Raw genomic sequence first — 72,089 nt, forward strand, 5'->3', positions numbered from 1 at the left:
TCTTGGACCTCTCAGTGTGTGGAATGACATTCAACCAACCTAGCCACACTGGCCAGGGCAAGAATCTTTGTCTTCTAACACTTAGTACAGTACTGTCCATTACATCAGATTAGTTTCTCTCAGTCAAGATAATAGGAAACCAACCCTTTAGGAATAAAATAGTCTGGCCTGTCTTTTACTGAAAAAAATAATTCTCTGGAGGGAAAAGTGATATTTAAAGAATTTTTACTTATGCTGATAATTTTGGACATAATCAACTCCAAAATTTTCTGGAGTTATGCTAATATTCATGTTTCATATTTAGCAGAAATTATTTTTACTGATTTTTTGTCAGATTTGAAAACCATACAGGAAAGTTTGGTATAATTCAAAGAACTATTCACTCTTTTCACAGTTTCAACGGGAATTTTCTTCCTAGTCGTTAACAGTGTTCGAAATCTTTCTATTTCTTTGTTAAGTCTTTATGTCAAAAGAAGCAGCCAGCACTGTCATGGGGAGACACCTGCTGTATAACAGATTCGACCTGGAGCTGTTCACGCCCGGCGACCTGGAGAGGGAGTGCACTGAGGAGCTCTGCAGCTACGAGGAAGCCAGGGAGATTTTTGTAGATGAAGACAAAACGGTAACTTCACTGGTGATGTGCATGGGCTGGGAATTTACTAAATTGTGCTTAAGAAAACGGCCCTTTCGGTCATTAGAGGTTTTTTTTGCTTTAAATAAAATCAGTAGTCCATACCTGTTACCTCTTTCTACTTCCTTAAAAAGCTAATTAGCTTTAAATTCAGACTTTGCTTTATAGTTAAATAATTGGGCTTATAGTCATCAGCAAATGATCGATTATGCTGTGATTTTGTGGGTTTAATGTTTATTATATTCAAAAACAACCATGCAGCAGAGTGAATTAAACTTCAGGATATAATTCAAGTTAGTTCTCTGATACAGGCTTTAATCATTCAAGACTCCGAGCAATCTTTCCTATCGGTGATCTAACCTGTGGGACTACTGTATTTATATTTCAAGTATTGACAGTCTACTCTGTGCCAAGTGCTCTGCTAGATACTGAAGATACAAAATATATAGTTCCTGCACTCAGGAGTTTGTTGTTTGGTGTGACTTTTATAAGTTCTCCCTTAAAATGCAATTAAATCCTGTCTGTTAATCTTGGAAAGGTACAAAACAGAGACAGCACTGGCCTTGTTATAATCTGGCATATTCTTGAAGAATGCTAAGTGACCCACATTCTTTATTTTTGTAGATTAAATAACCCCAGCTCCTTTTCCCCTTCCTCAGAAGTTCCATTCTACTCCTTGGTCAATAAGAACCTCGCTAGGTATCCTTCAGATGCAGGTATTAATGGAACTCAGTTCTTTTTTCCCAAAACTGTGCCCAGCCTCCGTGCTAAGATCTGCCACCTGTATTAGAGAAGGAAAACACATCTACCCTTTGTAATGGTGCCTGTTGAGATTTTATTTTGTTTTTCACAGTTCCTTAAACTGTGCTTCCATCCTCTCAAGTAACACTGAACTTAAACACCAAATCAAGGAATACCTTTCAGTAAAGTCTAGCAAACTGAGGGCCCACCGAGCAGCATAGAACAATGCAGACTCCTTTTCAAAAATGAGTCCCCTGCCTTAGCTTCCACCTTTGGTACTTTCACCAACTCTCCAACGTAATAGTTTCCCCGATGCCTGAGCGGGAGCTCTGAGCAGGTGAAGGGAGAAAAGCAAGGTACAGTGGTAGAGAAGTGGCACTGCCAATAATCCCCTGACCAATTCCAGAGTTGGGAGAAACAGTAGTGCATGGTAGTGCTTTAATTAGAATGAGTCACACCCTTAAGCTTCAGTGAACTGGTATCCTACCTGTGGCACATGCCAAAAATTTACCACCCCTAGTCTAGGTCATTGGGACCAAATGAAATGATAATAAAGAAATTAAATAAACTTGGAAATTTACCTTTCTCTTAGATGGCATTTTGGCAGGAATATTCGATTAAAGGACCAACCACAAAATCAGGTAAGACAAGAATTGATTAAATAATGCTTTTCCCACACTCTTTTATGATACATTTAGTTTCATTGTTTGAGTTTGGTTGTTGCTCAACATTACTTACCTTGTAAATTCAAGAAAAATTTCTTAACTATACACTGGGCTATCTGAGACAGAGAAGGCCACACATTCATCTATTTACACACTGAAAATCAAGTTTGGTGAGATACTGGGGAAATGAGATAATAGGCGTGAAGCTGCTTTAAACAGCTCAGCTAAGTCAAGACTTGCACAGAATAAACGTTGTACTCCATTGGTTTCAAGTAGTAAACGATTTAAATTTTTTTTTTGTCTTTATCATTACAACTGAATGGAATACATATGCTACTAGGAAAGTTAAGATTGTTAGGTAGAATGAAGTGACTTCTAGAGAGGGACAATCTTGTCTTTCATCTGTATCAATCATCTCTAGCTGACTTTTAGTCAGGTGGGTTTTTGCCAGCTATTCTTTCATTCCTCTTATGTAGGGCCCCAGCCTATAGGGAGACTATATTACATAACTACACTAGAGTTGCTCAGTACATTTATCTTAGTAGTTAATATCAAAGTATGTCTAGTGGAACGAAGTTTATGTTTATCCCACTTAGTGTGGAATATTATTTATTTAATATGACCCGTTTAAAAGAAATGAAACCATAACTAGGGCTTTCAGGAAGTGTCGTTTAAAAATTCTTTAGGTCATATGTCCAGCAGAAGGATTTTTAAAAAAAACAATATTAGCCCAGCTAGGCGTGGTTCAGCAGTGAGCATTGACCTAGGATCCAGATCACTGTTAGATTCCCCGTCAGGGCACATGCCTGAGTTGCGGGCTCAATCCCCAGTTGGGGGCGTGCAGGAGGCAGCCGATCAATGACGACTCTAATCACTGATGTTCCAACTCTGTCTCCCTCTCCTCTCCTGTCTCTGAAATCAATAAAGATATATTTTTTAAAAACACAAAAAACAAAAAACACTGATATTAATTATTTGATGCTTAATACTGTGCTTAGACCCAGAATTAAATGTATTGAAATCACAGGTAGTGCTTTTCAGTTGTTATATTTATGTCATTTTAATGATTTTTCTTAAGGTGGTAACAGAGAGAAAATTGATGTTATGGGCCTTCTGACTGGACTAATTGCTGCTGGAGTATTTCTGGTTATTTTTGGATTACTTGGTTACTATCTTTGTATCACTAAGTGTGACAGGCAAGGGCATCCAGGGTAAGTACCAAGTGAAAATACTTAATTCACTATTATACATCCTGTACTGTTATTTTTAAGTGGATTAAAAATGGCTGCCTGTCTTTTAAGTAAACTTTTTATTTTGGAATAATTTTAGATATGTAGGAGAGTTGCAAAGATAGCACAAAGAGGTACCACATATCTTTCACCCAGTTTCCCTCATTGTTAACATCTTACGTTATCATAGTGCATTTATAAAACTAACAAACCAACTACTAGCTAAATTCCAGACCTTATTTAGATTTCACCAATTTTTCCATTACTGTCCTCTTTCTGCTCTAGTACATTGCATTTAGTTGTCATGTGTCCCCAGTTTCCTCTAGAATGTGACAGTTGTTTGGTTGCCTAATTTAACACAAATAAAAAAAACTTTAAAATGCTGTTTCTAAGGTCCTTCAAAAGACTATAAGGAGATTCACAAATGTCAGCTTGGTTTTTCAGTATTTCCTTCTTGAGCAGGTGGCAGATACCAGTGTCCCCACATTATTTCCAGAGGCAAGAAGTTCCTAGTTTACTCTGAGTCACACTGAAATCAGATCTGGCCATGTGACTACCCGAATAGAAACAGAATAACTGGCTTTTAAATTCAATTATTTTTACTGACACTTCAAATTAAATAAAAATTAATAAGATGGTTACCACTTGAAGATAATAGCACATTAATAAAGCTTTGTAAATATTCAGAAAAGCTACGATAATTTGCATAATAGAACCTCAACATACTTATAGGAATGAAAAGTTATTATAGTCTATATTATCTGTATTACCTTCTCAGTAAATATAGATGAGTAAGTGTAGAATAATGTTATTCAAAGAAAGCACCCGATGCTAAACAGACTATTCAAAATTGGTACCCCTAGTCACACTTTCAAATTAAGTGAACAAGCGCATGATGGTGACCAGCTGATGAAAGGTTATGGATGTAGATAACGTGATGGTTGCTCAACATTGCGAATGTAACTAATACCCCTGAATCGTGTAGGTAAAAATGGTTAAAATGGCAAATTTTAAGTTATATATATTTTGCCACAGTGAAATAGTTTTCTTTATTGTTAAGGTAAGAGTTTAGGGCAACAGATGTGTAATTAGGGCGCATCTGTTGGAGGATGGAAGCTGAAGCCACGAGAGTAGGCAAGTTCCCGGTGAGATTCAAGAGCAGAAGGCAGAGGGCCAGGCCTGTAGGGATGCCCAGAGCCCGCGAACAGGGCAGAGGACAGGACGGGGGCCGCCGAACTGTGGTTCTGTCCCCAAGCTGGAATCCCTGACGCGCGCCCTGGGGCGTTCCCGTGACCTGTGGCCATGGACTAAGGAGTTCATCAGAGACTTCTGCAAATCCTGTAGAAACCCGAGCGGCGAGAGAAAGGAAGGAAGGGTTTATTTAATTTCTCTTAAGCCGCTATCTTTTAAGCCGTGTGACTTCTATTAATTTCCCCTTACTTAACAGACAGGAAATGAGCAAGGTCTTTGCATTTTTGAGAACTAAGATTTTTTTCAATGTGGCTTTCTCCACAAGCTGGTAGAGTCCTCCTGGAAACTCACAGGTTAGTGAAGAAATAGGTAAAGTTTGTCTTTGAACACTTCTTGTCTTTTTCTTTCCCGTTTCCACCCCATTCATGATGTTTTCCCAAAAGGAGTCATGTAGGCCCTCATGTTTAATAATTCCACGCAAGGTCTGTGACAGCACGGCCATTATTCAGTGTCCTCATGCTTGACATTTTCTTCTCTCTTCTCCCATGTTTTTCTTCATTTTTCTACTTTTCTGCACCGCTGCATCTTCGTAGCCTTTTTTCTTTTTTTAATATGTTTTTATTGATTTTTTTAGAGAGAAAGGATGGGAGAGGGAGAGGGAGAGAGAAACGTTACTGAGAGAGAAACACCATCATCAGTTGGCCGCCTCCTGCAAGCCCCCTGTGGGGATCGAGCCTGCCACCCGGGCACGTGCCCTGACCAGGAGCCAAACCCAAGACCGCGCGGTGCATGGGACCACGCTCGACCAACTGGGCCGCATAGGCCTGGCTTTATGCTCTTCTTTCTCTGAAACCTTTTAGCTTCTTCCCCATGAGGTTAGAAGCACAAGTCAAAAACAGAGAGATCAAAGTGGTGCCATTATTATGCACGTTTTCCATGTATTAAAATAAAAAATCCTGGATATCTCTTATTTTCAAAAAAGATTAGTTATACTTAATGTGAGTACAGTATGATGCCATACAGTTCACAATCATTTTTACATCTGTTGTCTCACTTTGTTCCTCATAGCAACCCTTTGTGTTTTAGGGGACATTTCAAACTAGATTTACCAAATATTCCCCTATGTTGGAATTAACTTTCAAATACTTACTAAAGTACATTTAATCTGCTGTCCCAAGAAATTCTTCCAGCAGAGTTATTTGTTTCTATAGTTTGCAAGTCTGAAAATGGGGGAAGGGTGGGGAAATATTTGGGAAGGAGTGAAAAATAAGATCATTGTCAGAAAAGTTTGTGTCATTCCTCTGTAATAACATGCCAAGAAATGGGAAACAAGGTCTTTTCATTTCTTAGTTTCCTTATTTTGTGGAGTAAAATTGGCATAATAGGATGTCCATTTACTTGAGATGTTATTGGTGCATACTTTCTGATTTCAGTCATTTAAGATGTATGGAAGAACTAGTTGTGTAGATATTTAATGACTTTGATGCAATTATTATATTGTTCCTATATCTTAAGTTTTGAAAGTCGACATGGAAAAGTTTTTGTTCAAATAAAACATCTTGCTCTTGTTCCCTGTGAGCAAACAAATAGAACTTTTCGTCACAAGCTAATGAATGTGGCAAGTGACTAGCCTATCATGAACACATTCCAGATTTCTGACAGAGGAGGAATTGTGTTTAGCCCTCTAAGTAAACTTGCAGTGCTCTCAGTCACCTCTCAACTATTGAAGAGCTGATTATCCAGTTCCTAGATTTACACAGGTCTTTTTCTTCTCTCCTTCCCTCCACAAAGGAAAGGGTGTTTTAAGGGGCAAATTGACTGACTTAGTTTGGAAAAGTTAACAGAATTTTGGGTCTGCTAAACTGTCTCTTGTTGGGAAGGATATTGTAAATTTTTTTAAAAAAATACATTTTTATTGATTTCAGAGAGGAAGGGACAGGGAGAGAGAAATAGAAACATCAGTGATGAGGGAGAGTCATTGATCAGCTGCCTCCTGCACGCCCCCGGCTGGGGATCGAGCCCGCAACCTGGGCATGTGCCCTGACTGGGGATCCATCCTCAGTCTCCTGGATCATAGGTGGATGCTCAACCACTGAGCCATGCCGGCTGGGCGTGGATATTATAAATATTGACTAGAGGTTGGGATTACCTATGAATTTTAATTATCTTGTTAGCCATAACTAGAGGAGGTTATTTATGTATAGATGCTTCATAGACAGCCAGCTTCACGGTCTAAAGAGGTCAATTTACTAATGTTTAAATCATTTTGTTATTCGCAAGTGAGCAGGGAAAAACATAGGTTCAAAACATCAGACCCATATTGCATTTCAGTTTTCATTGGCTGGTATAGCTGACAAAGTTTTGTGAAAATGGTGGGACTTGAACTAGGCCATATATTTTTAAAAATTATGCCTTAGCTCGTTTGGCTCAGTGGTTAGAGTGTCGGCCCGCAGACCAAAGGGTCCTGGGTTCTATTCCAGTCAAGGGCACGTACCTCAGGGTGCGTGCAGGAGGCAACCAATTGATGTGTCTCTCTCACATCGATGTTTCTCTCTCTTTTTCCCTTCCACAGTCTCTCTGAAAAAGCAACAGAAAAAATATCCTTGGGTGAGGATTGAAAAAGAAAATGTTGGGCTTAGCTCAATGGAGTGGGGAAAAGACATAATCTAAGAAAGGGAACCATACCAGTGAAAACATAGAGATGGGACAGAACTCATTGCACATACTGAGGAGTGTTAAGAGGCTACCTTGGCAAGAGCAGAGAGCTCTAAAAAATAAAAGAAGGCCAGAATAAGGGAGGCTTTGCAAAGGAGGCCCAGGAGTTAGAACTTGATGCAATGGAAAGAAGGCTGCAGGTTAGATTTTCCCAGAGGAGAGTGATGTGATGGAAGAACTGTTTAGGTGGTATCTATGCACCAGGCAGCAGGACTGCAGGCAGGGCACAGAGGAGAGAGACAGACATCAGCTGTTGTGATTATCTGTGGCATCGGTTTCCTTGACTTGGCACTGTGTTGCCTTTCAACAAAGCCTGGGTTTGGTTTCACACCATACTTTGAGGAAGTTTTCATCCAGGAGCAGGAGAAAAGGGAAATTAGCATGTTTCGAGTCCTTATTATAGAGGTAGCTGTTATTATCCCCACTTTACAGAGGTGGAAACGGAGTTAGGTAACTTGCCTTTGGTCACATAGCTAAGAAATGACAGGATCTGGTTTCATATCCATGTCTGACTTTAAAGCTCTTGATCTTTCCACTAGACCAAGACTCTTTCTGTTGTTAGAAAACTGTTGCTATATTAATAAGTTGGGTTCAACTTTTATCAAATTAGTTAGATTTTTAAATATTGCCATCTTAACATAAAAATGCTGCCTTTTCTAGACATAAATGGTGTCTCTTTGTTTAGTTCTTCAGCCACCTACGTGAGACGGGGCAGGCAGACTCCCTCCATCATTTTCAGAGGACCTGAGGAGGCTGTCTTGTCTCCATCGCCACCTTCACTGGAGGACACAGGATTACCTTCTTATGAACAGGCAGTGGCACTGACCAGAAAACACAGCATTTCACCGCCACCCCCATATCCTGGGCCAGCAAAAGGGTTTAGGGTATTTAAAAAGTCTATGTCACTCCCATCTCACTAAGCCCATCTTGCCATCTTGGTGGCAGAGGAGATTGATGTTATTGGACTGGTTCATTTTCCCCGAACCGTAAAGACACATCAGTTCAGCCCTTTATGACAAACTGCAAGAAGTAAAGGGGGAATAAGCACAAGCACTACACCGCAGAAGTTCTGTTGGCATCTTGAACCTGAACTTGAACAGTATCGGCTTGATAAGAAGCCTGGACTCCATATCCTTGCAGTTAAGACGAGAGCACTTTTTTTTTGTTTAATGGCTCCCAAAAAATCTGTAGTATGGACGTCATAGCTAAAACTGGTGAAATACCTGTGTCCTTTGTGCAGATAAAGGTTTTCGATTTTTTGTGTTGAATATTTAAAAAGTAAGAATTCCTAATCATTAGATTATCCCAAGTCCTAAGGTTGGGCCCACTCTTTATTAGGATTTCTTGTTGATTGTAAAACTTCACAGAATTTGATATTTCATTATAAATTGGTGGCCTTAATATAATCACTTTGTTTTATATATTATTACATAGCATTCACCATATTTTGCAAGTTTTAGTTGTTAACTCTTGCTATCAGTCGTGTTTCATTATGGAGAGTGGGATTAGTAATTTTCTTAAAACAAAAAAACACTTGCTAGCGAGTTAGATCTTTAGAGGATTGCAATAGCAAGGATTTGCAAGAGTTGCTGTACTAACAAATAAATAAATAGGCCTGAAATCTAGGAGTAACTAGAACTTGATAAAGTTGCCCATATTACTAAGTAGACACACCTCTTTTATTGTTAAATTATCTCTATGTAACTGTATATAATTATTTATCTTGAAAATGTGTTGATTTTCTAAATAATAGCTTGAGAACCTAGAATAAGTAATTTACTTTTTTGCTATTAAAATGTTGATTAAAGTTACCATTAACCCCTTATATTTCTTAATGTCTAGACATAAAACACCATAGGTAACCATTTTAACTTATACTTTTTCTCTTTCTAATTATATATGTGACCAGTCTCTCCTTAAAAATGTAGCAGAGTATAAACTATAAACCTCTGGAGTGTGTGTGCACAAATTTATGAGGGTGAGTGTGTATGTATGTGTAAATTTGTTTCCTGCTTGCAGGAGCTCAAGAAATACAACCATTAAATGTAATACAGAGATCCAGAATCACACACAAAGAAAAGAAACATAACATACTCCTGAGAAATAGAATAGAAAATTCTGTTCTTTACGTTTTTACCAGGCATAACATTTTTTATAATTTACGATCATTTGCACAATTTTTTGTGTGTAATTTTTACAAAGGTGAAATTATCAAACCCACATGCCTTTGGTAATTCTTTCCAAATTGAATGTTTAGAAAGTATAAGTCATGTCACCATATGTGTGTGTGTCTCCTTTAAGACACCATGATCTTAAGGCACATAAAAGCAATACCATAACCATTACAGACTGCCAAGAATATCAGCCTTTTATTTTCTTGTGTCTCTTTGTTTTGCTTGTCGCAAAGAAATCTAGCAACATTTACATATAATTTGGAAAAGTGGTTCTTTTAGAGCCTCCTACATTACCTATAAAAATTTTACTATTAGTCATACCTTGGCTTTACATAAGCACTTTTTCTCATGTAACTTTGCACCTTGCACTTTGCGCTTACTTTAATCCTCTCTAAAAGGTTAGAGGTAAACTCTAGTTTGCTCTCTTTGTAACAGCCAGACTAAGGCATAGAAGGGTAACTTGCCCCAAACCTTACATGTTGGTGAGAGCTAGGTTTAGAATGAGCAAGCACACTTTTCTAGGCCCAACTTGCACCTATAGAATTAGACTGTCTCAAATTATGAAATCTGGGGCTCTTTAGATTTAATTCTAAATCTGTATGAGAAATTTATAAACATTTATCATATATATATATAGAGAGAGAGAGAGGCACATTATATACATGTATTCTTACACACATGTATTTCTTAGGATGAAAAGAAATACAAGATATGATATATTTTATTGAATCATAATTTGAAAAATTCCATGAACTTGTTTACTCCCATTGATTCGCAAGAGTCTAACTACAAAGCAAGCTTCAGAACCTGTAACAATCCCTTTCCCCTCAGCAGCAGCTCAGATCTGCTATATGCCATCATTTAGTTGCCCTAACTTAAATGAATGAACCTAGAATTCATCATTAAGATTATGGAATCACTGATATTTGTAGAGCATTCAATGTTAACCTGATAATACTTTAAATATAAAAAGAAAAATGTGATAGAACCATAATTGACAAATGCTTATAATGATTGAAAGGAAAATATCTCAGTGTAAAATTACTGACATATTTCTGTCTCATCCACCCTTTTCTATTCCTGTTGCATTTTTGGTGGTGGATTTTTTTGTTTGATTGATCTGTTTTGTTTGTGCTTCTTCCCCAGGCAACTGGTTAGTGTTAACCATTAAATCTACTTTGACACAGAGTTTTATGTTTAATTAGATGAGTTTTCCCCTCTATTACAATCAGGAAATGAATGGAAATAGGTATAAAAAGGAAATTGGACTAGAAAAGAGAAATACACATTTATAAGGTTTTACCTTCAGTAGGATAGATAATTCTACATGGAATATTCTTTTAAAAATGAAAAAAATTAAAGAGCACAAAATCTGACTGTGTGCAAGTTTTACATCTGTTAATAACATTCCTTCTGAGTAAAAACAAGGTGGGTAAAAACTCTCAGATAATTAAAAACTAGAACAAAAGTGTATTATGTGTCTTTGGTTTTCCCTAAGCCTGTAAAATCTAATCAATTTTTTCTATTAAATAATTTATATGTGTGTGTATACTCTTCCTATATGTACAAGAAAATTTTTAACGAGAAAAGGTTAGTGCTGTTCAAATCTCAATTTCATATCATTCATATTGTTCTAATTGAATGTGAATTAAATTTTATTAGTTATTTGATTTGAAATGTTGCATATGGTGCTTATACTATTAAAAGAGTGTCTAGAATTTCTGTATTTTTTAAACTAGATTCTTTTGTAGATTGCCAATATGGCATTTTGGAATATGTATGACATATTGATGCCTTCAATCTTCTGCATTGTGTGTTTCCTCCACCTTTTCTTGTTGTTTAAAAATATTTTCCTAACAGGTTAAGAGCTTAAGGCAGTCTAGTACAAATATGTCAGTATTTTCATTATCTGGAAAAAGAAACCCATTTTTTTATACATATTTTTCCTACAGCCTTGATTATGTTTTGGTTTTAATGGATTTCCTATTACACTTTTTATACATGTGAATAAACTTTATACTAAGTAAATATTTGTTGCTTGTTTCAATTAAACACACTTTTCCCTCACAGTGGCATATAACTATATAAATTAAATGTGAACAACACAAAGCATGTTTCAAAACAACGTTTACAGCATGGTGTTGCTGTATCTATCTTTTACCCAGTGGGGCTAGCATTCTGTTAAACAATTTAATTGCAGTTGTGAAAGTGCTATTCTCTTAACATGGTTTTAATATTTATTGTTTGAGGCAAATTTATAATATATTACTCCTTAAAGCTGAATTTATTTCTGTAGCTTATGTCTATACATAATATATAGCATTTATATATGTAATTTAGTTACACTAAATTATAGTAGTACCAGTACTTCTAGCTTAAGAGAATACATTAATTCTAAGTATCATACACACAGATAAACCCTGGTTGCTATTAAATATTACTTCGTGTTACACATTTATATTACCTTAAATTTTTTGGATCTAATACAGTTATGCATATAAAATTAAGGGAATGAGAAAACAAGCCGGTGACTAGGAGAAAATATTTGCAAAGGGCATCTGATAAAGAAGGACTGTTACCCAAATTATACAAAGAACTCTTAAAACTCAACAATAAGAAAACAACCCAATTTTTAAAATGGGCCAAAGACGTGAACAGATGCTCCACCAAAAGCAGGGCAGAAGGACAAGGCAAAGGTATTTCATCAAAGCTGTTGTTGGCTCATTTCCGGGAGGATCACTGAGAGGTGCTAAATGCCTTCCATAACAACCCACCGGGAAGCTAGGAGGCCCGAGTGTTTATCCACTGACTTCCCTTCATTGATTGAGGGTTTCTCCTGATGCAAACCCCCCTGAATTTCGGGGAGCTTCAGTGGAGTCCAAGAAAGCAGAGTGCAGAAAGACACGGCATGAAGTAAGTCAGACTGCCTCAGAGGGAAGCCAGGGGGTCTGACACACCATGTCACGAGCAATGTTTCCTCTGAGTTTCAAGTTCTGAGTGAGCAGCCGGCCATACTCCATGAGCAGCAGAAAAACGAACATACGTAAATATAATAAAATTGGCATAATGAATAGTTCAGTGCTTCCTTGGTTACTTTCATAAATGTTCTGCATGAGTGGATTTTGTGTGTGGCACTCTATGAAGAGAACGAATTTCAGCTTCTTCCCTGAAAAGAGAAAGCACTCATGAAAGGAAAAGAGACTTGAAAACATGTTGAGCAGGAGACTGTAAGTTTCTCCAGAATTTGCAGAAATTTGAAGGAGGGTTTTGTGACTTTCACTGAGTCTACCTTATCCCAAATTTAAGGAACTAAGAAATCCCATTATGACAGAACCTAATCTGATACCAAGTAATGACATGCTTAGTAGTTAGTATACTAACTAACATTAACATGCACATTAACTAATTAGGGGAAGCCTAAATCTTTCCCAACAAGCTTCCTTTACCAGGGCCACATCTGGGGATTTGGGATAAAGGGAACAGAGAAGTAACTAGAGAAAGGAGAGAAGCCCGCGGAGTGTGCCTTACACCTAGGCCGTAGCCGAGAGAAGCTGGAGGCTGAGAACACATGCTCTGTCACCCTTGGGTTGAAGTTCAATGCTCCTCCAGCAGCAAAACCTCAGGAAAATATTTACCTTAAGAAGTGTTTGCAGACAACCAGGACAAATGTGACTTTCCCAAGTAATGAAATGTTTCTTTCTTGTTGTTATTGTTAGTTTTGGTGGTGTATGTGTATGTGTTTTGTGTGTGTGTGTATGTGTGTAAACCTATGAAGGAACTGTGCTTCTCATGTTGGTATACCAAATATACCATCCAGGCTGAAGATGTAGACTAGGGTGGGACATTAGGATGGGGAAGGGATGTTTTCCATGGCTTTGATCATGTCACTCTCTGCTTAAAAGGTTCTCATGGCTCCCTTTTGGGAGGAAGTGTACTAAAGTAATTAAATATTTAGGTATCAGGTCAAATGTGGGACTATTTGAACATCAAAATAACTAACTAACTATGGTGATGGATTATAATCCTGTGTTCAAGGACCTCCAAGACCACCCTCAATGATTTCAATGATTTGCTATAAGGACTCACAGATTAGAGAAGTTGTGCTGAGGGTTACAGTTTGTGACTGTGAATTAATACAGACCAAAATCAGCAATGGAAAAAGGCATGTAGTGCAGAGTGTAGGGAAGACCAGGTGCAAGACTGCAGTTGTCCTCTCCCAGTGGAGTCCTAGGGACACTAATCACGTGAAGTATTGTCAACCAAGGATGCTCACCTGAGCCTTGGTGTCCAGGGTTTTTATCGGGGGTAGGTCAAATAGGCAAGGCTGACTGCCTGGTGGCTGAATTTGATTCTCTAGCCTCTTCAGAGGTCAAGCTGATACTGTGTGGCCAAAAGCCCTCACCATAAATCACATTGTTAGCATAAACTATCTGGTGTGGACCAAGGCCTCAGGTAAACAAAGGCAGTCTTAATAGGAACAATATTCAAAGTGCTTAAAAGTTATTGCTCTGGAGCCTGGCAAGGGACAAACTTTTCTTTGGAATGTATAGGGTTTGGGCAACCTGAACCTGCTGAGTTAATCTTTTGGCACAAACCCATTGAATAAAATAAGAATCCATGAATCTATATTCAAATAAATAAATAGATGGATGACAAAAAGTTCCTTCTTGTCAAAGAATAACTAATGATTATAGGAGGAATGATGGAGTTAGAAAAATCACTATTTGTTAACCATAATACTTACTTCAAGCAAGAATCATTAATGGATGCTCTAGTGAGTTGATTGGTGGTTGCCCAAAAGATATGTCCATGTCCTAATCTTCAGAACATGTGAATGTGACTTTATTTGGAAAAAGGGTCTTTGCAGATGTAATTAAATTAAGTATCTTTAGATGAGATCATCGTGAATTACCTAGGTGGGTACTAAATCCAATGGCAAGTATCCTTATAAAAGACAGAGCAACAGACAGAAGAGAAGGTAATGTGAGACAGAGGCAGAGGCAGAGATTGGAGTAATGTGGCCACAAACCAAAGAATGCCACCAGAAGCTGGAATAGGCAAGGAAGATACACCAAGGTTGCAGGCTGGATCCCGGGTCAGGGCACATACAAGGATCAATCAATGAATGCGTGACTAAGTTGAAGAACAACAAATTAATCTCTCCCCCAAATTAATTTTTTAAAAATTAAAAAAAAAAACTGTTTCAGAGAGATAAAAGCTACACTCATTGAAAGACTTTATGATTAGGCTGCACCTCTGTCTTTACAGTTCATACTTAAATTGTGTTTCATTCGCAGGCCTCCTGATCGCCATTTAGCCTTGCTTCTTCCAGACCCTACTGATCAGCTAAGCCATTCACGAGAGCCCTAGAGTCCATCCACATCAATAGCTCAGACCACTCCCTCTACATACAAAATTGATGACCAAAGATGCTTCTTGAAGCTTTGCTCACTGGGAGGAAATGTCTCATCACTGTCTTTCAGTGACACTTCCCAGTGAGACTGTGGCTTCCAAAGAAGCAGGCTTAAACAGCTCTTTGGACTCCCTTGCTGTCTCCTGGGGGGTATGACAGGCAACTGAGAGAGCAAAGGTGAATGCCTTTAAGGAACTCATCTGTGAGGGAAAGTGGCAGATACACAGCTAATTGTAATGAACGTGACAGTGTTAAATATAATAAATAATAAATATAATAAACACCATAGGGCAACTGAAAAGGAAGCAATTGGTTTTGCTTTGGGAAATTGCAGGAATGTCAAGGAAGACAAAATGTTTGATGTGGATTCTCGAAAGATGAGTAAAATTCCACAAGCAAAGAATGGAATGACCACTTTTACTTAAAACGAGAACAAGGCTCACTGTAGACTTTTGACACTGTCTAGATCAGACTTAAAGCAGCTTAGTTGGGAATTATTTAAAAGAGATAATGGAGAGTTTGCAGCATTGTGAGTATATTTTCAGTAGGGAAGAAGACATTCTTCAGATACCCGTTTTACCAAAAAGATTTAATGATGTTATTTGTAGACATGTTGTAACATTGGGAATATAGGTGTGTTGGTTTAGAGAAAACTAAGGAAATTTCACTTAATGGGCAAAGGAACATCACGTATGGTGACAGAGTAATATTATTTTGAAAATACTCATTGAAAATTTTCCTTAATATCTTTCCTCTGATTTATGTGACATAAACAAACTACATAATGGTGCCAGGGACTATAAAGGTTTTATTGCCACTTGTTTGGTATTGCCTGAGTAACTCACTCTGAGTACCAGTTGTGGGTATCTCAAACTAAGTGCCATAAAACATTTATAGCATGCCACTCCACTTCCTACACTTTCTCCATAGAGACAAAACTTTAGTACTTAGAGAAATACATATAAACGTATAGTCAGTAGTGAAAACTTTTTTGGTTTATTTAGATTACAGACCTCCAGTCTTCAGTAAGAAAAATAAATGTTGTAAGGAAGATTTATGTTACTTCTCTGCAGGATCTCAGATAGTCTGGCAAATTCCTTCCCCAAGGAAAACCACTTTTCAAAGATATCCTCGGTAAATGCATACTGGTATTAACATAAAATTGGCAAGGTCAATTGTGTCCACAAGTTTGAATTCATTTGTAAATAACCACTACTCACTTCTTTGCTTCCCCACCCCGGGACCGGACTCCAAGCATCACAGGTGCCGAAAGACTTACAAAACGGAATGAATAGGAACAAAAGGATGTCGGCGCCAGGAGGAAAACAATCTCCTAGCATAAAATTAATCTCAAAAGGAATAGCTAATCCAATACTGGGTTACTACCGAAGTTTAAACTGCTTTTAAAATGGTGATCAGAGACAGTGTGTCAAATTTATTGCGTCTTCTACTAGCCTGCCTGATTTTGTTAGGCTTATCTTGAGGGATAGATTTCTGTGCAAAGCACATAATAGGTGTTAAACCAGTATTGATTTTTAAGGGCGGTGGTCAATAAACATAAACTTTACTCTTATTTTTACTTTATGCCTTAAGGGCCGAACGTTTTCTATGATTCCTAAATTCCACTACTAGAGTTGAAGAAACACAACTTACGTGCAATAGAAGAACCTCAAATAAAAATTAAATTACACCGCACAAAACAGGAAATGTCTGGGTAAAGAGTCCTATTGAGGTTCTAAGTCTCAAACAAAAAACTCCAACACAAAGCGTGCACAGTGAGTTTAAATTTATTGTAATTAAAGTCATCCAGATGGTAGCTGAATTAATCAATGAAGAGGCACTATTTATCTTGGGATAGAAGATTCTAAAATCCAGGATGAGAAAATCCCCAAGGTGGGAGTGGGGACAGTTAATAAGAGCCCCTGGGAAAGGCCCTTTCAACGAGGATTGAAAATAAATAATGTTTGAATTTGAATCTCCTTAAATAGAAATCTCCCCCTAACAGCGGGGAGAGGGTCCCCCAGCCGAGCAAGCCTTGGGCAGGAAGGGAGCGAAAGGAACTGGGGAACAGCCCGCTCCGCTGCTTCTGGTTCGGGACTAGGCGCAGAGAAAGGAATCGCGACGTGGGAAATGAGTATTCGGGTCACTCAAAATAACTCGAAGGGCCAAACAACGAACTCCAGGCAAAGCGGTGACAAGTCTCCCCCTTTGCAGCGCCCTCCGCTTGTCTCCACTCAGCTTCCCCTCCCTCGCGCACAGCGAGCAGAGGCGCGGCCCCTTCCCACGCGGGGCGCGGGGCGGCGAGGGCAGCCTTCCTCGGGGCAGCCGGCCGCGGGAAGTCCGCCGCCCACGGGCCACCGCTGGCGGGCGCCCCTCCAGGCCCCAGAGCCGGCTGCGCTGGGGAGGCCTTGAGCCTTTACAGTCCCGCTGGCCACCGAGTGGCGGCCGGTGGCGGCGGAGGCCTCGCGCGCTTGGCCCGCGAGCCGCGAGCGCGGGGCGCCGAAGGGGGGAGGCGGGGCGGAGGGGGCGGGAGGTGCATCCTGGGAAATCCACCAACATGGGGCGAAGCCGCCGCCGCCGCCGCCGCCGCGAGTCCGGGCCGTGGATGGCGCCCCTTCCCTGACGCCCGTCGGGGTCTCGCCGCGCGCCGCGGCCCAGGATCCCCAGGCACCGAGTGGCCAGCGCGACCTCCGCCCGTCTGCCGGCCGAGGCCATGTGAGGGGGCAGCTCCCTCCGCCGCAGCCTCTTCCTCCCCCGCCCCCTCCCTCTCCCTCCCCTCCCGGCCCCCCTCACACGGGGCCCTAGAGGAGCCCCCACTGCTGCCCGCCCTCCCTACGCTACTCCCACCATGGACAGGAACTACGCGACCTCCGGCTTCGCCGACCCGCCGCCGCCGCCCGCGCCCCCCGCCGCCCCCGCCGCCGCCGCTGCCAGCGCCGCCGCACCACCCCCAGCCCCCGCCTGGGCCTACGAACCCCGCGCGGCGGCGGCCGCCGCCAGCAGCAGCAACAGCAGCGGCGGCAGCCCCAGCCTCAAGGCCAGGTAGGGAGGGTGGGCGGCGGGGTCGTGGTGGGCCAGGAAAGGCCGGGGATGCGTTTGGGGCCTTCGCCCCTGTGCAGCACCTTCCAGGGGTCCGGGCCGGGTGGGGAGCTCTCCACTCGTCTCCCCGCCCTCGCCCGGGCCGAAGAGGCGGCTGATGACTCTTATGCGGTGGTCTTGGGGTGGGTGGGGGCGCCCAGTGCGGGATTCGCGCCTGGGACTGGTCGAGGACGGTGGGTAAAAGGGAGGGCTGGTCGGGATTTGTGGGTCTCCGTCTCTCATCCCGTGTCCTGGGTTCTCACATGGTGAAGTTTGGGTTCGTGGCTGAACTCGGCTCTCAGAGACCCGAGAGTGCCTCCGGGGGGCCCAGGGGGACTCCGAGGAGTTCGGGCAGTGACATTCCATTGTATTGGAACCGACAATGTGGTCTTGGGGGCCCTGGCGGTGTGAGGGTGGGGGAGGCGGGAGAGGAAGAGGCGCGGACCCGCGTCGCTGACATTGGGGGACCCAAGAGGGCTGGGCTGCGGGAGAACCCCTGGGGCGAGGGGCCCCGATAGGGGTCCGGGTGGCGCGGGAACGCTGCGCGGAGCTGGGTGACATATGTTTGCAGTGGAGGCTAAGATCGAGCTATTTTTCGTCCACGCGTTCAAAGTTACTCTTCGGTTTCCTTCCCTTTCAACAACAGCAGGAAGTAAGGAATCTCTCTTTACCCTCTGTGTCTTGGGGTGACTAAAAGTTGGGAAGAAATTGGAGGGGGGCGTCAGTGAAGGCCATAAAGGTTGAAGAACACGAGCATGCTTCTCCATCTCGGCTTCTGGAGCTCTGGTTCATTATTGTAGCGCGGGGTTCAAGAGTTCATCTTTGCTCCAGCATGACCAAGGGAATCTAAAATATTGACTCTTACTAGATATTTAAGCTCTCGGTAAATGTGTAGTAGTGCCACTTTGTGAAACGGTCATTTGAATGATAACTGGAAGGCGTGGTCTGGTTTGGATGATCTTGAGCGGGGTGTTTTAAAGCTGCCTCTGCTGAACAATGCTGAATCTGGTAGGTAGGTGCAGCTTCTGATTACAAGGACCAGGGAATCCTGGGTTGCTAATGACTTCATCCTCATAAGATTTCTTCATTATTGTCACAACGTAAATTAACTTTTTTTTAATTTATCTATTACAGTGTTCTAGGTTATCTTTGTTTTTATGAAAGTTCCACGTTCACAATTTGGAAAATAGGTGTGAAGATCAGCTGGTCTTTGTCTTAGATAGTACCTTGGGATCATTATGAGAAACTAAGAAAAATCTTGTTCGAGAAAAAGGAAATAAGCTTCCTTAGAAAATTTTAGGTCCCTTGTTTAAAAGAACTGGGATTTTTTTTAAAAATGTGATGTGCCAATTTGGACATAAATACTTAAATGTTGAAACCTTTTGGAAATGGTCCTGACTTTGTATTATATACAATTAAGCTATTTTAAGGAGTTTTATGAAAGATGTTTGGCACCTTTCCTACTAATATTATTATTATTATTATTATTATTATTATTATTATTTTGATGGTGATTTTACTATCATTTTCCAAGTAGCTTTTTGCATTGAAAATAACTTACAAATTAAAATTACTTTCTCTTCAGTGAAAAGTAATGATAGGTATTTGTGCAGCATTTTTTGTTTTAAATGAAAAAAATGTTTTATTAGGTAAATGCAACAAATGCTACCTAGTTATTTCTGTTATTTCTTTTAGCAGAATACTTCTGAGGCAAGAAACTAAAATCTACTTGTCATATTTTCCAAATGTTATTTATCAAAATAACAAAGACTGACTTCCCAAACACATTTGAAAACAGTAAGTAGATTCATTTGGAACACATAATCTAAAAGAAATTTATTTTCTGTTTATTGGAAGTTATTGATTCTTAAATGCTAAGTTGTCCTCCCCTTAAAAATATATTTTGGGGATGGGGGTCAGCAAAATTATAGCATAGAAAATGCAGGCTTTCCCCCTCCCCCACCAACTTGCTTTGTTAACATCTTGTGTTAGGATCAGGCCATCTGTACAGGGCTACACACACTTCTTAATTGTACATTTTATTCCTCAAACTGCGCAATGCCCTCTTTCATTTCAGTTATATAGAAAATACTGAATCTGAAATAATACCCTTAATTCTTCCAGTATTCTGCATTTTCAGAATCCTATTCATATTTTTATAACATTTTAAAGACCTTTTTCATAATTCAGGTATCAGTTGAATGTTTTTGTTTCCCTTTGTGGCAGTTTCTTCTTGAAGGTGCAAATGAGTAGTAGTTGTGATGATGTAATATGGATACTGATCCATAAAGAATTAGCCTGTCTGTCACCTTGTTTCCAGTAACCTATTCAGAAGCTAACAGATGGTAATGACATTCAATTGTTATTGGCATGGGATATAACATCCTACTTTCTTTCTGTCTGCTTGCTCCTGAAATGGACCATTTTCATCAGTTGATAGGGAAAAGCATAGTAAATAATTTTTCATGAGTTTACAGTAATACTTTTTTGACATAACAGCTCCATCAGGTTCAGGTATTTCTGTTGTCTTAACCATTGAGAAATAAAGAGCTAATGGGAAATCCCAGCATTTTACCTTAAATAGGGTGTTCAGAGAGATTTCTGAATATTTCTAAAATAGTACTTGCTAGGTACATGGGAAGTTCAGGGATAAGAACTGGTCATAATAATCTCCATTTATTTGTGCTTTTCTCAGTTAGTTTTAGGGACCAAATGAGCATATTTTTGCCAATCACTATAGAGTTGGAAATACTTTTTGTGGGGCTATTTTAGAATCTGTCAATACTTTTGCATGCTTTTGGAAATAAGATGATCATCAGGAAGCTGCAGACCTGCTGCTTTTTCTCTATCTGATATTTATATTGTGTACTGAACAGGAAGAGACAGTTTTATCATGGTGATGATAAATGTTTGTATTTGAATATGCACCAGAAAGTGACTAAATGGAAATATTTTGTTTTTAAATGATTTATATTTGTTTTTTGCCTTTCTAACTTGAAATAGTCTGTGGGGTTTTTTTTGTCACCAGTGTTTAGAATTTACTAGTAGGTTCTTTCTGATTATAGTATGTGTAATGAATGTGATAGGTACTCCTCCAAAAAATAAAACAATGATTAGCTCTCTAAAAATGGTCAGCTACTATATTAAGGACTTTTTGAATAAGTTTTAAAGCTAGAGTTTCCCTTAGGCTTTTGGAAAAAGACCTTGTAAGATCACAATTTATGAGCAGTGGGGACAATCCCAAATTACTAAAGTTATTTTAAACAAAGTTGTGTTGTTCAGAAAGTATTTTCTCATAGAAATAATGTTGTAATAGTAACTATCATTTACTGAGCAACTAATGTGTGCTAGCTACTGCTTTAAATGGCGTACACACATGCACACTGTTTAATCCTGTAGCAATCCTTTGAGGTAGGTATTATTTTTAGCTTCCTTTAATGAATGAGGAAACCAAGGCATAGATATATTAATATACTTAGTAACACAGCTAGTAAGTATTGGAGCTGGGATTTAAAGCTGAGCATTGTGGATTTGGAGCCTGTGTGTTTAATTACTGTACTGTAATACTTCATGGTAAAATAGTCTGATGCTGTAGTCTACCTATATTATGGGTTAAATGAGCTGTCGTGGCTGGCCTGGAAACCTAACCATTATTAATACATTTATTTCAGTGTTCTGTGTCACCATTGACCTTTCTTTCCCCTGTTGAAACATGCTTCCTTTCACTTCCATAGCACTGTATTTTCCTGGTTTTCCTCCTACCTCTCTGGCCCACTGCTTTTCTCTGTTCTTCATTAGTCCTTACTCTTCTAATCTCTACATGTTGTCATTTCCTCAGGGCTTGGGACTTACATGATTTCTTGTCCATTCTGTGCTTTCTCCTGAGGACATCACATCCATGCTCATGGCTTCTTAAATATCATCTTTGGAGATACATGTGGCTAAATCCCAGACATCTTCTGAACACCTAATCACATATACAGCTACCTCTCTGAGCTTTTACTTGGGTATGTAATGGGCATTTAGTGATGAGCTCATGCTTTCCCCTGCCACCGCACCTCTTGTTTGTCTAGTGAGGTCCATCTCAGTCACACCTCTGTCCACCTGGTTGCTCAGGCCAGAACCTGGGAGTTTTGTGTGCTGAACCTCTAAGCCCTACTTTTTTATCTCTTAAATATATCTTGAAATTGTCTACTTTGTTCTGTTTCCACTGCTCTGCCCTGATGCAAGGCACCGTTATTTTTCACTTGGATAACCATAGTTGCCTCTAAGTCATCCTAAGTGAAGTTGCCATGTATGTCAGATGCTTTCAGATTTATATCTCTAGATTCATATCTAGTTGCTTACCTATTATCTCCACATGAATATTGAAGAGGTATTTCAAACAAGTATTTCTAAAACATGGATATCATCCTAACCCCCAACCTGGTTCTCCTTTAAGTTTTCCCATATCAATAAATAATACCAGCATTTATTGTAGCTCAGGCCTAAAAGGTTGGAGCCATCTCTGATTCATTTCTTTCCTTCCATACCCACTCTGTTAGTAAATCCTACTGGTCTGATCTCCATGTCTATAATTTCCCATGTGGACTGTTGCAGTTGCCTCCTGTTGCTTTCCTTGCTTCCACTTTAGCCCTTCTAGAGTTTAAGCATGCAACAGCCAGAGTTAACATTTCAGAATATAAATCGGGTAAAACCTTCCAATGTTTCTAAACAGGAAAATCTAAAGACCTTGTCATGGTGTACAAGGTCCTACATGATTTGGGCCTCAGCTAATTCTCCAGCCTCATCATTCCACTCCCCCCACTACCCTTCAGCCACACTGGCTATATATCTGTTCCTGAAACATGCTAAGATTATTTGTCTTAGGAATTTTGCATTGGCTATTGTCTTTATCTAGAGTTTTCTTTAGAGGTCTTTGCTTTGCTATTGCTTCTGGACCTTCTCTTCCAAATGTTAGCTCCTCAGAAAGACCTTCTCTTGACTGCCCTATGTAAAGTAACTTCTCATCACTGAATCATATCACAGTTTTATTTTCTTCATAGCATTATCACTCTCTGAAGTATTTTGCAGATTTATATACACATATAATTTATTACTACCCTTTCCCTATACCCCTAACCACTGCGAATGAAATGCATGTTCCATGAGAACAGGGATCTTGTCTCTTGTTCACATCTATAGAAGGCAGTTAACAGTAATGGTTGAAAACATAAGCCCTAAAGACAGAATTTGGGGGTTTTTATTTTGATTCCACTATTTGGAGTATGACCTTAAACAACTTTCTTAATCCCTCTGTGCCTGAGGTTCCTTGTGTAAAATGAGGATGCTATTTAGAGTTCTTGAAGATTAAATGGGCTTAACTCAGAAAAGTGTTTAGAATAGTGTCCAACATAAAGACTAGTATGTAGAATAGCATATAAAATATTAGCGTTATTGTTGACACATAGAATAGCGTCTGGCACACTCTAAGTGCGCATTAAACATTCAGTGAATGAATAAAATAACTATACTACTAGGCAGAATATTTGTTTCTTTTTAAAAGGTACAAAAATGCCTTGGGGACTTAGAGGGAAAAATTATACCAGGTTCAAGGGAATCATGGAAGCATTTGTCAGTTATGCTACATATACAATGATCAAAATTATTGTTAATGTTTCATAAATGGAATAAGGGATTAGCAGAAAGAGAGCTTCCAAGAGCGAGTATTCCAAAGAGGGAGGAAGTACACCATCCATCACTTTACCACAGTCCACTGGTCCCAATGCAGAGTTTTGGGAGGGAGACTATACAAAGCTGTGTTTCGTTGGGGAGGTCACCAGAGTAACACTACCACAGTGGATTAATACTAGATTTTATAGGGTTTTTGATGACTGGCCATGGAATTTAATTCTACAGCCTATTGGGAGCTTTGAAAGGTTTTTGAGAGGGATGGTGATAGTGATTGATACAAGCAAGAAAGTGTTTTTAATAAGAATAATTTGGCAGTTAAGTACAGAATAGGTTAGAATTGGCAGAGGTAGAAAACTGAGTACCAAATGAGAGGCAGTTCATCAGACCAGACAGGAAGGAGGTTGTATTAGTCAGGATACTCCAGAGAAACAGAACCAACGGGGAGGGGGTGGAGCAAATCTATAAATAATTGGTTCACACAATTTATGGAGGCTGAGAAGTTCCAAGATCTGCTATTTGCAGACTGGAGACCAGGGAAGTCTGTGGTGTGATTCAGTCTGAGTCCTAAGGTCTGAGAGCCCAATATATAAATCCTAGCCCAAGGGCAGAAGAAAATGAGAAGACCTCCCAGTTCTGACAGTGAGGCAGGAAAACTCAGGAAAGTTTTTTCTTCTGCCTTTTATATTCAGGTTGTAAATGGATTAGATGATGCCTTCCCACATTGGGGAGGGCAATCTACTGAGCCCACTGATTCGAATGCTAATCTCATCAGAAGCACCCTCACAGACACCCAGAAACAGTGGTTCATCTGGGCACCCCATTGCCAGTCAAGTTGACACATAAAATTAACCTTTCAGAAGTCCACCCTTTGCACCCATAGGCATCTCCTTCAACCATACTTAATCTTTAAATAAAGATAATAAAAAGGTCATAGTTTCTTCTAACATGATATAACTGTCCTGGGTAGAACTGAAAACATCAATCCCTTCCCCAGGAGAGCAGGTAAAGTCCTTGAGTTTCTTCTCCTTGATATTCCATAACTTAAATACTGAGTTACTTAGTGTAACTCAATACATCCTATGTTGTTACATGATAAAGAAAAAAGAAAACAAATATACACATACAGGAATATATCTATTTATAGCAAAATAAGGAAATACTCATGACAGTTACAGTCCTTGTTTAACTGGTTATGTACTCATAACTATATTATAACTACCTTTTCCACTACTCATTGTTTGCCTTTAGCAAATACCTGAGCTGGTTGTGGTTCTTTACTTGGTGGGGTGGTCCACCCCTTCATTCCTGAAGGGTCTGGGCTACTATTAGTCTTGCTTGGATTGAGAGTTGTTATAGTTTTTCATTGATCTTAATCACAGGTCATGGTAATACCAAGAGATGCCTTAGGGGACCTCCTGTATTCCAGACATATTCTTCATTACTTCCCTTGTGGAGTATTTCAGTTTCCCCTTGGGAGTCAGGATCATTCACTCCATTTAACATTGTATGTCCCTTCTTTGCCTATTAATTCAAAGCCATAAGGAAATCAAAATGCCTTTGGCAGTCTTAATTTCTAGTTTAATGGAATCATTTTTGAGTCTCCTGATGAGGCATTCCTCCCTCTGGACCTTAGACCTCTAGGCTAGCAGAATACAAGGTCACTAGAACAGGAAGCAAAAGGCCATTCCACTGTTCTGTCAAGCCATCAGCTTCATGATCAGACTGTGTTTGATCTATCAATTGGAGAACATGGTAAGGCCAGTGAGTTCCATAAGCATGGGTCTTTTATACCCATACTTCTTATGCTTTGAATTGAGTTTCTTGATCAGAAGCAATGCTGTGTGGAATACCATGATGATGATGATGATGATGATGATGATGATGATGATGATGGATAGGCAATGGCATTCTGTAGGTCCACGGATGGTAGTTTTGGCAGAATCACTGGATACAGGGAAGGCAAATCCATATCCAAAGTAAGTTATCTATTCAAGTAAGAACAAAATGCTGCTTATTCCCCGATGGAAGCCATCTGATGTCATCAACTTGCCACCAGGTAGCTGGCTGATCACCCTGGGGGGTGGTGCCATATCAGGTGTTCAGTGTTGGTCTCTGTTTGCTGGCAGATTAGGAACTCAGCTGTAGCCATAACCAAATTGGACTTGGTGAGTGGCAGTCCAGGTTGCTGAGCCCATGCATAACCTCCATCCCTGCCGCCCCCTGGCCACTTTGTTCATGAGCCCAGGGCTTGCTGGGGAAAGAGGCTGACTGGTATTTCCTAGCTTTGTCCACCAAAAGGGCCTAAAAGCAACGAATGACACACACCTTAGGCATTGATCACACCTTACACCCAAATCTTGGTTTCTAAATGCCATTGCCCACTAAAAGGGCTCCTAGTAGAAATGGTTGATTTCAAGTCTGGCACAGGGAAAGTAACAAGGTGAGCCTAAAACATCTTGTGCTAGAAGGATGTGTTTGAGCACCAAGAAGGACATATCAAAGGAATACAGGACTGAAGGGACAAAATGAATGTCAGGAGTCTACAGTGATGTCTTTTTTAAGTAAAATTAATAAATATATAATATATATATTTCTGAAAAATATACTTAAATATATAAGTATGTACATTATGTACACATGAGAGGGAAAAGAAAAAAAGGCTTATTTTTATTTTACAGAAGCATGCTAACTTTTAAATATGAAATAATGATATATAATTAGAAAACTACCATTTCTAATCTCCAGTGCAATAAGATCATGAGTGGATGATGTCTAAAAGCATTGGCTGTTGGGATTAAGATATTTACAGTCTTAAAATAGTATCTCAAAATTGCATATTAATTTCCAAGGAGAAAAAATTACATGGAGAGATCTGACAGTACCTTCCAGTTTAGCATCGCCCATAATGAGACAAACTGACATTGTGTGCATTCTTGTGTTATGTGATAAGAAATACAAAACATCACTATGTACTTCTCATGAGGTAGCAATCAGACCAACCTAGAATTTGGAATAGCCTTACAATTCAAGAATTCCATGTCATGAAATCGAGACAGAGGGGATCTGTGATTAAGGGCAGGGTTAGGGCACTGTTCTAAATTTAAAGAGACATAACCAAATGCCATTCTTGAATTTGACTGGATCCTTCATTGAAAAAGCTTAAAAATTCCAAACACTTTGGTGATAATTGGGGGAAATTGGATTGTGATCTCTGTATTAGATGCTATTATTGACTTCATGTTAAAGTTCTTCAAGCCTAATATTGGTTATATAGGAGAATATCCTATTCCTAAGAGATACAAATGAAGGAATTAAGGATGTAGTTTCATGATGTCTGCAAGTTATTTTCAGGTGGTTTAGTAAATAAGTGTGTGTGTGTATAGGGAAAGATAAATGTAACAGAATCTTGTCAAATCTTAAATGACAGGTGTATGGGTTATTCATTATACTATTTTTTTTTCTTTCTGGATTTAAAATATTCAAAATAAAAATCAAGGGAAGAAAACATCTCGTTCTGACTGACTCTCAAAATGTATAAGCTTGAAGTTTTCTAGGTGAGCTTTTGGGAAATAGTATTAATGATCAATTTATTTGAATGATCTGATATTCCATAAAATGTTAGAATTAGAGGGACCTTAGAGATTATCTTGTCTAGTCCCTTATTCATACAGGTGAGGAAATTAATCTGACAGTAATTGAATCACTTACTGAAATCACATTGTAGGCTAGTAGGAGAGCTTGGACAATGAATTCAGCTTTCCTGTTTTCCAGGATATTGCTCTTCCCACTGTACCATGATTTACCTCTCCCCTTAAAAGGACTTTGTAGGAGGTAAAAGTTGAATTAAGGAAAATACTATGTATCCTTTTTCTTCCTTGTATATCTTCAATATACTTTTCCCTTTTTGACAGTATTATCAGACTGTGTTTGATCTATCGGTCTATAGGTCAGGAATTTAGTCAAAGACTTCTGCTACTTTTGATAATTGCTCTTTTAGGCACTTTTTTCCTAGAAAGTTTTTGATCATATGGTTTGGGCGATGTGTTTTTGGTCACTTATTTTTATTATCCTCTAGTTTAAGCTATGAAGAAGGACATCCCTCCCTTTCTGAAACAAATCTCCTTCAGAGACAGACTTTTGCAGCCTCTCATCAGCTTCCTGGATATCCTACCACACCTCAGCCAACCGGTAAAAATTCTCTTGTGAAACATACATGAATCTGGGTACATTTAGTGAATATGAAGAAAAATCCATTTTCACGAGTTGGGTTATGAATGTGTGTGCAGGAAATAACAGTGCCATGGGAAGTTTTAAAATGAAAATGAGAACAAAAGCTTTGTCTTTTATTGATAAGGAATATCTGTATAATTAATTAGTTGGGAGATATTTTTCGTGTATCTTTGTAGATTTTAAATTATAACTATGCTTGGTCAAATTAATATCTGTTTGCTATTTCAAAATAAAATAGTTTAAAGTTGTAGAACTTTTGACCTCAAATTTCAGAGATTGCTTTTAAAAATGTGATCAGGAATATAATTTTATACTAATATTTTTACTTTGGGATATATTTTATCTTCAAATGTAGGTCTTTCTGGAATATTTGATACTGGTGTGAACAGTGCCAGCACTAACACTAAGGAATCTTCAGTAATGAGCTTTCTCTCTTCTGTTGAATCTCAAACAGCTCAGGCTGCTTCTTCAGGAACTACTCTTTTACCACAATTCAGGGCTCCATCCTGGCAGACAGGTGATTCTTTGTTTTCAGAATTTTTTTAAGTCTTGTAAAAATATACTTTGTATGGCCTTGTCATTATGGTAGTGTGGCTGAGAGTGAAGTTAATTATTGATTTTTCAGTGAACTTTAAAACCTGGAGTTTTTCACAATTTTAAGGTGGACAAAATTCAATAAATTGTTACTAGCAGAAATTCAGTTTTAGCACTCTGATAAAAACCAATAAGCTGAAGAAAGGAGATGATTATTAAAGATAAATCCTAGAAGTGAAGTTTTTATTTGGCAATTTAAGTACAGTTGACTCTTGAAAAATGTAGGTATTAGGGGTGTGTTGACCCCCTGCACAGTTGGAAATCCACATAAAACTCTTTTTTTTTTTTTTTTTAAAGAAAGTAAAATTTACTTTTTTTCCCAATTACAGTTGACATTCAGTATTATTTTATATTAGTTTCAGGGCACAGCATAGTGGTTAGACATTTATATAATCTGTAAAGTGATTTTGATAATTCTAGTACTCGCCTGGCATCATACATAGTTATTACAATATTGACTGTGTTCCCTATGTTGCATATAACTTTTGACTCCACTAAAACTTAACTTCTGATAGCCTACTATTGACTGGAAGCCTTACCAATAAAGGTAAGCAGTTGATTAACACATTTTATTTGTAAAATATATATTATATACTATATTCTTAAAGTAAGCTAGAGAAAGGAAAATGTTATTAAGAAAAATCATAAGGAAGAGAAAATACATTTACAGTATTTATTTTTAAAAATTCTCATATAAGTGAATCCATACAGTTCAAACCGTAAGGGCTAGCAGTAGTTCTTGTCTACTTGAGAGGAGCATAGATTAAATTATTTTTATTTCAGATTTATTGAATATAAAATTATAAGATATTTAAAGTATGCATTGTGGTGATTTGATATACATTTACGTTGTGAAAGAATCCCCCCTCATCTAGTTAATTTGCACATCCATTACTTTATATATTTATCTTTTGGGTTTTTGTGTGAAAGATTAAATTTTACTTATGTTAGTGACTGCAGGCTGGGTATGTGGTAAAGTAAAAAACAATCATGGGACTGATTTCATCATTAAAGTTATGTAAAGTTATCCTTAAACATATTGAATCACTATTTAATAAAAGTCATTATAGGTTGATAATATACAAGGTGGGACAAAAGTAGGCTTACTGTTGTTTGTATGGAAAATAATACAATAATAAATAATAATACAAGAATAATCTGTGTTTTGCACACTCACAACTATAAACCTAGTTTTCCCCCATCCAGTATTGTGCCCGTTTATATGCACTTTTAAATTTTATTTTTATTATTTTTCAACTGTTTCTCACTCATAATTATTTGTAAATATACTTTTTGCAGGGTGACAGGAATATTAGTTTTTAAGGTTTTATTTTAAAGAATAAGAAATGCCTTAGAATATTTGAGAAGACATTTGTAAATGATAGCTATAGGAAATAATACAGGGTATCCCAAAAAATGTATACACACTTGTTTTCTGATAGCTTAACTGATGTTTCTTTCTTTTCAAATTTAACTTATTGGAATTAATAATTATTCAAAGTATGTGTACATTTTTGGGGGACACGCTATATTTTATCATTCTGATGTAAATTCCATTAATAGAGCTTCTCGGTATGCCTCAGCAATTTTTTTCTGCTTCCAAGGAGATAATTAAAGTTTTAATGTGAAAAAAACAGAATATTAAAAAAACACAACTTCATCTTTTGCTTCCTGGAATAATTTTACATTATACCTATTCAGTTAGACTTTCTATTCTAGTTCCTATGTTTATATTATTTTAACCATTAATTATAAGTGTTATTATTTTAAGTGTACCTAAGTCTTTTCTGTCCTTGTAGTAGTAATACTTTTTTGATATTTAATGGAAAGAAGTGAGAGAAGAATGTTTTTGAAAGGGCTATAGAATCTGTTTTCCCCAATCTTTCCGAAGTGAAAAAAAATTTTTTTAATGGAAAGTCACTAAAAAGCATGTAAACAGTACAAGGGTGTATAAAATGGAAAGTGAGACAACAGTCTCACTTTTTAGAGAAGATTTAACAGTTTGGTATTTATTGATTTTTAGTATCTTTGTATATAAAAACATATATCCACCTAAATAGTGTTAATAGCAATAATAACATTAGGATATGCCATCATTATTTGATCAGTCCTCCGTTGATAGACATTTAGGTTGTTTCTACTCATTATATACAATAACTGTAGTGAATATCTTGTACAGATGTCTTTGTGTCCACTTATTTTCATAGGATAAATTTCTAGAAGTGGAACTTTTGGATCACGAGGGCATATACTTTTTTACTTTAGCTGTATATGGCTAGAATGCTCTCCTGAAGTGTTAACAATTTCTTCTTGACAGTACTTTATTTCTGATTAGCCTTTTATGATAAACATGCATCTATTGTTACTGGAAATTGGTCTTAGGAAGTCAAAACTTGAAATTCCAGAGATTTTTTTAAGTGCATATATTTTAATTAAAGAAACTTTGCAGTATTAACCTTAGTGTAATTGTGAGATTTATTCATCATGTTAAATGTAGGCAATTTAGTTTCAATTTTAATGTTATTAATATTATAGTTTGTCCATTGGTATTTTGCAGTTGGAACAGTTCCCTGGGATTTTGGGATTTTGCATTGGGTAAATTAATCACTAGAGATTATACACATTTTTACTATTTTTTAATTTTATTTTTATATATTGATTGATTTGAGAGAGAGAGAGAGAGAGAGAGAGAGAGAGAGACATCAGTTTGTTGTTCCACTTATTTATGCATTCATTGGTTGCTTCTTGTATGTGCCCTGACCAGGGATCAAACCCACAACCTTGGCATATTGGGATGATACTCTAACCAACTAAGCTCCCTGGACAGGGCTTATTTTTGCTGGTTTCTTAATTGGCCTTGTCTAACTATATATAAACTCATATTTATATAACAAAGGTATGAGTTGCTGATACCTGTAATTTTATTTCTGCTTTAAGAAAGCTAGCTATTTGAAATGTAATTTTCAGAATTTACATGTAGAGTTTGTCAGTCTTACAGAAGTTTTAATAGTTCGAAGGTTATATGTTATATAAGTATCTACTATGAAAAAATATATATATACATAGTGCAGTAATTGCATAAATATCATCGTGTTTTCTCTTCATAGGTATGCATTCCTCAGCAGCAACTGAGCTGTTTGTTACTGGATCTTTGCCAACCACTGGAACACTTCCACCTTCTGCCCTCTCTGTTTATCAGCATCCCACCACCTTCAGCAATAGAAACTTTGCTACCACCTCACCTTTGGTGCTTCAGGATTCAACTTTTAACACTACATCAAATGGGATTTTAAATCCTCATGACCCTTTGCTACAAATCAAAACTTCCCAGGGAACTGTTCCAACTGCTTTGACATTTGAGCGCCTGGGCAGTTCTGTGTTAAGTAACAGCATACCACCTCAGTCCTCAACATATCGCTCAGCTCAAGAGTCTGCACCCCATCTTTTACAACCTCAGTTCAGTTTGTTGCCTTCAGCACTTGGGAGTACCCAGCAAACTCCTCAAGCCTACAGTTCAACTCTCTTTACTAATTCTACTGCTTCCATTGAAAGAGCTCTTCTTCGAGAATGTAGTGTTATTAAACACCATCAGCGGCCTTCAGGTACCCAGTCTATTCAGGCACAATTGACTGGTTCACAGCATTCCTTACATAGTTATCTATCAAATGCAAGTGTAGATAATTTTCAGGAAACAAGCAGGCAGTCATCTTTATCCTGTAGCCCAATTGGAGAGTCCTCTCAGGCGAGCAATGGAGGATTGCAGCAGAAGACCTCCCAGGTCTCAGTGGAACTTGCTCAGTCTTATTCACCTGCAATTCCATCATCAGGGTATCCTCCTTCCACTACAGTAGTGAAAAGCTGTTCTACAAAACAACCACTCACATCAACTAAGACCCCAAAACCTCAAAGTATAATTCCTCCTGTGCAAACACTAAGCTATTCCAAACCTTTACATAACCAGAGTTCTGTAATATCAGGCCAAGCACAAATATATTCTACAGCGCAACTACCAAGCCTTTTATCAGTCAGTCAGTCACAAAATTATGGTTTAGTACAACCACATAATGTGCCATCTATCGTTCATTCACAGGTTTATAGGTCCAGCAAAGTTGAAAAGTTGCCATCTTTATATAAAACATTGACTTTTTCTGGCTCATCTCAGGCTATAACTTCTGAAAATCAGACACTTAATTATTCTAATCAGCAAGATGTATTATCCTCAGTTACAAACGAGAATTACCCTGCTCAAACAAGAGATCTATCTTCAGTTAGCCAGTCTCAAAGTTATTCATCTGGTCATTCTCAGGGTTTATCACCAGCTAGCCAGACACAGGTTAATTATTCATCTCAATCACAAGTTTTGGCAGTTGTTAGTCCTTCAGAAAGCTATGCGTCAGGGCAGTCCCTAACCTTAACAGCTTCTTCTCTTTCTTACTCTTCTGCCTCTCGGGCTCAGAGTTTGCCAGATTCTAGCACAAGCCAGAATTATATTTCTATGCATTCTTCCCAAAATGCTCAAGCTCAAGGGCCATCATCTCCCCAGTCCCAAAAATTTTTGCCTGCCGTCCAGTCATCATCTTTTACATCCTCTACTCATTGTCAGACATTACAGAATAACATACCTTCCCCTGATCCAAAGTCTTATGCTGAAAGAAAACTTGACTCAAATGTGTATACATCTTCAAAGCAAGAAGATGAATTTCCAATGCAAGAGTTACAGGTGTTACAGCCACAAGTATCTCTTGAGTCATCAACCCAAAGGCTATCTGATGGGGAAATTAATGTTCAAGAATCAGCTTATAAGGAGTCAAAGGCAGATGACAGATATTCTCACAGCGTAATCAGAAGTAATTCTCATCTTGAAGATCAGGTTGTTGGGATTGCTCTACAAGGTTCAAAAAAAGAAGAAAGTATGGTTGGTTCAGTGACACAGCTTAACCAACAAATTGGCCAAGTCAATAATGCAGCAACCCTTGATATTAAGAAGGCAACCGATTTAATGCAAACCCCACAAATAGGGTTGAATACTAAAGACCTAAACCAGCAGCACTCTCTTATGCATAAGGTACATGAAGCCAAAGTCCAGGAGCAGCATGATCAAATAATTAATGCCTCGTCTCAGATTCAAATTCCAAATCATTCTTTAGGGCATGGCCATCAGGCATCTCTTCCTAATACACAGATCCTTTTAGATTCTGCTTGTGATTTACAAATTCTTCAGCAGTCAATACTGCAAGCAGGTTTAGGACAAGTAAAGGCGTCTTTACAAGTACAGCGTGTTCCGAGTCCTCAACAAATAGTGCATCCTTTTCTTCAAATGGATGGTCATCTTATTCAGAGCAATGGTGATCATTCTCAGCAGCAACTCCACACTCCGAATTCCGAAATTATGAAAATAGACCTGTCTGAGTCTTCAAAACCTTTACAACAACATATAGCAACAAAGGGCCATTTTAGTGAAACAAATCAACATGATTCAAAGAACCATTTTGTTTCCCTTGGATCAATATGTTTCCCAGAGGCAATTCTTCTCAGTGATGAAAGAAATATTTTATCAAATGTGGATGATATCTTGGCAGCTACAGCAGTAGCTTGTGGGGTTACACCTTCTGATTTTTCCAAGTCAACTTCAAATGAAACCATTCCGACTGTTGAAGATGGTGATTCTAAATCTCATTTTCAGCAGTCATTAGATGTTGGGCATGTGAGTTCAAATTTTAACTCTGTAACAGCTACAGTAGGAAAGCCACAGAATATAAATGCTATTTCCTTAAATGGAAGTCAAGTTACAATAAACCTTTCACCAGTACCTACCCTTCAGTCAAAAATGACTCTTGATCAACAGCACATTGAAACATCTGGTCCAAATAAAACATCTAAACTAACTTCACCAGTGGCTGGACCAAATCATGAAGTCCAGGAGCAAAGTTCTGGCCCATTCAAGAAACAGCCTGCTACCAATCATGAATCTGAAGATGATTGTGAAGTTCCTGTTGATAGTTCATTAAATAATAACAGGAACCAAGAGTTTGTTTCTAGTAGTAGAAGTATTAGTGGAGAGAGTGCTGCATCAGAGAGTGAATTCACCTTAGGGGGTGATGACAGTGGTACGTCAGTGAACCCGACAAGGAGTGCACTTGCACTGTTGGCCATGGCCCAGCCTGGGGAGGCAGTCAATGTCAAGGTTGAAGAAGAAAACCAGGATATAATGCATTTTAACCTTCAGAAGAAAAAAACTAAAGGGAAAGGGCAAACTAAAGAGGAAGACAACAGTAATCAGAAACAGCTGAAAAGACCTGTCCAAGGCAAACGCCAGAACCCAAGGGGAACAGATACATATTTGCCATATACTCCTCCTCCCTCAGAAGGCTGTCATGATGTTTATCAGCATCAAGAAAAAATGAGACAGAAGATCAAAGAAGTAGAGGAAAAACAACCAGAAGTCAAAACAGGATTTATTGCCTCTTTCTTAGATTTTTTGAAATCTGGGCCCAAGCAGCAGTTTTCCACTCTTGCTGTCCGAATGCCTAACAGGACTAGACGACCAGGGACCCAGGTGGTTCGTACATTTTGTCCCCCACCATTTCCAAAGACTTCATCTACAACACCCACACCGTCAGTGTCTGAAACGGGGGGTAACAGTCCATCAGAAAAAGTTGATAATGAGCTTAAAAACTTGGAACATTTATCCTCATTTTCTTCTGATGAAGATGATCCCGGAGCACTCAGTCATGATGTTTATAAAAGCACCTCTACTACCTTAACTACTTTGGACGCTACTTCTGATAAAAAAAAGAAAACAGGTAAAGTTTGAAATTTTTGATTCATAATTATGGCTTTCCACTATTATTTTTCTGGCTTTTAAGCTTTCTTCACTTGAAGCAGGTCTGAAAATAAGTTTTCAGGACAAAATGCATAGGTAGGTATCTTAAGGACTTTTTTTTTTTTTTTTTTTTTTTTAATGTTCCTTGACTAAGAAAGTTCTGTGTTTTTGGTGGAGTTGTTCTGTTTTTTCCTTGGCTTTTTACCACATGCAACCTAACTTATATGGTATGCTATCCAGACTTGTCTAATCTGAGACATCTTGAGGTGGCTTATGGATATGAGGCATTATATTGAGGGCTCTGTTATAGTATAAACTGACATGTTTTCCTAGTATGCCAATTTTACCCAAAGATTAACATTTTACTATTGAATATGGTTATATTGTATGCAGCATATACAAAAGATTTTCTGCTGGCTCCAGATACTGTGTCCAAATCTCTGGTTATGTGTTTCACCAGATCTTTGGTTCTGTAGTTAACCAAACATTTAGAACTGTTTTAAGAAGCACTGCCTTATGTAAATAATTGACTAGTATAAATGTTACTATTTTAAGGAATATACTAAGGAAAAAATATTTAAAACAATAAAAATAGTTACCATCTCTGTGCCAAGAACTAGTAGAAATGGTGGGAGATATGCATTGTTCCATCCAATATACAGATAATATAACAGTAAATGAATTGCCCAGGCTCATACAGCTAGTAAGTGGCAGAGCTGGATTCTGAACTCAAGTTTGCCTGGTTCTAGAGCCTAGCTCTTGTGTAAACTGAGTGGTGCTTCAAGAGTTAAACCTTGTTTGGTGATGTATGTACTTAGCTTCTTTCTGGATTTGAGACTACCTTTAACTACCAAAGTGACATGAAACAAATGGTATCCCAAATAATCTATTAGCATAACTATCAGCTAGTATATTTCTAAAGAATTCTTATTTTGTTGAACAGGGAAATTAGCATAATGGAAAGCCAGTGTGCCAGTCAAAGCCATTATGGATATGGCTAATACTAGTAAGATTTTATACGCCTGTAGCCCAATTCAGAGTGCTTTGCAATTACTATTCTAATTCTTGAATTCCTAGGACAAACCTTTTGTGATTTCTGTTCTAAAATTAGCTTCTTCCAGATCTGTTATTATCTCATTTTTAGTTAAAATCACCACCATCAACCCAATCCTTACTATTATGTCTTTGAAATTCTCTTTACAATCCCCATTGCTACCTCATCTGCAAGAATGTATCTCTTTTTTCTTTTTTTTAAATTTATCTTTATTGTTGAAAGTATTACAGATGAAGAACTCATCTCTGGATGGGGTTATTGCAACAGACTTCTCATTAGAATTCTTCCCATCAGTTTCTACACCAGTCCATCCTCCACATTATCATCAGATTGGTCTTTGTAAAAAAGGAAAACTGATTGTTACTTCTCTGCTTTGAAATACTTGGTGCTTAATGGGAAGAAAGAGAAATAATATGTAAAAGTTCTCCTTTTCCACATGTTACTCTCTTGCCCCACTCTTGTCTGTTGAAATGATCATTCAATTTTCTTTTTATTTAAAAAAGTTTTTTTATTGATTAATTTTAGAGAGAGAGGAAGGGGGGAAAGAGAGAGAAACATCGATTTGTTGTTCCACTTACTTATGCATTTATTGCATAAATTGATACTTGTATGTGCCCTGACCAGGGATCAAACCTGCAACCTTGGTGTATGGGGACGATGCTCTAACCAACTGAGCTACCTGGTTAGGGCTTCCTCATAAGTTTTTATTCTCTATTTCTTTAGTTATGTTTGTTCTTTCTTGCTCCAAATGATTATTTGAATCTTTTTGTTGATCTGTCAGTCTGTGAACTTTTCAAGAAACCAATGTACTTTTTCTTTCTCCTGTTACCATTTTTTACTCACCTTGTCTTAATTTCTGCTTTTATCAGTTCTTTTTCCTAATTTTCCCCGGGTTCAATTAATATTCTCTCTTTGGCTTCTTGAGTTTAATACTTAGTTCATTTTTCTACTTGCTTGCTTTCTAACTACTGGCATTAAAGTGTTAGGTTTCTTCTTTGCGCCACACTCTGGCTCTACCCCTTTGGTTTCAATTTGTAATGCTCTCACTGTCCTTTCTAAATGGTTTGTCATTATGGTTTTGATTTCCTTTTTAACCCAAAAATTATTAAAGAATGGTGGGGGTTTTCCCGTTTCTTAGTAGGTCTCATTGTTGGGGACTCTTTTATTCCTAATTTGTGGCCCGGTTGTACTGTGATCAAGGGAATGTGGCGCAAATAATGTCTGCGTTTTAACTGTATGACCATGTTATTAGACGCTAGCTAAAGGGTCAGCTTTTATAAACCCCCTGAGCAACAAGTGGTAATAGATTTCATTTGGCAATATTGTTTAGATCCTTTATGCCTTTTTATTTTTTGTTTAATGTAGTAAATGGCATTAGGTTATATAAGAAAATGTCTGTATATGGAGCTAACTAACAGCATTGGAGCTAAATGACAGGTCTAGAATTTGCTGTTAAGTATCCCAGCAAAAATCAAATGTGTGAGGAATGGATAGATGAAAGAAGTATAGCACAATGTCTGTAGTTGTTACCACCGGGTTATGGTACTTGAAGGTTTGTATTCTCTTTTCTACTTGTGTGTGTTTGAAATTTTTAATAACAAAAAGGTTTTTTAAATCCTCCCTATCCTTATTTGTTTTTAGATTGCTTGATCTGTTGATTCCTGAAAAAGGTGTGTTAAAGTTTCCAACTGTGTTTAACTATTTATCTAATTCTGTCTACTTGATATGTTTTGAACTTATGTAATCAGGTGCATAAAATTTAGTACAGTTAAATTTCCTTTTATCATAAAAAAAAATCTCTTTTTCCATTTAATTTTCCACTTGTTTTTAGTATTGCTTTACTAATTTTATTGTTGTTGTTAGCATAGTTAGTCTATTTTTCTGTATCTCTCTTTTCTTTCTGTCAGAGTATTTTTTCCTTATGAAATAAAACACATATTTATAACACACATACGGAAAACACAAAAATTTCCACAAATTTGAAAATGCAGACATTATTTAGGCCATATTCCCTGACCACAGTGCAGTAATTTCATAAAAGAATAGCAGAAAGAAAAAAGGTATAAAGAAATAAAAGTAACTTTTTATTTAAAAACTCATAAATAACTTGTTATAACTTCTTCTAAACAGCTCTTGGCTTAAAAAAGAAACCAGAAGTGACAAACTACTTGTACTTAGAAAGGACAGTGGAGCATTGTATTTTACAACCAGTGGGATAAGCCAAGAATGTGAGGCAAAGAAGAAAACTTATGATGTAAATGCTATGCATTAGAAAGCAAGAAAGCACAAAAATAGAGTATTAAATTAAACCCAACTCATAACCTCTAGAATTAACCTCTGTCTGAGATGGATGGTAATCACTTCTTTGCTTCTATTATTTTACCACCTGTGTATGTGTCCCTAAGCACTATATTTTTGTCTTGGCTTGTTTTAAAACTCATAAAGGGCATCATACAGTACTGATACATTTTTTTCTTCTACCAATTTGGAAGTTATACATTCTTTTTTAAAAAGTATTGCTTAACTTTTAATTATGGAAATTTTCAAACATAAACAAAAGTACAAAGATTGGTATAGTTAAACCAATGTATTCATCACTCTGTTTCAGTAATCGGCAGTACGTGGTCACCCTTGTTTCATTCCTACCTTTTCCTACTCCCCCCCCACCGATTATTTTGATGAAATATTTCTGTTCTTTTCCTGGTTATAGAATTACAGTATATATTTTCAGCTTCTCAAAATCTGTTAATATCTTAATCTCCTCCTGGATAACATAAAGACTTCTGAACATTAGAACTCCATTTAATGTTACCATGTACTACTTTGTTTTCTAATACTCAACAAGACATTATTAATAGTGTTTTAAATAGTAATTGTTTATATTTACTTGTATATTCCCCATGTTGCCTTTCATTCTTTCTTGCACCTTGTATCTTCTCTTTGGGATTACATTGCTTATTACTAAAACATGGCCTTTACAATTTCCTTCTCTGAGGGTCTGCTGGTGGCAGTATCTCTGTTTTTGTTCATAGGTAGTTATGTGATTTGTTTTACCATATTACTTAGAAAGTATTTTCAAAATTAAGTGACATTGTCATAATAAAGTTTCTTTTGTTCTTTCATTCATCCATTATTTAGACAGACAAGATTTCTGAGTTCTTATATCAATAAAAATGGACAGAAGTAAAATCAATTATAAAACCAGTATCAATAAGTAATATTCACTCATGGATCCATAAATCTTAAAATGCTACATCTACCCAAAAGAAGCATTCTTTTTACACTTAATTATTTTTACATTTACATTCTTTTTACATTAAATTTGAAAAAACACTAACTTGGATCTACTGTATAATTATTATAATGTTAGAAATGTTTAATATTTAGAGCCTCCTGGTCAAAAGACATTAAAAATCAATTCCCATTTATATACCTTTTTGAGGCAGAAAAGTGTGATAGTATAGTTAAAGTAGCATAAAAATATATTTCAGTAGGGTAAAATTCTATAGTATGGGCTACTAACATGATTAGGTTCAATTTGTAAAAATGTATCTGGGAAGCACAAAAAAGCAAAGAACAATAAAACAAGGTATGCCTGGTAGTTTTATTTCTTCAGACATCCATCTTAGGGGGAAGCATCGAGTTTTTTACCATTAAGTGTGATGTTAGCTGTGGGTGTTTTTGTTTTTTGTGGTTTTGTTTTTTTTAATATATCTTTATTGATTTCAGAGAGAGGAAAGGAGAGGGAGAGAGAGAGAGAGAAACATCAATGATGAGATTCATTGATCGAGCCCACAACCCAGGCATGTGCCCTGACCGGGAATCGAACCTCGATCGCCTGGATCCTAGGTCGACGCTCAGCTGCTGAGCCAGGCCCGGCTGGGCAGCTGTGGGTATTTTATAGATAGATGCCATTTATCAGGTTGAAGAAGTTCCCTTCTATTTTTAGGTTATGTTTTTATCATGGAAGTGTTTATACATGATACTGAATTTTACCAAATGCTTCTTCTGTGCCCATTGAGATGATCCTTTGGTTTCTGTCGTCCTTTGTTATAGTAATATGATTGATTGATTGATTGATTTTCAGATGTGAAACAGCATGCTTTCATAGGATAAAACCCACTTGGGTCGTTCTTATATGTTGGTGGATTTTCTCATCTTTTGTTGAAGATTTTTGTGTTTATATTCATAAGGGATACTGGTCTACAGTTTTTTCATGGTATTTTTGTCTGGTTTAGGTATTGAAATAATACTAGTCTCATAAAATGAGTTTGGAAGTATTTCCTCCTATTTTTTGGAGTTTATGATGGATTGGTATTAATTCTTATTAAACTGTTGGGAGAACCCACCTGTGAACCCATTTAGGTCTGTGCTTATCTTCATGGGATGTTTTTAAATTTCTTTTGTTCTCTTTGTTATTAGTCTAGTCCAGCTATTTCCAATCTTTTTCATCTCATGGCACACATAAACTAATTACTAAAATTCCGCAGCACACCAAAAATTACATTTTTTGCTGATCTGAACAAAAAAAAATAGGTATAATTTTGATTCATTCACACTGGACGGCTGTTGTTATGCTGGCTGTTGTCATTTTTTAATTTGACACTCTAAGGGGAAAGAGGCTGGTGCCCCTGACTAAACAGTCAGGTACTACATGTCTTCAAAATTCTTGTGGCGCACCGGTTCAAATGGTCTTTCAGATATTCAGTTTCTTCTTGAGTCCATTTTGTTAGTTTCCTTCATTCTAGGAAGTTTGTCCATTTGTCTAAGTTATTTGTTAGCACACAGTTTTTCATATTACCACTTTATAATCTTTTTATTTCTATAGCTTCTAGTGCTGATGAAAAACATTTCAGGAGTTCTGTTTTCCTTTCCCACATCCAGTCGGCTTTTCTTCTAGTAATTTTTCACAGCTTTGGTCAGCTGACCCCTGCTTACCTTGCATTACTTTTGTGTCTCCATTCTTTTTAAAATATCTTTATGCTACTTAAGTGGACTCTTAGGTCCCTGTAGGTCAATGGAGAGTCCCAATCTGTAATTCTCACCACTTTGGTTATTGAAAATTAACAACTATTCTTTAATTTCTTACTGCAGTTTTGATTGTTTCAGATAATTTGATGGCAAAAATCATTGTTTCTTTTTAAACTGTTATGTTTAATTATTTGTATCATTTATTTGCATTTGCTTGATCTAATTACAGAAGCCCTACAGGTGGCAACTACTAGCCTAACTGCCAATACTACTGGTATTGCTACTACTTCCTCTACCACTGTGGGTGCAATTAAGCAAGAACCTCTCTACTCTACTTCATCTGCAGTAAATATCCTGGAAAACAAAAGCTCTACAGAACTCCCAAAGCCCATCGAACTTGATGGTCTTCCTTCAAACCAGTTTGCAAAAGGACAAGACACTGTTGCCATAGAAGGTCTTACCGATGATGAGAACACAGAAAGTGGAGGAGAAGGCCAATACAGAGAGCGTGATGAGTTTGTGGTAAAGATAGAAGACATAGAGACTTTCAAGGTGATGCGACTGTTAAAAAGTGTAAAGGTTATAGTTTAGTGGGAATGCACTGTGACAGCCTTCATGATGACTTCAATAGCATGCATCTATCTTGAATTGCAAAAAGTTATAATTTCACAATTACTCTGTTGTAATTGTTAAATAATAAAATCACTAGTATATATCAGATATTGTATAAAAGAAAGTAGTTTAAAATAATTTGAACTGATATCTGAGTTTTATGTATTTCTGACTATTCAATATATTGCATTTTTGTACTAGTGATTAGAACAGTTTTGAAATGTTAATTTTTTTTCAAGGCTCCCAACTAATTGTATATTGTTAGGAGTTTGAGAAAGTGACTAATTTTAAAGTTTAAAGAAAATAACAGGAATATAATGTAAAAGTAGAATTAGACTTATTTTCATAATTTCACATTATAGAACCATGACTAGGATGTTACAGTTTCATACAAGAAAATTTTATCTGTTTAAGAACATCTATGTTCCAGTTTCTGTTTGCTTGCTTTGGTTTTATTTTTTAATTGGGGCGGAGAGGAATGGCATTGAAAAGTACAATGAGTACAAAATTCAAATGAGATCTCTGTTACTTCCATTCACAATTAACTGTTATTATTTTAACATATTTGTTTCTAGTCTTTTTGAATATGTATATACTGTTATAAAGTTGCATAAATAATATATGACAGTATTATCAGAGAAAAATTTTCCAATAGCTGTACAAAAGGGTATTGGGCTACTTTGCATGTTGGTGTACTCACTATTTCTGGAAGAATTTAAGCAGAGACTGAATAGCCAGCTTATAAGAATTATTATAAAAGTTCAGCTAGGTAAAAGATAAAAGGTTGAGCTAGATAGGTTTTTGAGATTCCTTTTAACTCTAAGATTCTATACATTTAGAATATTTTGCTAGTGTTTGTAAATGTAATTAATTCTGCTTATTACAGGAGGCTTTAAAAACAGGAAAAGAACCACCAGCTATTTGGAAAGTACAAAAAGCTTTATTACAGAAGTTTGTTCCTGAAATTCGAGATGGACAAAGAGAATTTGCTGCTACAAACAGTGTAAGCAAAATGCTTGTGTAAGCCTTCCTTTTTTTGACAGTGATCCTGGAGAAAATATAGAATGATTTAAATTTAAACATATTTTATATTGAGCATTTCTAATATGCATAAAATATGAATGATAAAGTACAGGCATACCTCGGAGATATTGCAGGTTCAGTTCCAGACCACCACAATAAAGCAAGTCATAATCTTTTTGCTGATGGAAGGTTTTGCCTTCAATATGTAAAAAGGACGCAGTATCTGTGAAGGGCAGTAAAACTAGGCATACCTGTATATGATACTCTGATGGTCTGATTTTATGAGACTGACGCGCTGCCTACTGCACTAAGAGGGCAGCTTGATGGTCTGATTTTAAAATAAAGTTAATGTATAAATACCAGCTACTTAAAATTAAATCACTCTATACTCTTGCTCAACCTTTTTGGGTGTTTTTGTTTTTGTTTTGTTTTACTAAAGGAAGGGAATTAGTGTTAGTCTATGAAGAGTTCAGATGGGTCAGAAACTCTTTTTCTTTTTTTAAAAAATATATTTTTATTGATTTCAGAGAGAGGAAGGGAAAGAGAGAGAGAGAAACATCAATGATGAGAGAATCATTGATCGGCTGCCTCCTACACGCCCCCAAAACCCAGGCATGTGTCCTGACCAGGAATCGAACCACGATCTCCTGGATTGTGGGTCAGTGCTCAACCACTGAGCCACATTGTCCGGCTCAGTTGATTATTCTGCCAGTCAAATATCCTGATTTACCAGATTTGCAGAGATTATTCTTTTGTGCTTATGTACTTGTTAAATAGCATTGAGTAAGCAAGCATCTGATTAGCCAAATGAGATTGCTTTGATGTATGGGCCTGCAGTTAAGAATGAGCCTAGGATCGTTTTTATTGAGGGTGAAATTAGCCTGGCAAAAGATGCATTTTGAAAAACCTGAAGCATGGTTATGTGACAGTCAAGCTGACAAAGTAATATTCTGTGTACTGAATGTATAATTATGTAATTCAAAGTGGGTTTTTTTCCTTAGTACCTTGGATATTTTGGAGATGCAAAGAGTAAATACAAAAGGATATATGTGAAGTTCATTGAGAACACAAACAAAAAGGAATATGTCAGAGTGTGTTCCAAAAAGCCGAGAAGTAAGCCTTCACAAACTAGCAGGTATTTATTTTTTTATGTAATATTTCTATGTAGTAATTATTGGAAGGCTTATTATTAGTGATATCTTGTACAAAGAATTGCATCAATTAAAGAGACTGATTTTTTTTTTTTCTTCATTATGTACAAGTCTAAAAAGTCAATGCTGTAGGTAATAATTGATCTCTTTTGAAGTAATGAGACAGGAATTGTAAAGCTCATAGCTGTTTGTGGTGGGATGGGTAGCCTTTTCTTTCTCTGAGTCCTTTTGGTGTCAACCTAGTATAGTGAGAGAAAAAAAGAATTTGGAGTCAAGGTGTGAGTCCAGCTTTTTGTGACCTAGAGTAAGACAACCTTTTTTACACATAAAATGAAAATGATAATGGTGTGTCAAATTTAAAATGAAATAAATTTTGAGGAAAAAAAAAACCCTCTAAGACCTGTATATTACTAAGCAAGTGTACAATAGAATTAACATTATATTAATGTAACTCTGAGTTCTCTGGAGCATGCATCTGGAAGATAACTGACCCAGCTAACTGACCCCTGTGGTCTGTATGGGAAAGGAGATGTAACTAGTTATTCTCAATCTAGTGCTAGGAAGGTCTAGTTTAATTAAAATTCCAACTTATTGGGAACAGCCCAACTTATTTTTATAAGGGAATTTGATCCATTCAGATCTTTAGAACTAGCATATAGCATATCTTCTTGAGGGGGGCTCTAGGATAGGTGCATTTGGGTCTCCACATCAAAATCTGCACCACCTGAGAGTTTCTGATGTTCACAGCTAGATGTGGCTATCAAGGGTTTATCATGCACTCCTTTCCAAAGCCCATTGATCATCTGCTGTATAGCCTCGTACTTGGGGAAATGAATTCATAAAGGGAGGGGGTAGTGAAGAAATAGAAATAGGGACTGAGTTATTAGTCCTTTAATAACTGAATACTGAATGTCAGTAAAGAACACATTTCAAAAGAATTTGGAGGGATCATCTTGGAGATGTATAAGATTTGGACTTCATTTTGGAGGTATTGTTGAGGTAGTTAAACTGTTGTTCTCTAGTGTTTCTCATTTTGAGGGGGTCTAAATTATTTTAATTTGATAAGATTTCAGTGTGTTAATGAAATCTATTTATAACATTGCAGAACTGTTCAGGCTAAGCCTACTAATAGCAGCAAAACTTCTGATCCTCCAACACCAAAAACAACAACTACAAAAGCCCCTTCCATGAAACCCAAAGGTAAACAGCTAAAAGTAAAGGCTGAGCCACCACCAAAGAAACGGAAGAAATGGAAAGAAGAATTTTCATCATCCCCATCTGACTCATCTCCGGAGATCCATTCTAGTACTAGCGATGATGAGGGTGAGTTCTCTGTGAAATGAATACCTTAATTACATTTTCTGCATAAATGGGGAGGAGCAATGATGCTGAAAATTAAGTGTTTATTTAGTTTTAGGGGATTTAGTGTGTCACTTCAAGTTAGGCAAACATTTTTAGTACTTCTTAAAAAGAAGGCAAATATTAATAATAAATATAAATTTATAGGCTGATGGTTTCCAACCTATTTGTTTCAAAACTTCTTTATAATCTTCAAATATATTAAGGATTCCAAAACACTTAGGTTTTTGTGGACTATGTCTATGATATTACCAAATATCAATTAAAACAAATTTAAAAAATATTTATTTAAAATAGATTCATTAGATATTAACATAAGTTTTTGAACAACTGTATTTTCCTAAGTTAACAGTATTTAGAAGAGTAGCATTTTCATATTTGCTTCTACATTCAGTTTGTTACTATATATTATTTTGGTTAAAGTGTATGAAGAAAACCCAACTTTACATAGATAAGTAGTGGGACAGGGAGGAGTATTTTAATTACCTTTTCAGTTAACTCTGGATATTTTTATTTGCTACTCAAGGAAATTTTTTATTTGCTAAACCTGACAAGTAGTAGTTTCTTCAACTTTTCATGCTTGTTACATTAAAATCTAAATGTATCTTTCATTCATGAGTGATTTTTATAACGTTCATTGATGATGTGAAAATACTTGTTTGCTCATTGATGTACACATTCTATTTCATTTTTTTCATATTTAAAAAAATTGTGGTAAAATATAACAAAATTTGCCATTTTAACCATTTTTAAGTGTACAATTCAGTAGCATTAATTATATTCACAGTTTTATGCAACTATCACAACTATTCTCAAAACTTTCATCACCCCAAACAGAAGCTTTGTAACTATTAAGCAATAACTACCCTTCCCCCAGCTGCTGGTAATTTCTATTTTCTGTCTTCATGAATTTGCCTATTCTAAATATCTCATATAAGCATATCTGTTTTATTTCATTTAGCATAGTGTCTTCAAGGTTCATCCATATTATAGCATGTATTAGAACTTCATTCCTTTTTATGGTGGAATACTGATCCATTGTAAGTTTATCCACTATATGTTCATTTTGAAATCTATTGATGGACACTTGGATTGTTTCTGCCTTTTGGCTATTATAAATAATGCTTCAGTGAACACTGGTATACAAATATATATTTGTGTCCTTGTTTTCAGTTCTTTGGGGTATATACCTAGGAGTGGAATTGCTGAGTCATGTGATAATTGTATGATTAGATTTTTGAGGAAACACCAAACTGTTGTTTTCTGCCGTGGTTGCACCATTTTACATTCCTACCAGCAGTGCATGGGGGGTCCAATTTATTCACATCCTCACCAATACTTGCCATTTACTTATCTTTGCAGAAATGTCTATTCAGATCCTTTGCCCATTTTTAAATTGGGTCATTTTTCCTTTTGTTCTCGAGTTGTTTTTTTATGTATTCTAGACATTAAACCCTTATCAGATACATGATTTGAAAACATTTTCTTCCAATTTGTAGGTTGACATTTCACTTTTTTTAGAATGTCCTTTAATGTACAAAATTTGAAATTTAAATGAAGCCAATTTAATTTTTATTTTTCATGCATTCATTGTCATATTTAGAATCCATTGCCAAATCCCAGGTCATGAATATTTACTCCTGTATTTTCTTGTAAAAGTTTTATGGTTTTAGCTCTTCCATTTAGGTCACACCTTTTTTTTTTTTTTTTAATCTTTATTGATTTCAGAGAGAGGAAGGGGGAGAGAGAGAGAGAGAGAGAGAGACATCAATGATGAGACAGTCATTGACCAGCTGCCTCCTGTATGCCCCACACTGGGGATCGAGCCTGCAACCTGGGCATGTGACCTGGACCGGGAATCAAACCTCAATCTCCTGGATCATAGGTTGATGCTCAACTGCTGAGCCACGCTGGCCGGGCTAGGTCACACATTTTTATAGTATCAAAAATAACTTTTATTAATACCACCACTGTTCTCATTGATGAAGTCTTTAAGTATTGGGACAGTGGCGGATATAAGTTTTCCAGAATTCTAATTTTCACTTGAAACCTCAAATTTTATTATTGACAACAAATACTGTTGTTTTCCTTGAAGTGACAGATTCACTTCCCTAATTTTTAAGAAAATGTCTGCTAAATACCCAAGTCTGAATAGGCATACTGTGTCTGTCAGTCATTCTTTTAGACCTAGCAGCTGATGTCAGTGGTGTGACCCAGGGAGGAGAAATAGGTTCCAATGGGACGGATGTTCCCAAATTCTGGGAACATTTTGTAAAGTATAATATTTAAGCTTCACTGCAACTACCAGTCCCATCAAAAGATCGTATTTTTAATAAGTCTAGCAATCTTTTGTTTTGTTTTAAAAGCTTTCCAGCACTTGAGATGTACAAACCAGCTTTGAGATTCTCTCACCCAGGTGTTTTTAAAGGCAAAGGGGAAGAACCACTGTAATTCGAGAAATTTTATTTATAACCTTCCATCTGCTCACAGGGTCTTGTTTTGGAGAAAGTGTTTTTAAAGTTGTCAGGAAGGAATATTTAATGTTTCATCCTTTCTCCCTCCCAGAATTTGATCCTCCCGCTCCCTTTGTCACTCGGTTCTTGAACACACGAGCAATGAAGGAGACCTTTAAGAGTTACATGGAATTGCTTGTTAGCATTGCTTTGGATCCTGACACAATGCAAGCCTTAGAGAAGAGCAATGGTACAGTCCTCTAAGTAGTACTTTCTGGATCTTTTTTATTCTTGCCTTTTAGTTATGTGTTTAATATATGGCTTTTGTAATATATACCTATACTTTGTCAGTTAATAGTCCATGACATACATACATACATATATATATATATTCTGTAAAATGGTAATATTCTTTCATAAATTGTCTGAATATTTGAACAACTTTATATTAGGTATATTTTTATTGATTTCTACTCATGGGAAAATTATGTAACTACCCAATAGTTTTTTTTAGTACTAGAATCTTTATCATCCTCATAATATTTCACTAAATATCTGTATTATATGAAACATCCAGATATCAATGATAATTGGAAAGGTCAATCAGATAATGGTATAAAATTAAACTGTATATTTGTGTCCAGTAAAAGATACAGCACAGAGTAATTATTTTCAAATCTATTAGTCGTAAAAGTGTATATGCATTGGGTTATATTCATTAATATTATTCCTTTATACTCTTCCTTTAGTAATTTTTTCTTATAGTAAAATGGGGATGAAATTGATACATGAAATACATTTTCAATTCACATAGCTAATGTTGCTCACCGGTATTCAGCATTCAGCTACTTTAGCCTTTACCAGGGACGACTAAAAGAAGGAATGAAAGGGTTCAAGAGCCAGTTTTCATTACCCTTATATCAAAACGAATTGAATGGGTATAAGGTCAAAAGATAGTAGTAAGATATTCCAACAGCAGTGCAGTAATACCTATCATTTTATTATTTCCACATACTTTGACATGTTATTTCATTTCAGTCCCAGGACAACTTGAACATCCATTTTGGTAGACGAAAACAGTGAGGCTTGAAGGCAAAGTGACTTGCCTAAAGGCCCACTCTCGCAAGTAGCAGAGAAAGGATTAAAATCCAGTGTCTTCTAATTTCTGGTCCATTGCTTTTTGACCATATATTCAGAGACAGTAATCTGTATGTCAGTCACTTGGAGTCAGAGATTATCTAGTCTAAGACATTTATTTGGTAGACTAAGGTTCAAAGGGAGTAAATTATTTCCTAAAGTTATAGAACAAGTTAGTGGTAGATGAGCCATGATTAAAACCCAATAGTTAATTCCCCAGGTTGGCATTTTTGCCATTAAGTGTTTCTCTCAATCAAAACTCCTTGCATCATAAAATATACTTTTTAGCAGTGGTCATTTCTAGATAGTTGTATTTTAAATTCTTTTTTTCTGTTGCTTATTGTTTTCTGATTTTTCTCCATTTAATATAAGTGGAATAAGGGGGAAAGATTTTAATGGTTATATTTTTAAATAATCCACAAATATTTAAAAGTTGTTTATATATAAAGAGTGGTTTTATTCAGCTCTGAAATTAGTAACTAGATCCTAAGGATTACATATATATTTTCAGAAAGGTCATTAAAGGTAATTAGTGTAATAAAACATGTCATTAAGAAATCATTTTGCCATTGCTGGGTAGCTGGGTTAGCTAGAGCGTGGTCCTGCACAGCAAGAGGTTTCATGTTCAAATCCTGGTCAGGGCATGTACCCAGTTTCGGGTTCATCCCCCATTGGTGACTATACGGGATGCAACTGATTGATGTTTCTCTCTTACATCAGTGTTTTTCCCCCTCCCTCTCTCTAAAAAAAAACAATAAAAACATATCCTTCCGTGAGGATTTAAAAAAAAGAAAGAAAAAAAATGGTCTAATAACCCAAAATATTTAATAACAGCGCCTAAAGTAATTAACTTACACTCTGAAGGTGCTTTTCTTAAAAGACCTTAAAGTTTCAGAGAGGTGAAAAAGAAAGCAGAAAGTTTTGGATAGGATCTTTATTATACTTTTATTCTTTTTTCAAAAATAACTATGTTGACTCTTGTGTTTTTAAAACTGGATTTTGATCATTTTTCTTCCCCTACTTTAAAAAAAATTTTTGGTTTTTTTTTTTTGTTGTTTTTTTTTTTGAGAGAGAGAGGAAGATAGAGAGCAGCATCGAACTGGCAACCTAGGCATATGCCCTGACCGGGAATTGAGCCCACAGCCCTCTGGTGTACTAGATGACACTCCAATCAACTGAGCCACCAGGCCAGGGCCTTCCCCTACTTTTTCTTTGCCCCATACTACAGTGAATCAAGAATATCATACTCAATATTTTATAAAATTTTATAATGTTAGAAAGACTTATAATAGTTGTAGAACTGTTATTATTGTTCAGATGGTAAATGGGGTCTGGAGAAATTAGCTTTCCCAGTGGCCACATCGCTGCCTTCAATCAATTCCAGTGGCAGAGATGGGTAAAACCTAGGACTTTTGATCCTGTCATACTGTGCTGCTGCTTTCTCATTTGGCTATTGTAAACCTGATTTTCAAGTTCAATTTTGTTCAGAAAACTTCATGTCCTATTTTTTAAAAGTAGTACTTTACAAAGCCAGTTAATTTAATGTCTTAATATATTAACGTTTTGAGAAAAAGTTGGATTTTAACAAGTTTTTCTGTTGATAGTTTATCCTGTTACAATAAATTTTTATCTTGTTTTAGATGAGCTACTTTTGCCTCATATGAAAAAAATAGATAGCATGCTGAATGATAACCGAAAAAGACTTCTTTTGAATCTTCATTTGGATCAGTCATTCAAGGTATTTTCCTTCAGATGATTTAGTAGCAAACTTAGTGGCAGTCAGAGTCTTAAATATAATAGGAAGGAAAATTTGTGAAAGCCATCCTCCATTTTATAAAATTTCCTACCCAATAAAAATTTGATTTTTATTCATTATGAGTCTCTTTAGCTTGTCTTTTTTATTAAGCATATTCTTAATGTTGATTGTTTGCTTTTCTCTGCTTAAATTCATTTTTCAGGCTTTTCTATTTAGCTAGTATTCCTTCTATATAATAATTCCCAAATGTTTTCAAAAATACTTCCTTTAAACTACCATTGTATTCCAGTCTCTTTTACTTTTAAACCTTTTCAGTTTTTTCACATTTCATCTATAGTTAAAATTGGCCTCCTCTTAGCACAGTCATCAAAATTCCCTTTACTTGCCTGATTTACCCAATATCTGAGGGAAAATTAATCCTCACATAATGGTAGGAGATATATATAATTATATCTGTTAATATATCTTGCCACTATAAGTTGTTTTGGGTGTTAACAGGAATATAAAACAACAGTAAACTAATCTAAACTCAGAAAATTGATCACAAAAGCTAGTTGTCAAAAAGTCTCCAGCTTTTCTTACTCAGAGTATAACATACAACATCCAGAAGCATTTGAGTCTGTCTACCCTAGAAGTTTTTTTGCCTATTTGTATAGCTTTTCTTTTTATTAATAGAGTTTATTTTTTATAGAAGTTTTACATTCCCAGCAAAATTGAGTTCCCATATGCCCCCTGTCCCCACACATGAACAACTTCTCCAGTTATCAACATCTCCCACCAGAATGGTACATTTTTTTAATATTGATGAACATATACTTACATCTCATTATAACCCAAAGTCCATAGTTTACATTATGTTGGTGTACATTTTATGGGTTTGGACAAATGTATAAGACATGTATCTATTATTACAGTATTATAGAGAGCAGTTTCACTGCCCTAAAAATCCTCTGCCCTGGTGAGATTCATTACCCCTGCCACCCACCACCTCTGGCAACCACTGATATTTTTAGTTTCCGTCTTACCTTTTCCAGAATGTCATGTAGTTGAAACTGTGCAGTATGTAGCCTTTCAAGATGGCTTTCTTTCACCTAGTAATGTGCATTTAAGGTACTGCCATGTCCTTTCATAGCTTAATAGTTCATTTCTCTTTAGCACTGAAGAATATTCCATTGTCTGAATGTACCAGTTTATTCACCTACTGAAGGATATATTGGTTGCTTCCTAATCCTGGCAATTATCAGTAAAGCTACTATACACATCCATGTGCAGGTTTCTGTGTGGACTTAAGTTTTAAACTCCTTTGGGTAATTTGTATAGTTTTTTCACATCCCTGTTTTATCTGAACACATAAAAGTGAAAATTGACTTCGTTTTAGCTAGGTGAAAATTAAGGCTCTGAGACTGAGTTCAAAGTTAACTGACACCAAACTCTAATAGTAGTCCTACAGTCTTCACTGACATGCACTTGTAGAGGAAAAATAATGTCAGAAGCTGGTGAGAAGCCCATTACTAAGAATTTGGTCTACTGGGTCCTAATCAAGTATTTTCCACTTAACTGCTGTCTTCAAATGAAATACCATGTTTTCTAGAAACAAAACAATATTCTTAGATGTCTGTTTTCTGAAGATTTATTAAATCTTAATAATGACCAGTTTTGGCTAACCATTTAAAAAAATGCCAAACAAGTTCTCTACTAACTTGTATTAAAGCTTATGCAATATAAGTAAAAAATTAGTTTTGATATTCTTATTTTCACAGAAAAAAACCCACAATTTTAAATTTTGAAATTATAGTTAATTTTGATAATTTTCATTTATAGCAGTTTGCATTTCTAAGCCACAGTACACACACAGCACTAAAATTTAGAATGATTTGATATAAAGTATTACAAACAGATTATAAAATACTTTCCATTCTTTAGAAATAATTAACACCACTTCCCATGATGATCCTGGTAATTTTAGGAATCGTAAAGTCTTGAGAAGTTAATGATCTATTTTTCTGTGAAACCTATGTATAGAAAAGCACAAGTAATCTAAGAGGATGAAGCTAGAAATTAATGATAGCTCACTCTGGTAGGAAATCCCAAAAATTCTATTGTGTCTATTAAATGAAATAATAGTTCCCTCCTACATTTATATCTATAAACATTAGGTTATCTGTTTCAAAATGCACTGTTGTTGGGGTCACAGTACCAGGTGCTTTGGAACTCACACAGGGTTTGGCAAAGACTGGCTTTGAAAGTTCTAAGTGTTTATAAAACAGCTGATTTTATCAAATAAAAACTACATTCTGTATAATAAATAGAAGGGGGGGTAAATATAATGGGAGCACTTGAACCCTTTTAGTATCAAAATATTAAATGATATTAGTAGCTTACATTTTAAAAACTATTCAAACTAGTTAAATTTAGCTACAAATATCATTCAGTTATTGTTTGTAGCTTTTCATGTCAGGATGATTTGCCAAGTAGGTAAGGGCATAAATATGCCAGTGGCTTTTTTTAAAATTTTTATTTTTGTATGCCAGTGGCTTTTAAAGAATGGACGAACTGGTTCTGCCATATGGCCACTAGATTTTCGGTGATAACTACTTGGTATATCATTGTGGTCAGAAAACTCATCTAACTCTTTTACACTCTTACTTCTTACCTGCTTTTCCTATAGTCAAAAAAAGCAAGAGAAGTGAGCTAGAGGAACATTTCAGTGCTTCTTATTTCCCTCTGTTCTCTCCCTTATCCAGGCTTCGCCAAGTTTCAGAGTATTAACAGTGATTCATTTGGTGGAGCTTTGAAGAACCTTAAATAACTTTACAATAGTTAGGCTTAATTTCTTTAAGATGGTTTAAAAGTGATATGAATTCAGTAGAAGCTGTACTTTGAAATTTGAATTTTGATCTTTTCTTGGGCTACAATATATGGTATGAATCTCTCTTGTGACGCAGGGCAGCAGCAGGGAGCCACAGCTCCCCATCAGCCTCACAATCACAAGAGTACACAACAATGCTCTGTAGTGTAGTATTAAATGCATTTTCGACTGACAATATTTTCAACTTTGCATAGGTTTATCAGAACATAACCCCATCATAAGTTAAAAGCATCTATATGTGTCCTTCTTTTCCCTACCTTGAAGCCAGAAAGGCATTATTACAAAGAACTTTCTGCCTCGTTCAGGAGTCACGTACTGTTGGTTAAAGCGTGTCATAAGGTTGACCCAGATTCAAGGCCTGGGGAAATAGATTCCACTTTTTTTTTTTTTTTATTGAAATGTAATTGCATACAACATTATATTAGTTTCAGGTGTATAACATGATTCAATATTTGTATATATTGCAAAATGATCACCACAATAAGTCCAGTTAGATTCCCATCTGGATGGGAGGAGCTACAAAAAATTTGGCCATGTTTAACACCTTGTGTGTGTTTATTTTGTGTATCATAAATAGTGTAGATTCTTTTTCTTATGATGTCAATTATTTTTGCTTTATTTTAAAGAATGCTTTGGAAAGTTTTCCTGAACTAACAGTAATTACTCGAGACTCTAAAGCCAAAAGTGGGGGATCTGCTATTTCTAAAATCAAAATGAATGGCAAAGCTTATAATAAGAAAACTCTAAGGACTTCTAAAACAACCACTAAATCTGCACAAGTAAGTATATATTGATTGATGTAATTATACCTCTTCCAGTTGTTAACATAATTCCTACTTAAAACATTGAAACAAGCAAATATTTTACTATATTTTTTCAGGTAGGAATGAGCAGCTCTCGCCTAAGGAGCAGGGACTCACTCTTATTCTTTGTTTTTCTCCATTGCCTAGCATAGTATCTGGCATATAGTACGTGCTCACAGATTTTTTAAATAGGCTAGTAAGCAAGGAATCATCCCATGCTTGTATTTTATATTTTTATATAGTTCTTTTGGTTACTGGATACAGATGCATACAGATAAATGAGTGCGCACACATTCCATAAGATTCAGTGTTGATTGCATACCTGCAAAATTACTAAAACTGGAATTCATTCATTTTCAAGCATGGTCTAAATTAATGCCTTTTTAGAAAAAGAAGAGAGAGATTCATTCATTCTTTCAACAAAAAATTTTTTTTAGTGTCTATAGTGTGTCAAATACAGTTCTAAGTACTAGGAATACAATAGTAAAAACTGGTCAAAAATCCCTGCCTTCATTTAACTTATATTGGGGGATGGTGTATGTAATAAATAGATATCCATGTTTTAGTTAAGTTAAAAAAGTTATAAAAATGTAGTTACAGAACAATATATATAGTATGATTCCCTTCCATTACAAAATTAGTGTTAATGTATGTTATACATGGGGAAGACATGGAAAAATACTTAACTTGTGTTTGTTAACTTTGTATATCTCTGAACCAAGAGATTATAGGATTCTTTTACTTTATAAGTCATCTTGTATTTTTACTGTTTAAACTTTTCTATAATGGTTATATTTTGAAGTATATATATTTGGGAAAAAGTGAAGATTTAAAAATACAATTTAAATTCTTATTTTGAATTAGCCTCTTGTTAATAATAGCTTGTTAGTACAAGCTAATATCTAGCTATACAAGTCACTTTTAAGATTTCCATTGAGACTGTGACTTAGTATTTTCATAAAAGCATTCTTAGCTCAGATGCTCCATGAAATAAATCTATAAACTGTTTTCTTATTATAGGAGTTTGCTGTTGATCCAGAGAAAATACAGTTATATTCTTTATATCATTCACTCCATCATTATAAATATCATGTTTATCTGATATGTAAAGATGAGGTAATTATTTTTTTCATTTATTTAAAAAAGAAATGTATGTTTTTCTAAACTTTAAGGAGACTGTAGCTATAGTATTTTTTAATATGTTAAAGAAAATTGTTTAAAAATGTATGTGTCTATTTTCCTGTAAATAATGACTAGAAGATTGTTCTGAACCTGTCTGTTATGTGCTGTGCTCAGATTATTCTGAGGCTCACTGCCTCGCATAGGAGCTGTAAGTGGTAATGTCTTAAGTTGTTAGTGCTTGCTTTACATTGCCATAATAAATGGTACTTTATTGTATTTTCTTCTCTTATAATGTATAACCATCCTGTTTTAATTCACTTCAGTCACTGCTGATATCTCACTGTCTTCCTTATCACTAGAATGGCCCTATCCCATGTAATTGTAGAGAAATGGGGGTTTTGTGCCTTGGCATGAAGAAATAGTTAAAATTTTAATTGTAGCTTTTAAGTATCGTAATTTAAGTTGCTCAGAAATTACGTATGACAATAATACCACTTTGTGAATGGGATATAAGGATCCATTTCCTCAGGGCTTAAATGTAGACAGTACTACCTTTTTTTTACCAACATTATCAGTTTTTAAATTAAAAAGGGTTGCCCAGCCGGGCATGGCTCAGCGGTTGAGCATACACCTAGGATCCAGGCGATTGGGGTTCAATTCCCAGTCAGGGCACATGCCCGGGTTGTGGGCTAGGCAGCTGATCAATGACTCTCTCATCATTGATGTTTCTGTGTCTCTCTCTCCCCCGCCTTTCCTCTCTCTGAAATCAATAAAGATATTTTTAAAATAATTAATTAATTAATTAATTAATTAAAAAGAGTTACGTTTAACTCAAAATTACACCTGATGTATTTGATAATGGTCAGGTATTGAAAGATGTTCATAAATCTAACCTCTGGTTAGCAAAGAAGAAAGTAAAGGTGGTCATGCAAAATATGTTGACTATTTTTACAATATCTGAAAGGAAAAACTGACCTCAAATTTTGTCATTCTGCTTTTAACACAATTTAAAGGAATTAAGAAAGTTTGAACCACTTTTCCTAGCCTTCTTCCCTGCCCCCGTGGAGCCAAAAATGATATGATTAGACTTCATCCAAATTTATATGAAATAATTATTGTCCATGGATGGATTTTTAAAGAAAGATCAGTACTTATAGGTGAATTAATAAATCCTCTTTTCATTTAGGATATAGAAATAGTAAGCCGTTATGAAGAGCTTATAAAGTGATAAGTATAAGCTAATGTGGCAATTCTCTTTATTTTAGATCTCTTCTGTGCAGAAAAAAAATGAAGATTTAGGACAAGAAGAAATAGTTCAACTTTGTATGAAAAATGTAAAATGGGTAGAAGACCTATTTGAAAAATTTGGAGAACTTCTAAATCATGTACAGCAGAAATGTTCCTAACATTTCCACAAAAATTCCGTCTATTTTATAGCACTAATGAAATGGTGGAGGGGGTGATCAAAGTGGGTCTAGGGCCTCAGATAATCAAATACTGAGCAGTGGTCACCTGTAGGCACCTCTGCTTTGATCATGGAACTTGTTCGCATCCTGACCTCTGCTGAAGGACAGTGCTGCTACCAAGGAAGACAGTCCTTCAGAAAGGGACCTACATCCCACCACATTTTTATCCTAATGAATGATTTTTCTATTTTGTAAACCATTGGGTAACTAAGTTTTATTTTCAGAAATGTTTTTTGACAAATGATGAAGCATGCACTAAATATAATTTTTCTTTATTGTTAGAGAGATAACACTTAGGTAGCTTGATTATTTTTTCCTGACTGACTAAACACCAGAATAAAAGAAAGGTGGCAGAAATCATGTTTGTATTCATATCTGGCCACAAAACGGAAAGTATTATACATTGTGTAAACAGATCTGGTGTGCTGTGACATTCTGTATGAGAATATCATCAATTTAAAAGATAAAATTCAGAAACTGCATTCTGCTTTACGAACTCCTTTTACTCTTAACATGTTCAGGAAACTGGATATGGAATTGGTGCAATTCTATGACTGCTTTTTGTGTCAAATTATATTGTGATGAAAAAAACAATGACATACTATTTTCCCTATCTCAAAGAAAAGTATTTTCCTTTATACTCTTTTTCCTTTGGAAAAAATTTCAATTGTACATTTTATTTCACTAATAGTTGTATTTTTCACAAGGAAAATGTTGTGGTTATAATTCTGTTTGATGTATCTGTACTACACTTTTCATTATTTTCAGTAAATCTTATTTAGTTATATATTGATTTCTATTGTGAATTCTATCTCGAGGTAACCTTTTTTTGTTTATACAGATTTGCTTCAGTGTTATCCAGAATATACATTCAGTACTAGAATTAGTTTAGCTTTATAATGGGGTTGTGTTAGACACTGCTGTAATTTTCTGATTCATGAAAATAAATTCCTTACTAAACTAGCACTTGATTAACTGATTTGTTGAAACAAAAATCTAACCACATTAGACATTTTAAAGAATAAAATTTATAATTAGACTACATGCAGTGTTGAACACAGCTTACCTGACTCTTAGAACTGGAAGTGGTAGAGCTCTCCTTTTGGTGCCTTTCCAACCTTTATACATGCTATTGTAGCTTTCTTTAGTTTGCTAGTTAGTGTGTCAAGTACTTTAGCTGAGACGGTGAATGTATTAGAGTCATCATGACCTTGTGTTTTATTTGTGTTTGCCAACAGGATGCCTTATGTGTTTGAGATAAAGATTTACTAGTGTTCTTCTAAATCTCCTTTTTTAGGATTCTAAAGAGGTGGTTAATCATCATACTTTTGTTTATTTTACCACCATTTAGTGCCTTAAGTCCTATCAAGAAAGCAGTATTACTGCTCATTGCCCAAATAAGACGTGCTTATGTGGCTATTGCTACTGTCTTCATTTTGAGTTAACAGGCCAACTTCTTACACTTAAAAGCCTAAGTAAACTGGCAGAGAATTGAAGGTAACAGTGACTTGACTTGAGAATAAAACATTATAGCATTGAATGAAAAGTGAGTATTTGAATTAAGCTTACATATGTATTTCTGATGGTTACCTTTTTAAAAGCAATAATCCTTAATTCAATAATCTTTGTACCTGCCATTAGACAAGATACTCAGTAATCAGAGTTTCTCTCAAGGGTTAAATGTTTCATTTCTGAAAGTTTTTTTAAGCCTGTTTAAGCAGCTTATTTTGAAAACAAAAGTAATCTATTAGAGTCATTTTGGTAACTCAAGTAAGAGACTATCAGCAGTGAAAGCATCATAAAATTAATTTTGCTAAGTGTCGAAGAGTAGGAAGCAGCCATATCCCTTTCTGGTACTGACTCTGGACAGAATTGGTTTCTTTCATTTCAAAGTGCAGAGTAGGTAACTGCATCTCCTAATGTAGTGTTGTAAGTATACGTCTTTACATTACTCCAGCTTTCTTGCCTGAATCACTGGTGGTTTATATTTTTTAAAAAGCCATCTTGCATTTAGGTAACTTAAAGTACATGTTTAAAATTACTAGCCACCTTTTCTTCATAAGGCCCATGGAAAACAGATGTTTCCTGTAGAAAATCACCCATTTTCTTTTCCATTGCAGTTGTATTCATTTTAGTAAAACAAGTGTTTTCATAATATCAGAGGCCAATCTATAATACTGCCTGGAGGAGACCCCATGTTTTGCACCATTTTTCCCTCACTTGATCCATATAGCATAGGCAACAACATCGAACTTGGACCTTAGGGGAAAGTGGGACAGTTGTTATGACAACCATACATAAGTCTGTCCTTTATGAAGCTGAATAAATGTCTAGCTGGTTAGCATTCACATTCCTTGCCAGGGAGTTTGAAATTTTTAGTATGGAAATAACCTTAGGTTGTAGATTGAGTTAAAGAGGGCAAAACACATGTTGCCACAACCCAGGAAAACATTTTTAAGAAAGATTAGATTTTTCTACCTACAGATATCTGGAAATAATTTAATATAAAAAATCGTATGTTGGTGTTTATTTATAGTTCAGCTTAGTAGTTGGAGAAGTGACCTAGAAAACATTAGTAAGATGGAAAAATCGTAAAATTTAAAATGGCTTAGGAAATGTTCAGATTACCTTCAAATTTCTAAAATTTTTAAATGAAAATTATAGATGACTGATACATTATTACTATTTTCAAAGCCTTCCTCACATTTTCTTAAAGTCTGACTTTCCTTTTACTATACATATTTATTTTCACTAGAGCAGCTATTTTCTAACCTATGACTTTGGAGATATGCCCATAAGACCAGTATAGCAGCAGGGTTATAGAATCAGCTTTGGGTCCCAAAAGTTTCTTCAGATGTACAGATTGTGAATTTTATTGTGTTTATAGAATACAGTTTTTGTTTTAAACTGTAGTTTCATCTCTCTCAAAAATGCTTTTTAAATAGAGTGAAATATCCCAGGATAACTTCTTCTGTGTCAGTTGCACTGGACACATAAATTGCACAAATGAACAATGTACACTATTAGTTGTGCATTAACTTACATGTGCAATTTTTGGCACCTGTGTTAACAATGCATGTTTTTGCAAATCACCTTTATTTATAAGTGACAATAATTGAAGTTAAGGATATAAAGAAACCTGCATTTGTAGTCCAGAGTTTTAAATGGTCCATAACACAATGTATGGAAATGTGAAAGACAATTTTGTATATTTGTTTGTTACTAACTCAGATCATTAAAATGAAAACAGTTTTTTAAACAACAAGATCAGAATATTTTGGGGTTTGGTCTATTTTTTAAGAATTGAGCCCGGCCGGGCATGGCTCAGCGGTTAAGCGTCGACCTAGGATCCAGACGATCAGGGTTCGATTCCCGGTCAGGGCACATGCCCGGGTTGCGGGCTCGATCAATGACTCTCTCATCATTGATGTTTCTAGCTCTCTCTCTCCTCTCCTTTCCTCTCTCTGAAATCAATAAAGATATATTTAAAAAAAAAAATTGAAAACAGGTACTGTGTTATACAAAAGCATCATCATGTTTACAGATTTCTTATACAACACACATCATGTTGTAGGCTCCTTAAACAAAGTTACTAGGTATAGATGGTATAGGACCCACCCATGATTTTCTCAAATTAAGTCAATATTGATTAATTACATACTACCTCAGCTGACTATCAGAAAATAAATGAGTTTTTGTTAAGATACAACTCTTTTAGCCCTTTTCTACCTATAAAGATGTAAGAATCCATTAACTCAAATTTCTAATTTTTTATTTGAAAATAAAGCAAAGCTAGAATTGCCACTCTAAAGATGTTTTTATTATCTATATAAAAAGGTTAAAAGGAGTGTGTCCTGACTGATCCTTTTTCAGAATAAGATTCTGCCTTACCCTTCAAATAATGTTTTAAAATATTAAGTATTTCAAGTAAAAATACTGTCAGCATATTTGCTATGTTTTAGTTTTGGTTGTAAAAGCACTTATTCCTTGATTTATGTTACACAGTTCAAAACTAAAGCTTTAATGTAATCGGCGATCTCTATAAAAAAAAGTGTTTGAAAACTCTAACATATCTCCATTTGGTTGCTGACATTGCTGTTCATTTTAGTATTTTCCACAAAATATTTTATAATATAGCCATTACCCATATACAAACCTAAATGACAGAACTTAACGCTACACTGCTTTGTTAATGTCTTGGGTTTTTTTATTACTATTTTAAGAAATACTTTGTATCTCAGAGAGACACTAAACTCAGTTTTTTAACCTGACTCTTCTCAAGGAAGATATGAAAGGGGATGCTGCTACTGTTTTCCATGTGGAAATGTTTTTATTACCAGAAAAATAATAGAGCTAGTCATGATTGTTCTAAAAACAAAGTCAAAGAACACACACAAAAAATGTAAAAAAATTACAGACCATTCTCTACTAGTCTTGACATTAGCCTAACACAGACTTTCAGTTCCCAGTATGGGATGAGTCACAAGATTATATATTATGGACTTGCCCTTTTCTGTAGTGTGGCTTTAAGTAAATTCCTAGATTTTAGAGATACCCATGTTTAAATGAAAATTTAAAAACATTCTACAGTGGAATAGAAACTATCTGGATTATTGATCATTTTAGGTTATGTATATATCTGTTCTTCGGTTAAAATGAATAATTTAGAGCTGACTGGTTTCAAATAAAAGGAAGATACAATTACCTATTAATCTATTGTTAAGCCTTATCTATTTTGTGATGTTAATCAAGAGTCAAGAAGTTTCTTTGCAAAAATAACAAGTTTTACATATAATTTACCTGTGATACATGGAGAGGTTACTGTTTACACCCAAACCAAATATTAGATGTTCTTTTAATTTAGCTCCTTAAAGTATTTAGAATAAGGCAACAATGAAAATCATTTAAGACATAGAATAGGAAATGATGCACATGATAGAAATGTTTTTCTTAAATTGCAGCCAAAATTACTTTTTTACTATCCTTTCCCTCCTTCACAACCTTTCTATGGCTTTTCTCCTTCACAACCTTTCTATGGCTTTTCATTGCCTTGAACCCACTCTTTCAGGTTACAAAGCCCTCAATGGCATAGTCCCTCCTTCCTACTGCCCTTCTTCTCTGTGGCCCAGTTTTAATGAACTTCTTTAAGTTCCCTAAATGCGTATGTTTTTTCTTGCATCTAGTCCTTCCTGTTCCCTCAGCTGAATTATTCTTCCTTCATCTCTTAATTCTTCAGATTTCACTTTAACTGCTAACCAAATTCAATTTTAACCCTCGACCAGATTAGGTGCCCTGTGAGCATTCACCACACTTTGTTGTGGTTGTTGGATTCGTGTTTTCTCTTGTGCTCAATCCTAGCAGCTTCTGATGATAGGACCCATGTGTGTTTTGCTCACTATTGCATTCTCAGTATTTAGTGTCTAGTTTCATTAAATATTTTATGAAAAACCTGGATATATGAAAGTTATAGGGGGCATTAATAAGGTAAAAACAGTTAAGTATTCCCTGGGATTTTGCAATAAAAGCATTAATGACCTTAGCAACAATAATTGCAACATCAGGAGAAAATGTCAATACCAAGAGTGCATAATACAAAAATTGTTGGTATTTTATGAAAAAGTGAAATGTAGTGATCACCGTATTTTACATTTTGTCCTCATGAAGAGAGAGCCCAGGGACCAGGATTTCACATTCCTATCTTTTGGGTTTGAGACTACAGATAGAATAATTAGGGAAGAAAGTCCTGGTAAAAGTGAATGAATGTTTCTGGTAGATACACTCACAGTAAGTAAAATCCTTGGGGGAAGAGTTCATTTACTTGGGGAAGTCAGGGAAGGCTTCATGGAAGCATTAATGATTAAGCCAAGCCTCAGGTTGGGAGGACTTTTAAACAGCTGGATGAGAGGAAAACTATATACTATTTAGTTTGTATTCTATTTAGTTTGCTTCAGTTCTGTGACTAAACTAGTTCTACTCTCAGGCATATCATGTGAAACTTAATCTGGAGTTTCTCCCTCAAAATTAGGCAAGTCTTAAATTATTTGTTGTTGGACTGGAATGTTAGGAGACATGCAAGGTGGTTCAGTTCGGCAGCACCAAAAGAGATACAGCAGAATAGTGAGAATGGAAAGGCCTTACTACATTATTGACTATCTTTTACTAACTTGCAAGACTCTCAAATCCTTAAGCAATTATTTTATACACACACAAACCCATCAGTGCTTAGTTCATCTTGTGACACTAGGGTAAGATTCATTAGAAATGTGTCTGATATCAACAGTTAATTATGGACTTAAGGTCTGTACTCAGTCTGCTGTCTCCAACAGCATGTCTTTTACACAACAGACACTTAATAGGAATGTATTGGATAGATAGGGGAATATATAAATGAGAGTTTATTTGGAATCAGTTTGGTGTTTTCAAGGTGGCCTCTTAGTAGTTCAAAATGCCAAATTGTCTCTGTCTTTAAAAGAAAATATCTCATAGTACCCATCTTTTGCATGTCATTCTCAGTTCTCACTGTGCTGCTCCATAGACCAGAGTCTATTCTCTTGTTATATTTAATTTCCATTTAATCTATGGAAGCGAATGAATGGGCTATCATCAGAGAGTAGGTGTCTTTAAGCAGTGAAGCAAGATAATTCAAAACACTTAGCAACAGCCTAACAGAAAGAGCATTAGCTTTGTTTACATACCTCTATCAATGACTTAAAAACTGTAAATGGGCCAATCAGTATAAAGTCTTTTAAATGCCAGTCCTCTATCTAGTTTATTATAATGTTATTTGACTTAAGTAGAAGTAAGGAAGTTAGAGCTTTTCACAGCCAATGCTAATGCAAATGCATTAGCTTTATCACAGGAGTTTGCAAACAATTCACTATGAAAGAGATAATGCATTAAAGCACCATTCACAAAGCACTGCAAAGCAAAAACTTGCCTTTTTAAAAAAAAGTATGCCCATACTGCTCATGAACAAACACTGCCATTCAAATGAGAAAGTTGAAAAGCCATCACTATAACTTGAGCATCACTGTATTAGCTGCTATAACAAAATGTAATAGACTAGGTTGCTTAAACAACAAAAAAATTTATTTTCTCACATATCTGGAGGCTAGAATTCCCAGGTCCAGATTCCTGGCTTGTAGACAGGCTGCCTTCTTGCAGTGTCCTCAACTGGTAGTGAGAGCAACCTCTCTGGTGCCTCTCCCCACACTCATGACCTTATTTAACCCTAATTATCTCTCAGTCTCCATCTCCAAATATTACCATATTGAGGGTTAGGGTTTCAAAAATAAATTTGGTGGGACAAAAACATTCAGTGCATGATAACCACTGAGGTGTCAACTATGGCGTAGAAAAGCTTAAAGCTAGCCGTGCACGTTGTCATCACGGATTGGCTTAAAATGATCTCTGGTCTATCCAGAAGCAAGAACACAATACACACCTCTCTTCTCCACTGTTTCTTCAAATATTTTTTTCTGCTCCTTCCTATCTTCTCCTTCTGGTACTCCCATTACACATATGTTGTTGTGCTAGTGGTGTCCTATATTTTTTCTGAGGCTTTTCTCATTTCTGTTCACTCTCTTTTTTCTCTCTGTTCTTCAGTTTGCATAATCTCTTGATCTATCTTCAAGATTACATATTCTTTCTTCTGTCAGTTAAAATGTACTATTGAGCCCCTCGCATGAGTTTATTATTTCATTTATTGAACTTTTCAACTTCAGAGTTTCCATTTGGTTCTTTTTTAAAAATAACTTCTATTAATACTTGAAACAATATTATCATTATATCTTCCTTCCTTTACCTCTTTAATTGTGGCTTCCTTTAGTTCTGTGAACATGTTCATAATAGCTTCTTTAAAGTCTTTTTATAATAAATCTGACACCAGATCACTCTTATGGACAGCTTCTACTGCTGGCTTTTTCCCCCCCTGGGTTATGGGTCATACTTTCCTTTTCCTTTGCAGTTGTCATAAGTTTTTGTTAGAAACTGGGTGTTTTCAGATAATATGTTGTAGCTTATAGTAATTTTATTTCCCAGCCCTTTCTAGGACTTGTCATTTGCTTATTTGTTTAGTGATTGGCTAGATTATTCCAGTGATGTCTCCCCTCCCTACTCACCACACACAGTGTTTAGCCTCTGGTGTTGCTCCTCAGAGAAGTCAGTTTTGGATATGCCCATAGTCATGCTGGGATAACAGAGGCTTTGGTAGGGCTGTTTTCTTCACTTTCCTTGACCACACCCAGGTGTGAAAATTAGTGAAAATTCACTAAATTAGTGAAAATTCACTAATTTCTGGCTGATTGCTCTACTGCTTTTAACAAAAGCATAAATTGCTCAAATCAAGGCTCATTTGAAGGGATAGTTTCTGAGGTCAGTGTTTGATATTTGTTCCAAACCCTTTCCCAGCTGTCTCATTGCTGGTTCTCTTCTGAAAACTAGCCAGCCTACAATTTAGCTTCTATCGTGAATCTCCTAACAATCACTTCTTACCACAACCTGCATTGTTCTTGTGAGGGCTCTTAGGCTTGATCTTCTCTGTGTTCTGTTGCAAATGAAGTGAGTTGCTTTGGAAGAGATTAGTAGTTATCTTTTTTATGACCTGCTTCCCATGCCAGGCAAATTCTGTGAGCCTTGATGGTCATGAAGTAATTACATCCCCACTCTAGGAGCCGAATGCTCGTTGGAGGCAGTTGGGTAGGATATGGGGGGACTTGTGTAGAGTCCGATTGGCATGCCTCTTCTGTCATGAAACCACTGCTTTATGAGCCAGGGCAAGGGTAATCAGGGTCCCAGTATTCTCAGCATGTCACACCTAAGATAGAGCCTCCATTCTATGAGACTGGACAGAAGGGAAACCCCACCTCTCAACCATACTTGTCCAGGACTTAGCCTCCAATAGGTAGATGGGGGCAGGATGAGAAATGCTGATGTTCTGCTCCTCCAGGAAAGAGAGTCCTCGCACTGGAAGTGGGGAAATAGGGAGCCCTGCAGCTATCTGGAGTGCTGGGAAACTGATATCCACATGCAAAAGAGTGAAGATGGACACTTACATTATACCACATACAAAAATTAACTTAAAATGGATTAAAGATCTAGACATAAGACCTAAAACTATAAGACTCTTAGAAGAAAACATGGGAAAAGTTTCATGACATTAGATTTGGCAATTATATCTTGGATATGACAAAGTATAGGCAATATAAGCAAAAATTGACAAATGGGATTCTATCAAACAAAATGTTTCTGCAAATAAAAGGAAACAATCAATAAAGCAAAAAGCCAGCCTATAGAATGGGAGAAAATAATAAATTTTAAAATCCTACAACTCAACAATAAAAAAATAAGTAACCTGATTAAAAAATAGGCAAATGACTTGCATAGCCATTTCTCCAAAGAAGATATACAAATAGCCAACAAACATGAGAAAGTGCTCAGCATCACTGATCACCAGGGATATGCAAATCAAAACCACAAGATATCACCTCATACCCATTAGGATGGCCAATATCTAAAAAACAGCAAATAACAAATGTTGACGAGGATGTGGAGAAATGGAAACCCTTGTGTACTGCTGGTGGGAATGTAAAATGGTGCCGCCATTATGAAAAACAATAAGTAGGTTCCTCAAAAACTTAAAACTAGAATTACCATATGATCCATATATACCACTTCTTGGTATATATCCAAAAGAACTAAAAGCAGCATCTCAAAGAGATCTTTGCACATCCATATTTACTGCAGTATTAGTTACAATAGCCAAAAAGTGTAAGTAGCCCAAAAGTCCACTGACAGATAATAAAAATGTGGTATATACATACAATGGAGTATTTATTCAGCCTTAAAATAGAGGGAAATCCTGTCACATGCTTCAACATGGCTGAACCTTGAGGACATTTTGCTTAGTGAAATAAGCCAGTCACAAGAAGAAAAATACTGTGTGATTCCAACTATAAGAGGTACCTAGATTAGTCAACATCATGAAAACAGAAAGTAGAATGGTGGTGCCCAGGGGATGGAGGCTGAGGGAAATGAGGGGTAGTTGTTTGATGGGTATAGAGTCTCAATTTTGCAAGACTATAAAGTTCTAGAGATGTTACACAATAATGTGAATATGGTTACTACTGCTATACTACACACTTAAAATGGTTAAGAAGGTAAAAATTCTATAGTTGTTTTTTTCAGAATTTAAAATTTAAAAAAATATTTAGAAAACAAAAACTTCAGTCTGTTCCCACCACCCTTAGTCAAACACTATGGTCAACAATTAGAAATGGTCTTGAGTTTGATATATTGATGTATAAGTTGAATTCTTAGAAGAGTCTCTCTAATTTCTGATGCTGATTTAAAAGTGTGGGTACCCCCACTATCCACAGTTGCCCAAACTAGAAGTACCAGGAATCATCTTTGACTCTTCCCTTTTCTTCTCTGACCTCATGTAATTGTCCACCCCGCTCTATATATTCATTGAGCACAATGCTTGTCCATTAATGGGTGCTCAAGAAACTGTGTAGAAGGAATCAGTTAAATCTTACCTTTTCCACCCTTCTACTTCTCCTTCAGCAAAAACCAATAGTACTATTTTAGACCAGGTCCTCACCATCTGCCTCTCTCATGGTTCCACTGGTCTCCTCAACTCTAGATTCTTAACCCTTCACTCTTATCTCTACACTATCATCAGAATTTGTTTTCCTGATCACCAAAGACCCTTCGTGATGTAGCTCACCTTATATTTCTCACCTAACCTCCCTTCAGTTCTCCTATTGCTACCCTTAAGGACTTGACCCTATAGCCACACACAGCTTTTTATTGCTGAGTACACCACTGTAAGCATGTTTTCATGCTTTTACTTATGAAATTTCTTCTGCCTGCCTGGAAGTCCTCTACTTCCTCATCTTCCTCCTCTATCTGGTAAACATCCTCTACTGCTCAACTTTAACACAGACCCACAGAGAAGCTTTCTATCCCCCACAGAAAGAGTATGACCATCCTTCTTCTCTGATTCCAGAGAATTCTAAAAATTCCTCTATTACAAAACTCACATGGCCTCACTGAGAGACTGAATCAGGTCAAATAAAGATAAGTCCTGTGAATGCGGCTTTTCAGAGAGTGTTATGCAGGTCAAATAGTAACAATTCTCAGGCAATGGGACATTCTGAAGTGCTCCAAACCCGTTCTGCCCTGTCCCGTGGCTACTTTGCTGCTGTATTGCACAGCTACTGCTATGGTTTTTGAGGCTACTGTAGAGCTAGGGAGAGTGGGATGGGAATAGAGCAATTTAAACACCACAAATCTCAGCCCTGGCCAGGGACTTCAGTTTGTTAAAGCATTTTCCCCCTATGCCAAGGTTGTGGGTTTGAACCTGCATCTGGGCACATACAAGAATCAACCAAATGAATGATGAGTAAGTGGAACAACAGATCGATTCTCTCTCTCTCTCTCTCTCCATTCCTCTCTCTAAAATCAATCAATACATTAAAAATAATAATAAATACCACAAATCTCACTGTTTTGAGATTTTAGCCATTTTTCTTGAATAAAGAGTCCTCAGGTTGTTGCAAGGCTTTGGTTACTTTCTAGAGTTCTGAAAGAGTTGAGCTAGACAATCATTGTCATAAATCACTGCTTTATGGAGGAGCAGACTTTTAGAATTCCTTATTCTGCCATTGTGGAAACACTTCCCAATAAATGTTTCTTTAATTGTGAAGAATCACATGATATGTATACACACACACACACACACACACACACACACACAGCCTCATGACACATACACCAGAAATCAAGACTTATAAAAGAAGCAAAACCGCAGTTCCAATCAAATTTGTCTAAGTCTTAATTTATACGTTTCCTTTTAATATTTACTTCTATTAGGCTACCTTAGCTAATATTCATGCCATTATTTAAAGTCTTACTACCATAGACAACTGCAAGGCTTTAGGTGAAAACATAGGAAGAATGCCTAGTTTCACATTTCCAAATGACTCTTTATTTTTAAGGATCTTATCAAATAGTTCAATGTCCCATAGAAATGTAAACTAAAAGTAACATGCGTCTACCAGGTTGCTCAGTTGGTTAGAGCGTTGTCCTTATACGCCAAGGTTGTGGGTTTGATCCCTGATGAGGGCACATACAAGTATCAACCAATGAATGCATGAATGAGTTGAACAACAAATTGATGTTCCTTTCTCAAATCAATCAATAAAAAATAAAAGTTAAAAAAATAATAAATGCCACAAAAAGGCAAAATATAAGTTGCCATGAATGAAGATTTTTTTAATGATTTCAATTGGAAAAAAACTAAGAATTTTATAATGAAATGGTTTAGTGAATGTTAGTATATTTATGTAAGAGTATATCGACTGTAAAATGTTTATGAAAGGTTTGTAATATGTTCTAACACTAAACAAAACACACAAATACAAAATTTTACATACCGTATTATCTCAAATAGATAAAATATATGCATTGGTTTTAAAAAAATTTTTTTAAGTGCCTCAAATGTTAATAGCGATTGCTTCCAGATTGTAGAATTTTAAAAATTCGTTTCTTTAATCTCAAGTGTTCTCCAGTGTACAATTATTTTTATTCTAAGCAATAAAAAGTAAACTTTGCTTTAAACACAACTGCTTTCCTCTCCCAACTTGGAATCATAATGCTTGACTTAGCTATTAGCTGATAATGAAGAGCTGGAGAGAAAGTGTCTACCAAGTCACAATTTGTTGATGGCAGAGCCAGGACTAGAAACAAGTTCTCCTACCTTGAAGTCTTCATACTTCTTGTCTAGAGAGAGCAGGCTTTTGTTGGGGCTCTTTTGTCTGCGCCCACTGATATATCCAGGTTGCCGGCTTCTTCAGCTCTAACTCTGGGATAGATGAGGCAAGAAGAGAACTTGTTATCGTGTCATTCCTGGATCCCGAGGCCCCTAGTCAGTCTGCCTTCTTGTCTCCACCCTTAACTGTCTTATGTTTGTCTTATACATAGCATCTGGGACTTTTTTTTTGGTACTTAGTAGGAGAAATGGGGAAATGTACTTCTATTCCATCTTCTGGAATAGACATACCTAATTTTGAATTTTCACCCTCCTTCTCCCCCTCTTCCTTCTCCTCCCCTTTTTTTAAAGGGGGGGCCTACAAATTTGCAGTAAGTTTCAGGCCTCACCAAACATGGTTCCACCTCTGATACCTGGCACATAAAAAAAGATCAATAAATATTTTTTGAATGAATAAATGATTAGATCTCAAATTAAGGTCTAATGAAATTATGGCACTAGATGTTGAATCCTATTAAGAATGGTTCCCTTAAAACATTGGGAAATTACAAGAAAAAAAAAATCTAATTTGAAACACCCTCAAGCAGTGATGGCAATTGGGTGTCCAGTATCCTGACATTTGGGATAATCCCTTTCAGTTTGGGTAAGAAAAAAAAGAACTGCTAAGTGGTGGCCAGTTGAGAGTGCTGCTTAAGGGTGAAGAGGAGCAGAATTTGCCACCCCAAAATATGCCTCTTTGGCATATTCATTACTTTAAGGTGGTGTTTGTTTGTTTTTAAATATCTCTTTATTGATTTCAGAGAGACAGAAACATCAATGATGAGAGAGAGTCATTGATCGGCTGCCTCCTGCACACCCCACACTGGGGATCGGGCCCAAAACCCAGTCATGTGCCCTGACTGGGAATCAAACCTCAATCTCCTGGATCATAGGTGGTGGATGCTCAACCGCTGAGCCATACCAGCTGGGCTAAGCTTGTTATTTTTAAGAAACAAAAGACTCAAGAAGAATCTATGACCTTACCCCTAACTACCTAAAAGAATTTACACAGAGGACCTGCTCCAGGAAGGGAGCTATTATCATAGGTAACTACAGTCTAACATGAACTAGATGTGATAGAAAGGGAGGAACCAAGCAAGGCCCTTTTGATCAAAAGTCCTCTCATTGTTTCAAGATGGCCCATTGAACAATTGTTTACTAAATGTTAACTTATTCACCTCCCTGTGAATTTCCTTACTTCCCTTTGAAGTCCCAGAGACCTAACTCCTTCTCCTTAGTCCAGAATGGCACATATACCTCATTTTGCCCTACCATCTTTGGAATTTTCATTACTGGCTATAATATTCTACAGGTCTGAAGGGAGTTGCCAGAATGTTTGTGTGTTTTTCTAGTCTATCCTGGCCTGGTTTTCCATTCTGAGGGCCCCCTAGGTCAGTGGGGAGCTGCTCGTAAGGGAGGTGTAGAAGAGAGAGAGAAGGCGAAGGAGGAAAGGAGAGTAAGCCCAGACCATGAAGTAAAGGGTACAGAGGGGCAGGTGGAGAAGAGGGAAAAGTGGGGTGTTGGCATAGAGCAGCTTCAAAAACCTTCTTTAGTTCAGACAGTCTCTAAAATTTTCTTAACTTCTTGGAGAGAAGAAAGTCTCTCTGTGCTCCATTTCAGAGGCTTCTATTTGCCAATTGAATGAGGAATCAGGTAATCCTCTCATTCATTCAGTTTGGTTTCAGAGCTGGCTTTTTTTCCTACTGTGCATGCAAAAAACCCCCAAAAAACGTTAGGTGTCAAAAGAGCTCATTTTGGCCCTATTAAGTTGATATCATTTCTAGTTAAATCTTCCCATTTCTGTAAGTTCTTGCAAGTAAAGTCTTTTTATGAACTGTACATCTACAGGAGTATTCATGGGGGCTGGGGATTGGGGGCTTGTCAGTCATGGAGGCATTGATGGCGGTGGTGAGAACGGCACCAGGTGTAAGACAAGTGGAGTCAGACCGGACCTGGATTCAGCAACCTTCGTACTTAAGTTCTGGCTAGAAAAGAGTTCAGACCCAAGACTCAAACTGTAAGAGAAAGTTTATTTAGAAAGTCACAGAGGTAGAAGAAGTAAGTGGTAGAAGAAATGGGCTCAGGAAACAAGTTGCAGAGGCAAAAGACGGGCCCTTGGAGCTTAGGAGAGAGAAAGGTAAAGATAACCGGCCTGGGGGGAAGGGGGAGAAGGCAGGGGCATACTCCCCAGAAGAAGAGGTGCTGGGTCCTCCATCCTAAAGGCTTTTAAGGGTGGGGATTTTAGGAGAAGTCCCAGGGGAGGATCTCAATAGAATATTCATCAGCTTTCTAGGTCTGTCCTTTCAGGGTCATGGTCTCCACTGATTGGTCAGAGCCAGGGCAGA

General features: G+C 36.5%; 2 protein-coding genes across 8 annotated transcripts in view; both read left to right on the forward strand.

Annotated features, from left to right (window-relative positions):
• The window catches only part of PRRG4 (proline rich and Gla domain 4), a 12,751-nt gene extending 4,659 nt beyond the window's left edge, over positions 1-8,092 (forward strand). The window contains exons 2-5 of the mRNA XM_016206187.2: positions 459-622; positions 1,965-2,013; positions 3,116-3,248; positions 7,858-8,092. Of these exons, the coding sequence (XP_016061673.1) occupies positions 459-622; positions 1,965-2,013; positions 3,116-3,248; positions 7,858-8,092 (581 nt within the window). The remainder of the gene's footprint in view (positions 1-458; positions 623-1,964; positions 2,014-3,115; positions 3,249-7,857) is intronic.
• A 9,500-nt stretch (positions 8,093-17,592) lies between these two features.
• On the forward strand, positions 17,593-58,479 carry QSER1 (glutamine and serine rich 1). 7 transcript variants are annotated; one of them, XM_087821802.1, is made up of 14 exons: positions 17,593-17,801; positions 27,586-27,698; positions 28,096-28,257; positions 31,442-35,137; positions 41,412-41,734; positions 42,681-42,797; positions 43,819-43,952; positions 45,074-45,291; positions 47,893-48,030; positions 50,558-50,655; positions 54,169-54,321; positions 55,366-55,461; positions 56,733-56,852; positions 58,285-58,479. In XM_087821802.1, exons 1-14 carry the CDS (start codon positions 17,608-17,610, stop codon positions 58,426-58,428), a joined length of 5,706 nt encoding a protein of 1,901 aa, XP_087677928.1. In that variant the 5' UTR covers positions 17,593-17,607; the 3' UTR covers positions 58,429-58,479. The 7 variants fall into 7 exon arrangements, with proteins under 7 accessions (XP_087677928.1, XP_087677924.1, XP_087677926.1 ...); XM_087821801.1 differs by lacking the exon at positions 58,285-58,479 and adding an exon at positions 19,536-19,634 and having other exon boundaries at positions 17,735-17,801; positions 56,733-57,896; XM_087821798.1 differs by lacking the exon at positions 58,285-58,479 and having other exon boundaries at positions 56,733-57,896.
• The last annotated feature ends 13,610 nt before the right edge of the window (positions 58,480-72,089 follow it).

The sequence above is a fragment of the Miniopterus natalensis genome, chromosome 11 (assembly GCF_054644295.1).
Source record: "Miniopterus natalensis isolate mMinNat1 chromosome 11, mMinNat1.hap1, whole genome shotgun sequence".
In the NCBI taxonomy this organism is placed as follows: domain Eukaryota; kingdom Metazoa; phylum Chordata; class Mammalia; order Chiroptera; family Miniopteridae; genus Miniopterus; species Miniopterus natalensis.

Coding starts and splice junctions, on each gene's coding strand:
- QSER1 (XM_087821802.1), top strand. CDS start 17,608: ATGGACAGGAACTACGCGACCTCCGGCTTCGCCGACCCGCCGCCGCCG. Junction 27,699..28,095: donor TACCACACCTCAGCCAACCG/GTAAAAATTCTC, acceptor CTTCAAATGTAG/GTCTTTCTGGAATATTTGAT. Junction 50,656..54,168: donor ATTTGGATCAGTCATTCAAG/GTATTTTCCTTC, acceptor TTTATTTTAAAG/AATGCTTTGGAAAGTTTTCC.